This window comes from Tauraco erythrolophus, chromosome 3, assembly GCF_009769465.1.
Source record: "Tauraco erythrolophus isolate bTauEry1 chromosome 3, bTauEry1.pri, whole genome shotgun sequence".
Lineage (NCBI taxonomy): Eukaryota > Metazoa > Chordata > Aves > Musophagiformes > Musophagidae > Tauraco > Tauraco erythrolophus.
This window is the reverse complement of record NC_141467.1, coordinates 61,738,112-61,809,605: the sequence shown is the minus strand read 5'-3', so window position 1 is coordinate 61,809,605 and position 71,494 is coordinate 61,738,112. Positions and strand designations below refer to the sequence as shown.

The window sequence follows — 71,494 nt, the reverse complement described above, 5'->3', positions numbered from 1 at the left end:
ACGACAATGCAGAAGAAGTTTTTGAGAAAGGTGAAAAATAATGGTAGCTGTTAATAAATAGTTTTGCTTTAAGAAAACAGCCTCTTTTGCCCGGGACTGTGGTTGGTGGGTTCTTCTCTGTTCCTGTCTCGACCCTCAGCTCTTTTACTACATTTTTCTCCTCTCCATTTTACTGGAGTGGGAGAGCTGCGTGGGGTTTAGTTGCCGGATTGGCCTAACCCACGACAGTCTTTTTTGGATCCTTGAAAAAGGATCCAAACCTTTTTCCAGATTTTGAATCCTCTGCCTTTATGAGCTTCTTCGGTAGCAAATTCCAGAAGTCCACTGTCTGCTGTGTAATCAAGTATTTCCTTTTATCTTTATGTAACCAGTCTCCTACCAGTTTCATTGGGTGTGCCTTAGTTCTAGCATTGTGTGAAAGTTGATGAACAATTCTCCGTTCACCTTTTCTGCTGCCTTCATGACAGGATGGACCCCAACCACACCCCTCTCAACCTTCTCCTCTGGAAACTGAGGACTCTCAGGTTTTTGCTCTCCTCAAACAACAGCTGTTTCATGCTCTTGATCATTTTAGTTGCCTTTCTCTATATCATTTCTAACTTGACTATGCCCTTGTGAGATATAGCTACCCAAACTACCCAAACTACTCAAGTTTTGGGAACACTGTATTTTTGTATGGTCACAAAATTACACCCTCTGTCTTGTTTACTGGTTGCCACTAAAAATTCTACTAATTATTTTAAACGACCATCGATGATAAGGCCAGGATCTCTTTTTTGAGTTGTGACTCAAATGTAACTTTCTTCAAAAAGTGCTTTGCAACTAATCCAGAACAAACAGCTTTCAATCTTTGTAATTTATCAGTAAAATGAGTGGTGTGGTTACTCAAGCACTGTGAATTATGCAAGGAACCAGCTCCAGAACTGGTTTTGAACTACTTTCATTGAGAATATTCACCACTTAATATAGAGAAGACATTAAAACAGTACAAATGTTACCAGAAAGAAAAGTATCTCCCTAATAACATTTCAAAATTTAGTTGACAGATAGGAATCTTAATATTGAAAATTTATGTATTCTAAGTTGTTAATAAACATATACAGCAGGCCAGTCTCTTAAACACTGCCTAAAGTTCAAGATAATTGGGTGCAAAATGAAGGTCTCATTGCACCTCCAGGTGGGAGTATCAGGATAAACACCAGATAGCTGTGCCTCGAAGACAAGCTCTTCCTTTATAATCTTACTAGTAAGATGAAACTGCATTAAAAGTAGAGGAGGTAGATATACTTGACTGGTCATATTCTATCTTGGTATTCAGATCAAACTTTAACTGAATTTTGTTACTGTATGGTTATCTAAACTAGTCTAATGTTACATCCTGTAGTCAGTTCTGTCAGAGGTGAGAAGTCCACCATTTCTAAAGTTCTTGATTACAGCCACTTCCTTTGATTTTCTATATTTTAACATTGCCTTGTGGCCTAAGTTGGATGGAAACTTAATATAACTTGCAATTTGGCACTACTAAAGGTCTATTACTGCTATTACTTGCCCTGCTGCTTTCTCTGAGAATGCCTTTCGCTTGCTCAGTGGATCAGGTGCAGACTTTTTTGTGTTTATCTGGTACTTAGCATACCTGGGTTCTCAGCCCTGTGCTTTTAGATACTATTTAGGTTTTACACCGGGGGTAAAACAGACTCTGAAGAAGAGAGAAAAGAGGGAGAGGTAGCATAGAACATACTACTGGCAAATCGCATCAAATACGAGTGGAGAAGTTGCTGGGAAGCAATCAGATGAGATTTCATCTTGCTTTCAAGAAAAATACTCTAACCAAATATAGACCAAGTTGTCCCAATATCTGCCCCAGGACAGAGGGGCCGATTGATAACAAAAATTTACTAGCAACACACAAGTCGAAGTGAATGTTGCAGCCAGTTGCAATACAATAGTTATCATCAAAGAGGCTGAGATAAAACAGAAGGAAGGGTGAGGGATTGAATTTCATCTGTTTAAAGTATATGATCTTTTGACCTAGATTAAAAAAAAGAAAAAAAATCCCCACATACAGAGCTAAACATGAAGATTTGTTTAAGTTAAGGGACAATATTGGCACAAGATCCCACCAGGCAGAAGGCAGTACCTTAAAGAAAAGGAGTCAATGGAGGCAAGTCCATGCTCGGGGCAGCAAGCAAACCCCCTCCTTGCCCACCTCACCATCCCAGGTATCTCTGTACAACAGGTATGAGGCTGTGGATGTGGAAGGCCAGTCAATGGATGATGTGGATGACAGCCCATCTACACCACAGGTGTCACCAGGGTCAGAAAGGCTCACCCCTTGTATCACAGCTGCCTCCACAAGGAAGAAAAGGTGGGTTGTAGTTGTAGGCGACTCCCTTCTGAGGGGAACAGAGAGTCCAATATGCTGCACAGACCCTCCTCTTAGGGAAGTCTGCTGCGTCCCTGGGGCCCGGGTTAAGGACATCACTGGGAAACTTCCCAGCCTGGTATGGCCCTTGGACTATTACCCACTGCTGCTCTTCCAGGAGGGTGACAATGAAGCCACAGGATGTAGTCCAAGGGTGATCAAAAGAGACTTCAGTGCCTTGGGACAGTTGGTGAGGAAATCTGGAGCACAGGTTATTTTTTCCTCTCTCCTTCCAGTTGTGGGCAATGACGTTGGAAGAAACAGATGTTCCCAGTCTATCAATACATGGCTCCGTGGGTGGTGTCACGGCCACAGTTTTCGGTTGTTTGACAGTGAGATGGCCTACACAGCACCAGGCTTGCTGGCAACAGATGGGATTCATCCTCCTCAAAGGGGGAAGAAGGTCTTCGCTCATGAGCTAGTGGGGCTCATTGACAGGGCTTTAAATTAGACTGGAAGGGGAAAGAGGATAATACCAGGCTTGCCCGTGACAAGCTGAGAGCACCAGAAGGGCAGCAGAAAGGAATTCCAGACACTCCAGCCAGTAAGTCAAATTCATCGGGTGCCCAACTTAGATGCCTCTATGCAAATGCATGTAACATGGGGAAAAAACAAGAGGAGTTAGAGATGTGTGCACGCCTGCAGGCCTATGATCTTATTGGCATCACAGAGACATGGTGGGATGGCTCCTATGACTGGAGTGCTGTAATGGAGGGATACAGGCTCTAGGAAGGACAGCCAGGGGAGACAAGGAGGAGGTGTCGCCCTCTATGTCAAGGACCAGCTGGAGCGCATGGAGTTCTGCCTGGGGATGGATGAGGAGCTGATTGAGAGTTTATGGATCAGGATTAAAGGGAGGGCAGGGACAGGTGACATTATAATGGGGGTCTACTACAGGTCACCTGAGCAGGAAGACCAAGTGGGTGAGACCTTCTATAGACAGATAGGAGCAGCCTCTTGTTCACAAGCCCTTGTCCTCATGGGAGACTTCAACTACCCCAAGACAACACAGCAGGGCATAAGCAATCTAGGAGATTCCTGGAATGCGTGGATTATAACTTTCTTCTCCGAGTGACAGAGGAACCAACAAGGAGAGGTGCTACGCTGGACCTTGTTCTCACCAACAAGGAGGGGCTCAAGGGAATGTGAAGCTCAAGGGCAGCCTTGGCTGCAGTGACCATGAAATGGTGGAATTCAAGATCCTTAGGGCAGCAAGGAGACCACACAGCAAGCTCACTCTCCTGGACTTCAGGAGAGCAGACTTCTGCAGGGAACTAGCAGATGAAGTTTTTGAGCTACTGTCCATCGTATTTGACAAGTCGTGGCAGTCCCGTGAAGTTCCCAACAACTGGAAAAGGGGAAACATAGCCTCCATTTTTAAAAAGGGAAAAAAGAGGAAAAAAGGAAGACCCAGAAGACTACAGGCCAGTCAGTCTCACCTCTGTGCCTGGCAAGATCATGGAGCAAATCCTCCTGGAAACTCTTCTAAGACACATGGGAAAAGAGGAGGTGACTGGTGACAGCCAACATGTCTTCACCAAGGGCAAATCATGCCTGGCTAATTTGGTGGCCTTACATAATGGGGTTACAGCATTGGTGGGTAGGGGAAGAGCAACTGACATAATCTGCCTGGACTTGTGCAAAGCATTTGACACTGGCCTGCACAACATCCTTGTCTCTAAATTGGAGAGACATGGATTTGATGGATGGAGCACTCAATGGATAAGGAATTGGCTGGATGGTCACACTCAAAGAGTTGTGGTCAACAGCTTGATGTCCAAGTGGAGACCAGTGATGAGTGGTGTTCCTAAGGGGTCAGTATTTGGTCCGGTGCTGTTTAACATCTTTGCCGGCAACATAGACAGTGGGATCTAGTGCACCCACAGCAAGCTTGCTGATGACACCAAGTTGTGTGGTGCTGTGGACACACTGGAGGGAAGGGATGCCATCCAGAGGGACCTTGACAGGCTTGAGAGGTGGGCCTGTGAGAACCCCATGAAGTTCAACAAGGCCAAGTGCAAGATCCTGCACATGGGTCGGGCAATCCCAAGCACAAATACAGACTGGGCAGAAAATGGATTGAGAGGAGCCCTGAGGAGAAGGACTTGGGAGTGTTGGTTGATTAAAAGCGCAACATAGAATCATAGAATCATAGAATCATAGAATCATAGAATCATAGAATGGTTAGGGTTGGAAGGGACCTCAAAGATCATCTAGTTCCAACTGAGCTGGCAATGTGCGCTCGCAGCCCAAAAAGCCAACCATATCCTGGGCTGCATCAAAAGAAGTGTGGCCAGCAGGTCAAGAGAGGGAATTCTGCCCCTCTACTCTGCTCTCATGAGACTCTGCTTGCAATAATGCATTCACCTCTGGGGCCCCCAACAGAAGAAGGACATGGACTTGTTGGAGCAGGTCCAGAGGAGGGTCAAAAAGATGACCTGATGGCTGGAGGACCTCTCCTATGAAGACAGGCTGAGAGAATTGGGATTGTTCAGCCTGAAGAAGAGAAGGCTCCGGGGTGATCTTATAGCAACCTTTCAGTACCTAAAGGGGGCCTAAAAGAAAGCTGGAGAGGGACTTTTTACAAGGGCATGTAGTGATAGGACAAAGGGCAATGGCTTTAAACTGCAAGAGAGTAGATTTAGATTAGAACTAAGGAAGAAATTCTTCCCTCTGAGGGTGGTAAGGCATTGGAACAGGTTGCCCAGAGAAGTTGTGGCTTGCCCATCCCTGGAAGTGTTCAAGGCCAGGTTGGATAAGGCTTTGAGCAACCTGATGTAGTGGAAGGTGTCCCTGCCCATGACAGGGGGTTTGGAACTTTATGATGATCTTTAAGGTCCTTTCCAACCCAAACCATTCTATGATTCTACAAGATAAAATGCTTATCTTGGTAATAAATATGTATAAACTGGAAACCATATCTGAAGACCAACTTCTGGAATAATGTCCTAAATAGAGTCCTGAGTATGAAAATCTAAAGGGTTTTAAGACTTAATTTGAAATACTTTTGGAAAGATTATATAGAAGATCCTCGGAGAGAAAATTAAATGCTTATACATTGCATGTGTTACTACCCCCAAAAGGGGAAGCAAAAGAGACATTACTTATATTTATGTAACAGAATGTAAACATCATATTGATCTCACATGTCAGCTTCTGCTGGTTGTCTTTGGAGCAGGGCAGGAGGCTCTTCCCCTCTCTTTCTGAACCTTTCCTCCTGTTTCCGAATCTTTCCCTCTCCTTCCTAACTCTGGTCTTGCAGGACAAAATCTCTTGTTTCTGTTGACATTAAAACTGCCAAGGTGTGTTTGTGGCATATACTGCTTATGTGCTCAGCATTAATCTGTTTTGCCAGAACTGCAATCAACAGAGAATTTTTCCCTAAATCAGTTTTGCAGGGACAACAGGTTTTTTATCACCATCTGGGAGTTTTCTTCAACAAATTCCTTCTTGTTGCAGATAACTCTGTCACTGACAACTCCCTTAATCTGTCCTGTTCTCTGGGACACTTAATTGCTATAGCTCTTGACCTCTAATTAAGATCAGTGGTGTGGAAGCATCATGTGTCATTGCAAGTGGAGCAGATGCTCTGTGGGTTTCTTCAGTAGTCATCTGCCTGTACCTGAGATTTCTGGAGACTGGATTTGCCCCTATTATTATTTTCAGTTCTGTGTTCTTATATTACAAAAGGAAGTTGAGTACCATGTTCCTGTTGAGTACTGTGTTCCTGTTAGGGTTTTTCTTCACTGAAGGCTTGTTTATTTTCCAGGAAAGTACAAATTCCAGCTCTGCTGAACACAGCAGAAATTAAACAGAAAGAAAACAATATTTATCCCACCTAATTCTACATGTTCAGATTTGTTTCATCCATCTCTCCTTGATAAAACACACTGAGGAAACTTAACCATTGGAAAGGTTTGAGAAAAAGATGTTGCAACAAAGTAATTTTGATTTGGACATACAGACTATCTTTTGGATATCGTGCTTTTCTCAAGAAGAATGTCACCTAGTGAACCAACCATGGTTGGTTACTGACTCATCTCCTGCTTGAATTAGCTACCAGAATCCAAAAGGCTGGGAACTACTGTTCTGAATCCCCGTGGACAGGAGACCTTGGACTTTGAAGCAGTTCTGAGGAATCAGGCAGCCTCATGTTTCTTGCAGTTTCTCTACAGGCCAAGGGAAAACACAAAAATAAAACCACTGAAGAAGCACAACTCAGCTTACATATATTCTTTGAGCAGAAAAAATTATCAGCCAGACCAAACTTTTTGCCAAATGTTAAAAATCCCATTTTTTTAAAAAGAAAAAGATTGCTTGTTGCTTCTTTCTGTTTGAGTTTTTTATATGTTCAAAACTCTGATGTGGTTTGTTCATATGGCAAATGAAGTGGCTCTTTTCTGTACTCCTGAGTAAGTTGTCTGTGTTTGCTTTTACTGAACAATTAATTTTTAATGCTATTTACTGAGAAGAAAAGAGGCAGTAAAAATACTTACCATTAAATTCATTAAGTTACAAGGAAGAGAGAATTTACAAGTCAAAACAGTGTTCTTCAAGCAGGAAAGCAAAAGAAGAGCTGTGTACAAAAACCTCACATTACACCAATATTGAAATTATGATTACAGAACATAAAATATATTTTCAATAGAAATTAATCTTATTCCTGATCATAACCACTGAAGAAAAATAATAGTGTGAGAAGTGAGAACTTGAATTTATAGAAGATTTTTTTTAAAAAAAGTTCTGGAATTGCATTTCATCAAAAACAGTTAATAATGCAATCCAGGTTTAGCTTGTAAAATCAAGGGAACAGTATTCACACTTCTGGTAACAAATTGCATGTTGGAGAAGAAATATCCACACAAGATGTGACCGTTCACTTGGTTTCTCTTCTACTGATATATCAAGAGAAGTGTAAGATCAGTCCATCAGTCGCTCTTTATCAATAACCTGGCTTGAGAAACTTCCATGATCTCAGGATGACCAAAAAAACCCCCAAACTCAACAATCTTTTAAGCAATCACGAATGAAATGTAATATTATAGCCTTCCACAAAATATATTTGGAAATCTATACTCTTTGAGAGTATATGTTGTCCCTTTCATAGAGGCTAATGCCACTGACCTTCTGGAGTAATTATTACTTTCTAGGAATGCAAGGACTAAGACCAACGTCTTGTCAATTAGTGGAGCTGCATGACGGTCCATGAAGGCAGCCGTGAAGGCTGCCTGAACATAAGTATCAAGAACTGAATACTATCTATCTGAAATAACTTAGGAAAAACACACAGTTATAAAATGCAAAGAAGACTTAGAACAAGTCTCCAAAACCAGAAATCAGTAAGATACATTTTGGGGAAGAGAAGGAAGCAAAACAACTCTGCGTATTATGGCTACACAATTAATCAGGAAATTACAGATAAAATCTGTGAACCCATCACAGAAGTGGTGGTCAAAAAGCAACTCTAAAAACGCATTTTTACTAATTGAATCCTAGATATATTTAGACAGGGAAGATTTTGCCAGCCAAGGTGTTGAGATTGTCTGAAGAACTACAAATGCTTTCTTGCAAGCAGGAAAATACGAAGGATAGAAAATATATTAATAGAGAAGCACTCCCAGTTAATGGGTTCTAGTGGGAGACTCTAAGTCTTACAGGGAGAAGTAGTGGGGTTGAATCCTGATCCCTCTGGACTGCAGAGCTGCTCATCATTTAAAATGTGAAATGACTGTCAGTCAGAGATAATCAGAGATGGCTGAACTTCCTTTAGAGCAGAGATGGACAAGATGACCTCTCAGGTTCTCTGCATTGTATTTTTATAATTTTACACTATATCTCAGTTATTTTTCACATGAATTCCACTAACTTTTATGTGAACCTGCTTAGAATTTGAATATGGTGTGATGATTTGGGAGGATGATAATAGGGTGGATGTTCTGAGATCAGGACACTATGAGTCTCAGCAGCCAATGTTTTTGAACGCTTCAGTCCACTGTTGCGACCTGGCTGATGTTTTTTTCATAGTCTTGATGATCCTTTTGTGGCCGTATGGCATACAATGTCAGAGATGAAAAAGACATTTTACCTTTCAAACCTAAGATTTCTTTTCATAATCAATTGGGAAAAGTGGCAGTTTTCATCATATGTATAATTTTTAGAAATGCCTAAGGGACTTCTTTCAACTTTATGCAGTAATAGTAACACGTCAATAGAACAGGAGTTTCTAACCTACCAGATGTCCAATTGTTGTACTCTAATGAATTTTGTCAGAAACTGCCTCTAACCTCCCTCAAAGTCTCCATTTATGCTGGGAGTAGCTATTTTACTAGCTTTCTCCAACTTTAAATATAAGGCAGGCTACCTTTTCTGAATCTGGTGCCAGGCCTTTAACTCTACGCAATTAATGTCCTTTTTAAATGATTAGGAATAATTTTGTGTAAGATGAGGAAAGGAAAATCTTCATTAACGAGGAGTGGAATATGAAGTGGTAACCTTGTATTAAAATACATCTAGTCCTGTGGAATTTTGACAGATTATTTCAACAGACAATGTAACTCCCACTATTACATGGAGAGAAATACCTCTGTAATGCATGCAAAACACTTAGGACCTTTTAATCTGGTTTTCTATCATTTACAAGTGATTTATACAAGCAAGCACTAAATAGAAAGGACATTAAGATTTGCTAATGTAAAGCCACAAATTGCCAATCTTAGGCTCACTACTGCAACATTAGCTGATCTCTTTTGTGCATGAACATGGCATAATTTTCCTCTCATAAGGGGCACACATATTAGTTGGTGCAAGTGAGTGCAGATGCATCAAGGCACTAAAGGTACTAAAATCCTTTTGTTTTTAACATCACTGCTGTTATTCTAAAAACTTGTTATTAAATAAGTTTTTTTATGAAACTCTTTTTAGAAAAAGAACAAAAACTAAAAGCTTATTCCGTACCTAGACATATATAAAATATATAAAGAAAAATACAGATGCAGAAAGACTCTATATAATGTCAACTGTTACGCAACATTATTTACAGGCACTGCTCTACCCAGGATGACTAATAGCGTTATTTCCACATCTGGGCGGTGTTAATGGAAGAGTTAATTATTTGTTAGAACTTTGATTAAACTGTTTACGAAGTACGACGTTAATATCAGTTCCAGGACTTACAGTGTTTAGGTAAATGACACTCTTGTTGGATTCAAAGATGGTCTTGACCCACAGATATGAAATCTATTTATGGTTTGTTCTCTCACTTTTACTTTAATGATCCTGGTAAGTTCTGACCAGGATACAAAAGGAGTTTGAATCTCGAAGAAGTCCCTGACTTTAGACAGCTTCTCATACCGGCCACATTTGTGACGATCAGAAAACGTTTTTTCACTGAGGCACCATCGCATGGAGGCACACCACTGAAACAAGAAAACTAAGAAAATAAAAATCTACTCTTTTTTTTTTTTCTTATCAGCTACTCTCAGCTGCACATTTAACAGAACTGTCTTGTTGGGTGAACAATTCAGACAAAGACACTGTTCCTATAACCCCACAGGGTACAGGAGACAAGTGTTTTATTACAGGTCTTTGAACTATATTACTGGTAGGCTATGTAGCAATCTGCCTATAGCTCATGATGTTATGGAAAATGTCAGTGTAATGATAGCTGCACTTAACTGTAGACACTTCTCAGCAAATATCCTCTATTTTTAAGAGTAGAATCATAGAATCATAGAATCATAGAATGGTTAGGGTTGGAAGGGTCCTCAAAGATCATCTAGTTCAGACCCCCCTGCCATGGGGGGGTTGGAACCCCATGTACTTTAAGAAATGTATTTTAAGAACATAAAGAAAATTAATAAGAAAAAAAGAAAATGAAAAGAACATAAGAAAATATATTTTTAGCTTATTTGTCCTGATTCAGGGAACTAAAAAGGACATTCTCTTTTCTGTCATTCATTCATTCAACTATGTGTTCTTAAATATAAATGGTAAAAATTTCAGTAGCTTTCTACCTCTAGATGACAGGAGTTAGGAAATCCTGCCAGGAGTGATAGTATTTTGTTTGCAATTTCAGCCGTTTATTAGGTTTGGAGTTATGTGGACAACCAGTACACTTAACCGCTGGAAACAAGAATGATCTCAGCTGTGGGACTGAGTCACAGAGCAGATAGGCAGTCACAAGGCCTAGGGCAGCAGCTGAAAGAGGACATTAATTCGAGATGAAATCTGTAATACCATGACCGAATCATCAGGGAACGTACTCTTTAGGACTCGTTCTTTACCTAACAATTACAGGTAATAACAGAGCATTTAAAAACATATAGATATTTTTATAATCTTCCACCAGAATAATTTCACTCATTAGGGATTAGCAAACTTTTCCTTGTCCGTCAAAGGTCAGTAAGCTAGGACTGTTCCTGACATGAGACAGTCCTGAGCCTGTATCAAAGCTGCTACTGTGTTAAAAATGAGCCAGATTGTGCCAACTGTTAGGTATTCTCAGCAGCAACATAACTGGAGCCTTGAAGGTGCGCTACCCATGTGCAGGTTTGCACACTGGTGCGACTGTTCTTCACAGCTTGAAGTTTTCAGTTTTACAGTGAATACATACCTCATGATCCCTCCTGCTCCCGTTGTGCCCACCACATGAGTACATGGGACAGAAAATGTCTGGTGTCAGTCAGACTCTCTCCTGATGCCAAAAGCCTGGAATCCATATTCTTAGCAGATTCTGGAGGAGAATGGGAAAATAGCAAGAGGTAAATATCCATAAAGGCAACATATTTCAAAGGACTGCAGCTGAGGGAAGTCACTTTATTTTTTACTTTCAAGTGGCTGTTGATATGCATGTTAACTTCATGGGAGACCTTCAGGAGCTGTTCACAGTTACTGAGCGATGCGTTTCATAAGCCTCAAAGCAAATAAGAAATTTGGAAGCCTTTACCACCAGTGGAAGTCCTCCTGGAGGGCTCAGTAGTGGCGGGGCGGTCGGAAGCTGTATGGGTGCAGTCACAGATGAGACGTGGGCAGTGTGAGAATGGCATCTCCTTTCTCACTGAAGGCCACCGATACAGCTTGAACTCTGGTGGTGTGGGGGCTGTGATGACAGAAGACACTTCTAACCACTTTAGCAGTGTCATAACAAGCCTCGATGCGATCTGCTCTGTAGGAGCTGTGGAGATGACTGTACCTCTGGATTTCTTGGCTGCTAATGTAATCAGCTTCCCGGGCCATCTGAAAAACATAATAGTGTTGAGGAGGTAAAAAGAGAAGGCCGTCTTGATATCTGCAGCACACACCTTAGCCTCAAAGTGGCAAGGTTTAGGAAAGAGCACAGGTAATTTAATTCTCTTATTAAATTTTAACACTTGGGAAAAATTTGTCTCAGAGGTACCTGACCAAAAAAGAGTATTACATTTGAAGAAGCAGCCACACTGGTCTTGATCTCTTCCAACCTCATGGCAGCTGTTATCGTTGGGAAAAAAACCTTCCTGAACACGTGTAATGATGAATAAACTTCCAGGGGCTCAAAAGGTGGATCCAGGAAGGCTGCAAATACTGACATTGGGGCTTCCTAAGTGACAGTCTTTTACATATGGGAACAAGATGGCCAATCCCTTAAAAAAGTTGTGTATAATTAGATATGAAAATATTGAAAAAATATATTTGTGGAAATACTGAAATATAGAAATGCCATGCAGTGGGCTAAGTTAACTACCAGATGAGCTACCAGATGTTTTAGTTCTTGACTGATCTAAAAAAATTATAAGACTCCTTTAACTCTAACTGAGAGTTCAGGATGATTAAGCTAATTTGAGCAGATAGATAGAAAAAAACAAGAACACATTAGACTGATAATCTAGTGTCTTTTGTCCAAAGGTTTTAATGAATCCATTTTTAGAGTTAGTAAGCACTTCTTTCACAAGGAAACAAGCATTCTTCAAATGCAGATCAGCAACCATTCAAGCCATTATGTCAGGCATCCATGGGTTGGGATGGCAGAGCATTGCAGAGTTCTGTGCTAGTAGATTGAGAAGAAAAAGGGAAACTCCTGGGATTTCTCACTGAAAAAGACAGTGAGATTTCATCTGAAAACCACTTACTTAATTCTTCTTTCTGTTTCATCCAGAATAAAATCTCTGGGAATATGCATGCTAAATTATCAAGTATGATTTTAATCATGATACGCAAGAACATGTCAGACTGACCAAGATTCCATAATTTTTTCAAAGGCAAAGCTGGCAATCGGTGATGAGAATACCTCTGGCTAGTAGTTGTTACCTCCTATCTTCCTGCTACCAGGGACAAAAGAAACAGAACTACCTCAAAGTGCTTTGTTCAGATCAAGGCTAGCATCCTTAACTGGAAACACCATCTTAACTCATGCTGGTTGATGACTCGAATCGATTGTTCTGTGGCTCAGACTCCTTATCCAGAAATATCTTCCAGGAAATCACTTCATGAACTCTGGAAAAACCCTCTAGTTATCTAGACAGGAAAAGGAAATGAGTTCAATCTCCAAACAGGTGTAAGCAGTACTTATTACAGAATACCCTCAGAAGAAAACAGAAGGAAGATTTTTGTGATACAAGTTATTTGATCTCAGGTGGCTGAGCGTAGGCACATTCACGTGGTGGGCATGGGAATGAATATGTGTGTACATACAACACGTTTTAAAAATGAACTGCATTTTTCATGAATTTCATTTTCATTCAATGAACTGCATTTTAAATGCAAACTGCATATTTTTATGAAATCCCTGTTTTACACCCATCTCTAACACTGTGAAAAAATCCTAGAGATGTATGAATAATAGGCAGCTTTTCAGGTGTCCTCATACTGCTAAATCAGTGTAAAATGAGCTCGAATGTGGATGAGAACCAAGGATGTTGCTCTGTTGAATTGGCAGTGTTACTAGATTTGTGGCACAGTGAGTGAAGTAAAATGAATGCAGTTTAATACATTGCAGCATGTCTACTAAATTCAGATTCTATTCTGAAACATGACTATGCAAAAGATTGTACTTTTTCCATCATGGATGGTTCTATTTTAGAAACATGTTGAGTTGGTTTGTTTTTTTTTAAAGTTTTTATTAGTAGCCATTGCGGCTACAAATGTAACCTTAGATACCAGTAAATCTAAGATAGAATAAAGTCACTGTGTTGTAAATCAGCAGTTTAATTCCTTACTAGTCAGCAAGGTATTGAAAAATCCTAGTTTGATCACACACGAAAGGAAAAGGGGATGGGAAGACATGCAGGGGAGAAAAATGGTTTAAAGCAGTCTAATTAAGAAAGCATGATGGTTTGCATTCTTATTCTTATTACTAAAATATAAGCTTAATTTTTCCCTATTTTTCAGATTCCTTTCAGTTAAAAGCATTGCTTTTTCAAATTACTTGAAATAATGATTTATTAATGTCTTATTGCCAAGATTACTTCATTTTAAATACTCCTGAAGAGCTTCTAAATTTTTACATGTTGAACATATAAAATTGCAACAAAGAAAACGGATGTGTATCTGTGATTACTACTAATTTTAATGGAATATTAAAGTGCTTTAATACATCGTCTTTCAGTCCCTCACAACATACCAATTCTCTATCTTCTGATATGTCTGTTTGCTTTTACAGAAAATCATTACAAATAATAATAATAATACTCCGGTAGTGGTATGGGGTAATCGCTATGCTAGATTTTTTTTTTAGACCAATAATAAACATCTATGTTGTTATAGGAGGCACTGTCTTAAGCAACGAGATGGACTCGATCACCTCTTTGAGATGACCCTGATCCCTTCCAGCCCTGCTCTGGCCATAGAGCGTTGCCCCTCTACTTCCTTGAATAGAAGAATTGGGTAACATTTTTGACTTGGAGTGATACCACCGATCATTGTCACTGCCTTTCTGTGGTTAAGTCCATCAGGTGTGTGTTGAATTCAATTCTTCATGTTACCAGGACGAGAGACAAAAATATCTGGCCTACCAGTGATGGTAAAATCTGGTCTCAAATACATGAAAATATAAATAGTCCAAATGTTTTTTCCATTATCTGTGTGAACGGATGGCTTACTGAACAAATGGTTCAGATGTCTTAGGGACACTGGACCAAGCATGTTATGCAGGCATTAATCTGTTGTATTTATACCCTAAGAAAAACTGTTCTTGCAAGAAACTTGACTACAGCTTCTGACTTCTCATCAACCTACAAGTGAAGTTTGTCACATTTCTGGTTGAATTTTCTGGTTTTATTTAAGAATGAAACACTCCTGCAACCTGAAATGAAGTTACATTATTTTCTCATTTGTCTTTAAATATATTCCACTGTGAAAAGAAGTGTGTTCTCTCATGTTCAGATTCTCAACAAACTGAAACAGATTTTAACCTTTTCTTTCTGCTGTGGTTTAGTCAAGATTGTAATTCATATAGCCTTTTCTTAATGACACGGAAGAAAACATTTATAAAATTTTCATTTTAGGCACAGTGTTTGAAGTTACAATTTCATAAATGTCCAAATGAAAACTACTCGATAGTACACAAGAAGATGTTAGGAAGAAAATCTTCACAAAACCAAAGAATATCTTGTTAAGCACTTTTCTCTTAAGTTCCTGAAACATAAAGTATCCTACACAGATCCATTCAGCAAAACCCATGCTCCAAACTCATGCTCCTGTAAGGTTTTATAATCCTTTAGCTCTTCTGAAGGCTGCCTTGTTTGATGTGTACATCCTGCCTGGGCAAGCTGAAAGGGTGTATAAAGGAGGCATGTCACCCACGCTTGATATTACAGCTCATCAGCTTCATTTCCATCTCTGCAAATTGTACCCACTTAGGCAATTGCTACATATACACCCACTCAACCGCTTGCAATAGAAAGAATGCTATTATTACAGTATTTAACTGCAGTAATAACTAGAGCAAGGCCACCTAACCTCTTGACAATCAGGACCTGAATTCTATTGCAGTGTTTATTTTGGGATTCGATGGTGCTCGTAGCGGTGCAAAATCGTTCAGAAGGAATGGGACCATCAATTAGACTCCTCTGAAGTGGAGGCCTCAGTCCTAACTGTAGTCCAGCCACGGTACAAGCTGTACAACCCTATGTAAAGGAAAGTGTCTAATGAGGTAAGGCCATATTTTACTGTGGCTACATGTACATAAATTTAGAAAATAACCATGTATTCAGGTGCACATAATAGCCATGTAATTTACATACGTGTCTGTCAGTAACATCACCACAGGGCAAGTACATTAAACACACTTCAATCCTGCTAAAAGATGTACACTTATGGTCACCATTAGTATTGTGACTGCTCACACCAGCACTGGGCTTGGTCCATTCTGCCCAGAATGATGCTGAGTTATCAGAGAAACTATGTATGTGTGTTTTTGCTGAGGTACCACACGAGTGTTGCAACCCAGAAAACAGTGTGTAACTACTGCAAAAGTTTCTGAACCTCTGTATATATTTGAGATTCCTCCCTCTTCTCTGAACTTTCTGACAGCAAGTTGTGAGAACAACTTGTTGTCACAGTCTAGAGGCAAAATTTAAGTATTTCTGTCCTATGAGCTATACTCAGCTATTGATTTACTTTACCAACTGCTTATTGAGCTTTCAGCCATTGGTACGAAGGCTAAACAGTCCATTGAGAAGCTGGAGTGAATGCAGGGAAATCACCTGATATATCTCTGACCTGCATCTAGGCTGACCTACTATGAAATGTAAAAAAGGCAATGTGATTATGTTCAAAAAGATCGTCACCTTTTAATATATAAATATCTGCAAAGACTCTGTCCTCTCTGTATACTATAATTTCTCACAATATGTAGCATTGATCAAACTACAACTAAGCAGAACAACTCATCCTATTTTCCTTAACTCTAGGCACAAAACTAGCTCAAGGCTATCAGTGCAGGCAATGAAATTTTATGGCAACTGCTGAATTCCAGGAGACTGGAGGGACAGAGAAGTGCAACGGAGTAGTGGAGGTTGTGGGAAGGAAGGGTGAGGGGTTGTGAAACATCAGTGGGATTTAACAGATAGGAAGGTGGGTAAGAAGTCTAGGGAGCAGTCTTTTTTTTTTTAAAAAAGGAGACATGGTGTGTAAAAGAGCTGGGAATGGGCAGTGGCATTTCCAGATAATGAGGCCTGGGAGAGTCATTAAGGTTTTGAGTCAATAAAGGGATGCTAGGAAGGGTGCACCTAATCAGAGAGGGAAGCTTTCAGTGGTGACATTGTGATAAACTAAGCAAAGAAACTAGGAACGAAGGTGATGGAGCCAAGGCTGGGGTTGTTCAAGTGAAATGAATTAATGTGGAGAACAGGAAGAGAGATGTGGAAAGGAGAGAGAGAATCTCAGCCTAAGAACTAGTACTGGGAAAAAGAATAGGGAGTAAGAATAATGCAGATTGAGATCAGACAAGAAGGATAGGGAGGGAAGGAAAATAATATGAATGTCAGTAGAATGGAGATATATTGGAAAAGAACGCAGAGGACACTTGCAAAACATTAACGTAGAGAGAAAAGAGAGAGAACAATATCTGCTAGAGACCATGTTTCCTTATAAATTGGAAGAGACCCAAAAATTCCTGATGACTTGTCACATCTCTGCTATCAGAAAATGATCTGCTGAAAACCATTAATAAAATATGCATGACAAGAAGGCAAGATGAATACCTATTGTACAGTGTGGAAACCCATTGTACAGGGAAGGGTCACACTTCTGTCAAGTAGCAGACTCTAGCTGCAGTGGTTAGAAGGTCTCCAGCCTTGTGGGCTGAGAACCACTGTCCCTGCCAGTAGGTAGATGCTGAATCTGGAGCCAGGTGGGCAATATTGACAGCTGTGAAGGGGAGAAATAATGAGATTGAGGATATGAAAAAGAAATGTGGAGATTTGAGTAGCAAAACAGCCTTGGCTCTTATGATCTTGCATATGTAAGAGCATTGCATCTGGACCACGGAGCATTTCCTGAAGCTAGGAGTAAGCACTCTGTGTTGTTGCTCAGGTCACCACCTTCTGTTTCAGGGCAAATGAACTGAGTTAGTTTTTAGACCACAAAATCTTAATGTCAAGTGATTTCTGTTTTCCTCCAGGTCACCAATGATATTTGCAAGAACAGGCTAAGGCTGAGCTCTCAGCCTTGGCTGAGTTTGACTTGACTCTGCCCATTTTATGTAGGCAAAAAGACAATACGCTTTCACATGTGATGTCTGTATTCTCCTGCCTGGGAATATAGCTCCTTGCATCATATACAGGCAGCAAACTCAATCCATCTAAAGCTTTCCAAGAATGTTATTGGGGGATGTTTCCTTCAGGATCTAAGCAAAAAGCAATATCCTTTTCTATAGCTGCTCCTTTTCCTTCATCAGTTAAGCATCTCTCCTAGAAAATAAAAAATAATTATTCTTTGTCTCAGCTCCCACTTCTACTGCTTCCAAGCTTGTCTGCAAACAATCCCACAGCTGTGGTACTATCCTGATTCCTGCATTTTAGCATTGGTGATTGGTATCTCTAGAATATCGATTCTGAAGGAAAAAACAAAACAAAGGGTTCAATTTTGCCTTGTTGAGACTCGAGACCTCCAAGACAGCCACCTCTTCCCATCACTCTACAACATTACTGGCTGAAATGAGATCCAGTCCCAAGGACCCATGAAGGCCATCACTTGCTCCAGAATGGGATCAGTAGCAATTGCTATCCCTGTCTAGGTCCTGGTATTCATGCACAAATAAGTATTAAGAGGTAGGAGGTAATTTTTTTTTGAACCAGTACTAAGTAAACAGTTTCTTTTAGGTAAGGAACTTTCCAGCCTCCAAACCCAAATGACAGCTGATAGCTTTATGTTAAGCATAGAATCATAGAATCGTTTAGGTGGGAAGAGACCTTGAAGATCATCAAGTCCACCAGTTAGCCTAGCACTGCCAAGTCCACCACTAAACCATGTCCCTAAGCACCACATCTACACATCTTTTCAATACCTCCAGGGATGCTGACTAAACCACTTCCCTGGGCAGCCTGTTCCAATGATTGACAACCCTTTTGGTGAGGAAATTTTTCCTAATATTCAATCTAAACCTCTCCTGGTGCAACTTGAGGATATTTCCTCGTGTCCTATGTCTTGTTACTTGGGAGAGCAGACCAACACCCACCTCGCTACAATCTCCTTTCAGGTAATTGTAGAGAGCGATAGGGTCCCCCTTGAGCCTCCTTTTCTCCAGGTTAAACAACCCCAGTTCTCTCAGCCGCTCCTCACAGCACTTGTGCTCTAGACACTTCACTGGCTTCGTTGCCCTTCTTTGGACACGCTCCAGCACCTCAATGTCTGTCTTGTAGTGAGGGGCCCAAAACTGAACACAGTATTCAACTTGTGGCCTCACCAGTGCCGAGTACAGGGGGACAATCACTTCCCTAGTCCTGCTGGCCACACTATTTCTGACACAAGCCAGGACACTATTGGCCTCCTTGGCCACCTGGGCACACTGTCGGTTCCTATTCAGCTGGCTATGGACTAATACGCCCAGGTCCTTTTCTGCCAGTCAGCTTTCCAGCCACTCTTGCCCAAGCCTGTAGCATTGCATGGGGTTGTTGTGACCCAAGTAGAGGAATCAACACTCAGCCTTGTTGAACCTCATACAATTGGCCTTGGCGCTTCAATCCAGCCTGTCCAGATCCCTCTGTAGAGCCTTTCTACCCTTAAGCAGATTAACACTCCCACCCAATTTGGTGTTGTCTGCAAACTGACTGAAGGTGCACTCGATCCCCTTGTCCAGATCACTGATAAAGAGATTAAACAGAGCTGGTCTCAACACTGAGCCCTGGGGAACACCACTTGTGACCGGCTGCCAACTGGATCGATCAGTCCATGTTCTGCTGGAACCGTCCTCGGTGAAAAGGGACCCAGATGGGAGCACAACTAACCTGCAGTGTCATGCAAGCAACACCAGACTGGGACTGTCAACTTTCTGTATCCTATTTATTTCAACTTCCAAGGAGCAGTAGAAACACTATTACTTCTCTCGTAAACAGATTGAGAATGTCTTTTTTCTTGCTAGAAATCTTACCTGAATATAAAATGTGCTGAAGTTATAGACTGACTATTAACACTCATTCATTCTGTGCTTTGACTGACCTTTGACTCAGTTACTTTTCTCCTGTCTTACCCCCAAAATTTTCTAACAGCAACAGTTACAAGCCATTTGAAATTTCACTTTGTTAGGTTAAAAAAAACCCCACATGCTCTGTCTTACTTTCCTAAAACAAGCTTCTGCATCTCTGTCATCCTTTTCTGTTCTTGTTTCAATGTAAATTAATCTGTATAAACAAAATGGAAATAGAATTAAATACAATATGGTATAAATACAATATTTCAAAGAAGATCTCAGTAATGCCTTCTACTCTGGCTATAACACTTCACTAATGCTACCAGGAATTCTTGTCAGACAAAACCTAAGGTTATACTTACACCTTCCATAGCTTCATCCCACTGGCGAGATTGCCTGGCAGGATTTACAATTAGAAGATGAAACATGAGTCTACCACTTCCCCACATCTTGAACTACTATTTTCTTATCATGTATTGGTCTGGAACACACTGTGAAGTGCAGAACACAGGAGACTCCTAATTGTTTTTACTTTCTCAAATATAGCTGCTAAATCTGCTATTCTTTTGGTATTCTTAACTTCTCGAAGCTACTAAAAAATCCTTACTATCGGGCCTGCAATTACATCTGCTAGAAATTGTCCTCATATAGATTGAGAAAACTAACTGGTTCTATCATTAAAATTTCTGAACCTTGATTTTTCATTCCAGCTTTGTAATTTCTGCTCCTTCATCTTTATTCTCCATCTGCCAATGCTCCATCTCACTGCCTTTATTCAAAATTGGAGCAAAGTACTTTTCCAGCCCTATTACTTTTTTTATTTCTATCTCACCTTCATTGATTGCTACTTTTGTTTTTATCTCAAGCTAGAAAATCATGACTGTTATTTTTTCTCCCTGTTTAACATACACTTCTGATTCACAAGACAGTTTATTATAACAATCAGTTCCTTTTCCTCCATTTCTTATAGAATCTTTATATTAATGATAATACACATTGTACACTAGGTATTTGTACAATTATTTTGGAATCTTCTTTCTAAAATTTTTGCCTATTATTTCATCTAAAAATTCCAGACTGTTAAAATTTTGCATCTCTTTAATATCTTTTCCCTCTCCCTGAGATTCAAATGCCTATATCCTGATTTCATGTAATGACTTGAATTCCTCAGAGTAGTTTTATCCATCATTAGAAATCTTCGTTCATATCCAAATCCAAATACCCTGAAAAAGCCTCATACCACTCTTCTTCAAGATGACTCAAAAAAGAAAATTAGAAGGAAAAGCAAAGATAGCAATGCAATTCTTTTTTATCACACGGTGCTATTCAATTCTCTTTATTCCAATGCATTTTTCAATATCCATGTTATAACTGTTGTTTCAGTATAGTTCTGTTCTTCAATAGCAGTTTTAGTTCTTTCATTCCTATCCAGATTCTTTGCACGATAGTACACCATCATGCAAGCAGAAACCACACGCAAACAAACCAAAATACTTTATTTCAGCTACATTTGGTGATGGTCAGTAAGGGCCATGTACAACCCTTTTTCTATCTGCACTGATCATCTAAATGTACTTCTGCCACTTAAGCACTTTATATTTGCATTCTATTGACGTCTCTACCAGCGAAAACACTTTTCCAATGATTTTGCTGCTTCATGCTAGGCAAGGAATTTCAAGTTTTTCCTAAACGTCTTTCCTCATGAGAAAAGCTGTTATTGAACAAGTCTGCCTTGGTCCGTAAAAGCCAGAAGCCAGCAGAAAAGCATCACTGGTGGATGCTTTTTTGCAAGTTTGTGAGTGCTTCACCTGAACCACAGGTACAGCACAATGTATGTGCAGAAGGAATGTACTGCAGCCATGCATTTTGTTTCATGGGAGCCGTGCAAGGGCTGCGACTGGGATGAATGTGGATATAAGGAGAGATGGTCAGATTGAAGCCCTGCTTGCTGTCCTCTGCATTTTCTGAAAAGCAGGTAGCAAGCCAATCTGCTTGTGTCAGCTGAATCAGGACTCTCAAAAGTTTGAAGGGAGTCTAGCTGTTGAAGAATCCTCTTTAGGAATAAATCCTACTGGACAATCATTGCAAATGCCCTTAAAGTGTTACTGAATATGCTCACTTAGTCCTCTGAGCATTTTCAAGTTTGGGTGAATCTTTCTTAAAGCAGTGTCACACTGTGAACAACAGTTGGTGGACAATTCTGCCTTCCTTCAGGACTTATTTCAATCCTGAATCAGTGTGCTGTATCCTGGAAGCGACAAACTCCAAGATCGCTCTCAGAAGCCTTTTAATTCTGAAGATGTTGACTCCAATCATAGACACATTTTTTTCTGGTGTTCACCTGGGAAACTAGGTTCTAGGTTCCTCTCCTCTTCATTTGCAAATCATTGTTATTCTTCAATCTCTTGTTCCATATCAAACCAAATCAATGAAATTCTATCCCCTGTCTTTAACAGGTCAGATTAATCCTTTTCTGAATTTTAAAATTTGTACCTATTGGCCTAATCAGACTAAATATGGCCTCTGTCATATTAGCCATAGGGTGAACAACAGTGCAACACAAGAGTATCACATTTCAGGTTTCCTCCACTTAATTTAGCCATAATAGGCGGGCCTAGCTGCCTTCTATTTAATTACACCCCAAGTCTGTGTGACATCCTGTTCTCCTAAGCTTTTGAAAGGGGTTCTTTCCTTTGCAAAACCATTGCACATTGTCAACTCAGCAGTCAATGCCACTGTCTGAACGTTTCCTTAATCAACACACACCCGAATTGACTGGAGGCACATCCCGGGGAGGCGTCTTTCTCCCAGGCGAACAGCGGGTACTCCTGCCTTTACGACCAGTGACGGAGTTCGTGTGGGAAGTCGTGCAAATACTGTAATCCACTACCTGCAACTGTTTTAAATCCCATCTACCTGCAGGATATAATGGCTGAACTGCCTGTGATTTCGAAGTAGCTGGATAGGGAACGCCGCTCCATCACTCCAGGCTAAGCTGCATACTTCCACCCGCGTCTGCAGTCACGGCTGAAGAAGGCAGCACGCCCTTAAGCCCCGTGTTCCCGTGCCAGAGCCTCCTCGCAGGCTCGTTCGCGGGAACTCTCCCTCGGCACCCACGACCGAGTGGGAAGGGGCGTCCCGGCCTCCGCCGCGGAGGGGGAGTCCTCGGAGGGAGCGGGAGCGGCCGCTCGGCCGCGTCGCGCCGCGGCGGGGCTGAGGAGAGCCGCGGGGCAGAGGCGGCCTGGAGGGCTCATCGCCTCCCCCATCCCTGTCCCCTTGCGATGGGAAGCGGCGCCTCCATCCCGCGGCGCCCGGGTGGAGCTACCGGCGCCCGTCCCGGAATTTCTATCGTCGCAGAATTAAAAATGGAGATTTGGGCGCGGAGCGCAGTGGGGCTGCCAGGCCCAGCCCCGCCTCCTCGGGCCGGGGCGCGGGGGCGGCGGCGCGCTTATCCCGGGACGGGGCTCCGTCCGCGGGGTCCTTGTGACGGCCGCCGCCGCCGCGGGCAGGTGAGGGGCGCCGCGGGGGGCGGAGTGCCGGCGGCCCCGGGGCGCGGGGGCGGCAGCGGGGGTGCGAGGCGAGGGTGGGACGGAGGGCGGCCGTGGCGGGCGGCGGGAGCCGGTGCGGGGAGAGCGGGCGGCGGGCGAGGGTACGGCGGCGTTGCCGTACCGGTGTGCTTGAGCGACGATCCTTTCTTAGGGTCCCTTCGCACCAGAAGTTGAGGGAGAACGCCGAGTTTTCGCAGCAGTGGCGTTGGAAACGTTAGTGACGTTTCCGGGTGAAGACGAGGGATAGATGTAGGTGTCGGGCACTTGCTGTGTTTTACTTGTGCCCGAGGACGCCAGGTACCACCGCTGAACGCAGACCCTGCTCTTCGTACACCAGCTCTTGCCTGTCACATTCCTGGAGATGGGCTGCGTGCCGATGCCTGCCCAGGGATGGTTCTTCGTTTCCACCCGGTGACTCAAACCCGAGTGGGGATTCAGTTGATCGTATTGATGGGGCTGTTAGAGAATAAATGGGAAACCGTACTCTGGGATGCTTGTGAAAGGGAGAGTAGCCACGGAAAGCAGGGAACTGGGCACTGTGGTTGCTGGTGGTTTCTATTTTGGGGGGATAAATGCTTCAGTGTTGGGTTGGATGTGCGGATAATCCGTGAAGGTAGGGAAAGCTGTAGAAATACAGCAGTGTACAAGAAGGGTGGATTTATGGGGGCAAATAAAGTGGGTGGTGATGGTGTGAGACTAGCAAAAGAGATTTTCTGTGGAACTGCCACAAAAAATTTGGGAAACGTAATACTGGAATTTCATTTACGTTGAAAGGCAAGATGCAGAGTTGTAAATGTCAGATCACTCCCTGTGCAACAGAGCAGTTGAGTTTGGCAGAAGGGAAAGTTGGAGCCTGCCACAAGAAAACAGATGTCAAAAAATTCACTATAGAAGAGTCTACAGCACTTTAGGCTCATCTTTGCACTATGGTCTGCTGAACCTACTGCCAGGAACAAACTGATCAGCAGCAAGACCAGGTTCATCCACTCTTTAGCCATGGTTGAAAGCCAGCTACAAGGTTTTAATTTTGATGCCATAGGTCTCCTGCGACAGCTTTGTTGTTGCACTTCCGTTCCCTTGGATTAGAGTAATAAGATTATCCTTGTCACAGCAAGTGATGCTTCAGCAATATCTTGGGATCTGAATGACTTGTAGTACAGGAGGCTTTTGTTGGAAGGGCAGCTGCCTTTTAAGTAGGGAGACATTAGTTCTGTCTCCCTCTGATGTCACCTGTAATTTTACGTTGTAGATACAGCTATTACTCTGGAATTCGATATGCTTTATAGGTGGAGCCCAAACAAACATCTCACATGTCAACGCAGATGTTGTTCTCCAGAAGAACGATGAAAACACTCAGAACAGTAATGCTTCAAGTCCATCACTAGATGAGATGAGAATACAGACAATTTAAAAAATGTTTGTTCACAAAACACTATACCCACTTGTTAACCTTTTATGGGATATTCAGTATTGAAGAACATGGGAACTGGTCTTGGCTGGCTTAGGTTTGTTAAAAGCAGAAGAGAAATTTCTTCTTGAATTTTGAGACTTGGGGCAAACCAGCGCAGTTATGAGTAAACATGTTGCAGTAACGCTCTTGCGCTGTCTTCCAGTGCATGATCAAGCAGGTCTTTAGTAATAGCCTTGCAATAGGCACTCAAGTAGTTATGTAATAATTTCCTATATGGTGTTTGATAGAAAGGATACCTCAAAATTGTGTTTGTGGTCTCACCAAGGGGCTGGTGAGAGATAGCCAGTAGGATATGGCAAAAATATAAGTTCTATCCTGTTGTAGTGCTTTAATGTTATACTGGCAGTACGGAGGGATGCATTTACCATGCTGGACTCACATCATATGGTCCAAAAACCAGGGTCAGGGTTCAGTGATCAGGGTTCATTCTTTTCTTGTGAAATGTTGGAGGTATTGTAGGACTGAACTGTGAGAGCAGGAACTGAAACCTGGCTGAGCACCCAACTTCCAGAAAAAAACATGCTGCTTCTAGTTTTTCCTCAATCAGTTATTTATTCTTTCTCCACACTGGCTTGGATTCAACTGAAATGGTGTTGAATTAGCTTGTATCCCACCCACCCAGCTGCCTGGCGTAAAGTGAACTCACTCCATGTGTACCCAACTACTTTCATATGTCCTCAGTCAAAACAGTACCTGTTTTGTAGATTTAAAAAAAATACTTTTGCACATTTAAGTATTTTAATTTCTTTCTAAAGCCTTTTTTAATGTCTACATTGAACTTGAAATCAGAAATTAATAAGTTACTATGTTCATTTATACTATAGTCTGTGAGCAAACACGGTTAAATGTAGTGGTTTTCCAGCCAGCAAATAATTTTCTGTTGCATAAAAAGTGGATGGAGGAAAAGGAATCAGTGGGATGTTACATTTTTTTACATTGATCAATGCAAACATACTGTAAATATTAGGAGAAAATTCTGAAAATTCTGAACAATGTAGGACATAGACTCGATTCTTATTTGATGGGGATTCCACCACTGATGGATACTTTTTTGTCATTTCAATTGATGAGATTTAATTTCATATGTGCTCCATTTTAAAGAGCTTTATTTTTAAATCAAAACATCAAATGGCATTGGTAATATACTTTCATAATCCTCGTATGCCAACTTCAGTTTGGGCTGTTCCCAAGAGTGGTTTTGCTTGTGCTAGCATTTTCAGAGTCATCCTATTAGCAGGGAGCCAGCTGATCCTGTTGCAGACCAGGCTGGTGGTGAGAACATATAGTGAGGGGCTGGTGGAAGGGTGAGTTCCAAGTAGCAGCTCACATGTGGCTTAAAGTGGCTCTTTGACAAGCCTCTAGTAAAACTGTATATGCTTGACACCTGAACAAGCTATTAAACCTCCGATTTCCTCAAAGAATGGACATGCACTTGTTTGCAAGGTCCGTTTCCCACAAAATTGCCATGCGTGGCATCAATTACCTTCGTCACATACCAGCTTTTCAGTAATCTTGCCAGCAATTTGTCTGGCTGCTGACTCCGCAGATAGTTGTGTTTGGGGACTTTGGAATAATCTTAATTCTCTTCCAGTCCTCTGGATTTTCCCTAGTCTTTCAAGAGTTACTAAAAATGCCTCTCAATAGGCCAGAGGGAATTTCAGGTGTTTTTTAAAGGAATGTTAGGTACAAGAAGATACCTGGACTTCCTAATGTTAAAATGTTGGTAGATTTCTTAATCATTAGGTTCCTGTCAGTGATCAATATATCCAAATTAATCCCTGTATCATATAGGGGTTATTACTGGTACATTTACTATGGATATGGACATTTTATCTGCAATTTTAAGCCAGTTTTGCTACTGGATGTAATAGTCTGTGTTGCCAGTCCGAAGCTGCCATAACAATACAAAATCCACTCACTTCCTTTACTCTATGTTGCAGACTGAACAAGTTGCTCCAAGTACTGCTCAGTATTTCTGATTCAGTAGCCTGAGGCAAGCTCTTAACATGGCCCTCTCCTGGGCTCCATCAGTACAGCGTGCTTTGCAGGCATTGAGGATTTGTAGTCCTTGAGGATTTGTAGTCCTTGCTTTTATCAAGAACTTAAAAAAATTAGTAACTTCTTTACTATAGAGTAGTACCACACCATCAGCTTTATCCTTCTTAAACACCTTTGAAGCAGAGATTTTAATATCTGAATCATGCAGACTACTCCTTTTATTTCTTTCATGTTATTGATAAAATATCTTTTTACTGACAATTTCCAGGTTTTCCTATATCTTAGTCAGGCACCAGTCATCAGGATATAAACAATTCTATATTAATTCTCATGGCATTCTTTGTCACATTGGTTTTGTTTGTTTGCGCCATGCTGAGCATCATTTAATACAGTGCTTGCTTCCTTTGAGCTCCTAATTTTCTGTCCTTCCAGCTTGTGCTCTACCTATGAAGCTGTCTTTACCTCAACCCACGAGTTTTCACACTTTCACCCTTCCGATTCTCTCCCCCATCCCACTGCAGGGAAAAGTGAGTGAGCGGCTGGGTGGTGCTCAGCTGCTGGCTGGGGTTAAACCATGACTGTCCTTTTTGCTGCCCAACCTGGAGTTCGAAAGGTTTGAGATAAGGACAGATTCAATTGGAGTGTTTGAGACCAAATTTGTAGCTGTTACAGCTACTCATCAGCAGGGCTGGCCATGGGGCTTGCTTGCCTTACTGCATGTTAGTGTCTAGTGCTTGTTTATGGCTGCGTTTTGCTTTTGCTGTTTGCTGTATTCCTTGTCCATAATTCTGAACAGAGCTGTGCTTTACACCAGTCCACCCCTATATTCTAGCCAGAGCTTCAAAGAAGAAAAACAAAAGTGACGTGAGTGGCATGTGACAGGTTTGTTCATACAAGCACGCAGCTGAAGACACAAAGTCAGAAAAGTCTGGACTTGCTGTGCTTTATGATCTTGGCACTGACTGTGGCAATTACGATTTGTTTCTTGTAGGTACTTGTCCTGGTGTTGGAGCAGAAAGATTTACTCATTAAACGAGCAGTAACCTGGTTGAGGCAAATAAAGGCTGTATTCAGTTATGGATTACTGAGCCTGATTGCAATGTTTAGATCTCTGGCTAATGCTCAAGAACCTTAAAATAAGCCACCGGTGCTGGAGTGCTCTTGCATTCTAGAGAAACCACTACCTGCTGCCAGGCAGGCAGGGTCAGCTGTAGGAACAGACTCACTAAGGAGCTGCATGTGGCAAACATATCACTAGGGCTATGGAGCCCGCTTGGCCTTTGCCACAGATGGAAGATCTGAAAGAAGGGTGTGTTGGCATGGTTGTGTGGATGAGGGGTGAAGAGCTGCTTTTCCCAGTGCTACCAGCAGTACCAAATGCTGTCTCAGGCACCTCCAGACCTCAGGAAAGAGCTACGACTGCCCAGGTTTTGCTTGCCGGCTCTTCAGCTGCTCACTCTGCTGTTTCTTCTCCTTGCCACCGGCTGCTGCCAAAGCAAGAGGGTCCAGAAGCCCAGGCTGGACTCTCTGCAGAGGATCGGGAGAGCCCAGACCTCTGGTAGCAGTTGTCTTGGCTAACACTGCTGAAAATACTTACCACTTACTCTCTTTGAGGTTTGAAAAAGTAAGCCATATTTATACAGAGAAGTCATCTGATCAGCCATGTTGCATGGATCTTGAGGCTTCCTTGGACTCCAGCTCTTGTCCTTTCAGCCCCAATTATCTGGCTTTATAAAAAGATCCATAAATAACATAGGATAATCTCATCACCCTTTACAGGCAGTAGGGGATGGTGATGGCCAGCAGCTATCTTAGCATGACAGAAAAAGACAAAATGTTTGACTCTGCTATATCAAAATAGGCATCAGGTATATCTGCAGAGAACATTTTCCCTAAATTGAGGAACTGCCATGATTAGAGAAATTAGAGCTGGTTTTTTGTTTGTTTGTTTGTTTTTTTCTCCCCATGCAGGACGTGATACGTAGAAAAGAATCCTGTGCTTCAGGAGAGATACCGATGACTGACCTAAGCTGCCTTTTCTATGTACTGGAAGAATGGGCTGTTGTGGAGTACCTGAAGAAATACCTTTTTCACGTGGTCATCATCTCGCTGACAATAAGTGCAATATTATTTTTTTTTATGGTTCCTTTAACAATCCTCTTTTTCATTTACCTTACTAATATTTTGCTTTTAATATATCAGAGGAACAGTGAGGTAAAAGCAGATCCCTTGAGTGATGTTTGGGATAGTGCAAGGAAAACTATAGCAAGCTTTTGGGATATATATGCAAGAATATGGCATGGTAAGTACGACATGACTTGTCTGAAGCTTTGAATTACAATAAATAGTAAATACGCATGTTTTAATTTATTTTTTTTATTTCTTCCAAATGGATGCAAAGAAATCACATTTATTATACTTTGTATGGCATCTAACCCAAAAGTTTCTGCCTCAAAGATTGACTGCAATATAGAATAAGCAGAATGGAAGGGAGAAATTTGTTTATATAGGGTAAATATCTCTTAAGTGGATAGGCCGGTGCACTTCTTTGTGTATGGTATCAGAGTGAAGTGCAGTGTTAATGTTAATTCTAGTAAAGTAACTGCAAGAGAGGCGTGTGATTTATTTTTTACCTTAGAAGCTGCTGAAAACCACTTACTAAATGATCAAACAAAACAACTAGTTGAAAATGTAATTCGTGTGTTTTTAGTTGGCGAAAACTGTGTTATGACAACTGAAAATAATTTTAAGAGCTGTGTGGACAAAGAAATAATTAGATACCACATTTAAGTTTGTGCTGTGGCAGAATTTAAAAGTAACCTGATCTTTCAGTTTCATTACACTCAATCTTCAGGTACTTTCCACACACTATGCTCCCTAGGAAAATCCTCAGCCACTTGCTAGGCTCTTGTACTTCCCACAGATGTAGTTTAAGGCTATCAGCAAGGCTTAACTTTGCTGCTCTAAGGATGAAGAATAACAAGTTGTTATCTATGTTGCTGTCCTTTCTCACGGCTTTTTCCCTTAATCTTTGAATGTCCTGCAGTATAAAACTTTCTCCACCTCTTCCTAGGACTCTACCTGCTTCATCTCCATCCTTCTCCCTGAACGGTTCATGATAGGAGCTGTAGCAGGGATGGAGATGAAGGCAGATAAGGTGGAACAGAGCTCTTAGTTGGTAGAAGCTGTGGCTTTCCCAAGCCTTTGTATACCTTAGCGTCCTAGTCTGGCTTCACCTAAAACCTAAATCAAATATAGGAGGAGCCAGGAGAGGGATTTATGGAAGTCCATGTCTGTGAAGAAATTCTCTTCCACTGTGAAGTGAACGCGTTTAACTCTCATGGATAGAACTTACAGATTCTGGCTTGGACTTACACATCTCAACCAGACAAACTTTTTATGGTGGATAATCCCAAATGTTTCATTCTGTCTGGCACAGAATGGGGATTCATACTTCCGTATTTCAGGAAAGCATCCTGACTGCTTGTTTGCCTCTCATTCTGCTGATGAAGCAGTTTCACACCAGTATAGTAATTATTTTTTTTTTTATATAATTACTCTACTTGGGACTGAGACAAGTTCCTAATGGGAAATAATTAATTTAGTCCCCTCTCTGAGGGAAAATGTCAGGTTCAGGTCTGATCTAGTGATTAAACTGACCAACAAATTAGTCCACCAATATTCCCTCAGCAGGTCGAGGGAAGTGATTCTGCCCCTCTACTCTGCTCTCATGAGACCCCACCTGGAATACTGTGTTCAGCTCTGGAGTCCCCAACACAAGAAGGACATAGAGCTACTGGAACGAGTCCAGAGGAGGGCCACGAAGATGATCAGAGGGCTGGAGCGCCTCTGCTATGAAGACAGGCTGAGAGAGTTGGGGCTGTTCAGCCTGGAGAAGGGAAGGCTCCGGGGTGATCTTATAGCAGCTTTCCAGTACCTAAAGGGGGCCTACAGGAAAGCTGGAGAGGGGCTTTTTACAAGGGTGTGTAGTGATAGGACAAGGGGCAATGGATTTAAACTGAAAGAGAGCAGATTTAGGTTAGATATAAGAAAGAAATTTTTCACTCTGAGAGTGGTGAGGCAGTGGAACAGGTTGCCCAGAGAAGTTGTGGATGCCCCATCCCTGGCAGTGTTCAAGGCCAGGTTGGATGAGGCTTTGGGCAACCTGGTGTAGTGGAGGGTTTCCCTGCCCATGGCAGGGGGTTTGGAACTAGATGATCTTTAAGGTCCCTTCCAACCCTAACCATTCTATGATTCTATGATTCTAACCTGTGGCGATTGAAGGCTTTTCTCTTTGCTATTGACCAAAAGTTCCATCCGGAACTTAATTATTTTAAAAGATACTGCAGAGGCTTTCACAACTCTCTGAAAGTCATTTAGCAAAGGACAGTAAACAGTTTTCTTTAAATTGCTAAATGTTTTACAGCTGTCATTGTCAGTATCTTGCTTTCCATCCCAAACAGGTTATGAGCTTCATGGTGTGGAAAACCTACCAGAAGGACCAGGCATTCTTGTGTATTACCATGGAGCTATTCCTATAGACTACCTTTACTTTTTGTCTAGGCTGTTTCTCTGGAAGAAAAGACTTTGTCTGTCAGTAGCTGATCATTTTGTCTTTCGTTTACCAGGTAAGAACATGTTCTCTTGTATTTAAGCATCCTGGATTCACTGAATCTGTTGCTGATGTTGGTGAAAGTTGTATTTATTACACTTTCAAGAGACTTTTTAAACTAAAAGACTGCTTTTAGACTTTTAAACTAAAAGCCAGTAGATGCAGAAGGGCAAACAGGGTAGAATATCCTGTCTTTTAAGTGAAAGGTCATAAAAACACTGTTAGACCCTTCAAAACCAACAAATAGGCATTATATAATCCCTCTGAGATGAAATGTCATGACTCAGTAGAAAGTGTAAGATGAGAATGTATTATTCACCTAGTACTGGGTGGTGAGCAATGGGCTACGAGTGCAGAAGAGCCCAGTAAATGGTAGGATGTGAATTACCTTCTTGCCCTCTACACTGGGTAGCCATTGCAGTGGGGTATGACATCAAATCTATCTTTTGATCAAAGCCTGGAGTAGGTCACAAAACTTCTTTGAAGATTTTATTGTTGAAGAGAGCTCTGTAACACTGACCACCAAAATACATTCAACACATTGTAGACTGAGAAAGAAGTAAGTAATTCCATTGCGAAAAGGAGAAGATACAGAAAAACAAACCTTACTAATTTTTAGAAAAACAAGGCATAAAGAAGGAGCATCCAGAAGGAACAGCAGGGAGATTATTTAAAGGCACCTTTATACCACTTATATTAAAAATTATTATAATAATAAAGAGTAAAGTGAGATCCCACCTGGAGTATTGCGTTCAGCTCTGGGGTCCCCGACATAAGAAGGTCATGGACCTGTTAGAGCAAGTCCAGAGGAGGGCCACAAAGGTGATCCAAGGGCTGAAGCACCTCTCCTATGAAGACAGGCTGGGTGAGTTTGGGTTGTTCAGCCTGAAGAAGAGAAGACTCTGGGGTGATCTTATTGCAGCCTTCCAGTACCTAAAAGTGGCCTACAAGAAAGCTGGAGAGGGGCTTTTTATAAAGGCATGTAGTGATAGGACAAGGGGCAACGGCTTTAAACTGAAAGAGCGGAGATTTAGATTAGATCTAAGGAAGAAACTCTTCCCTCTGAGGGTGGTGAGGCAGTGGAACAGGTTGCCCAGAGAAATTGTGGGTGCCCCATCCCTGGAAGTGTTCAAGGCCAGGTTGGATGAGGTTTTGAGCAACCTGACCTAGTGGCAGGTTTCCCTGCCCATGGCAGGGAGTTTGGAACTAGATGATCTTTAAGGTCCCTTCCAACCCAACTCACCCCATTCTATGATTCTATGATATGATTCTACTTGAAAGTAGGAAGGACATTCTTCAGAAAAGGAAGTTGTGTCCAAACACTGAAAACAAAGAGCATAAACTCAAGCAAGTTTGATGAAAGAACAGATTAAGACACCCCTAGAAAGATAACGAGGAAGAATTTGCTAAAGGTATGCCTAGTAAATACTGTGTAGTACTAAACACATCAGAAGCATGAAGTCATCAAGAGATGATTGGCTTTTAAAAGGATCCCTAAAGGAAGATAAAGCTTAGCAGCATGTTACAAAGAAGGCTTCTTTTTTAAGGGAAAAATGAGAGGATACTGTTTCAAATTGAAGTGTCCGTAGCACAGGTTTTTATAACAAATGTATAGTAAACTATTGTCAGGACCAAGCAGCGCTCTCAACTGTGCAATTTCTGGACTACTAATGTGTGCATAACTGTCGTGGGTTAGGTTGAAAACTTCCTCCCACACACAGCCGGTCACTCCCCCCTCCCCCACCCCCAGGAATGAGGGAGAGAATTAAAGGATAAATGTGAAACCCGTGGGTTGAGATAAGAGTGATTTAATACAGATGATTTAATACAATGTAGGTGCTCACCACCCCCTCGTATGCGAAGCCCGTCTCGTCCCGAAAACTGCAAATCCCGGACGAACGCGAGGCCCCGAAATAGAGAGGGGCAGAGAGGGAGGGATAGTACTCCGAGAGTGGGAGTACTGGGAGAGAGAGAGGAAAGGAAAAAAAAAGAAAAGCAATAGAGCGAAAAACACAGCAAGAGCAAAAGCGGCAAAAGCCAAAGCGCAAAAGCCAAAGCGCAGAAGCCCTTCTTCCCAGCTGACCCTTGCTTTTATACTGGGCATGACGCTGCATGATATGGAATACTAATTGGCCAGTTTGGCCCTCAGTCTTAAGTTCCACACAAATCACAAGGGGAATCGTGTCCCCCTTGTCCCATCTATGCTCCCCCCTTATCCCGCCGTGCTTCTGCACTCCGGCACACTGAAAAGTCCTTGGCAGCTTGTTATCAGCGTTCTTCTCAGAGTGAGCCTCTGAGTAAAACCAAAACATGGAGCTTTTCTAGCTGTTAAAAAAAAAACCTCTGTCCCAGCTAAAACTAGGACAATAACATACTGCTTGAATTATGTTCATGCTAGAGGAACAGAAGGTGGCAAATATGGTGTCAACCTGTAAAAAGGCATCTGGTAAAAAAGACAACAAATAAGGAAGATTAGGCCTCCCCATTTGCTGCATTAGTAGAAAATGTGTCTAAAAGTAATAGACTGAGCAAAACCTCTTCTTAACCTTCTCTTGCTCTAGCAATACTTACATGCTTTTTGCAGAGAAATGTTGCACTTCACAGATTGGTTCTTTAAAGAATGCTCATGAGCATATGCTGAACCTCAGTCTGTTGGAATAATTACAGTTATGAGAGAAGTCTTGTGAATGAATAACTGGTTAAATGGTAGGAAATAAAGGGTAGAATTAAATAGCTCGTTTTCATGAATAATCAGAATTCACTAGGTATACTGATGAAGATCAGTGCTGGCACCTATATTGTTCAAAATAAGCATAATCTAGATCAGTAACGAGGTGACAAAGCTTTATACTGGCCAATTTTTTTTCAAGGCAGTAAAAGCCCACATGGAGAGTACAGTTATCTACCAATACTGAATCACTGGCTGATTAAAGGAGAGATGAAACTCAGTATTAGTTATAATGCAGTGCAGAAGGAAAGAAAACCAAGTCTTTGAATTTTCTAGATGACTTTAGGAGTATGTCAACTGAAGTCTCAGCAATTGCCAAAAGGCAAACAGAATTTTAGGCATGTCATGAAAAAGAAGAAACACAAAATGCCATTATGTACTCAAAATGCATATGGTGCCCACATGCTGAGTACTGCGTGGAATTCTGGTCTCCCCATCTCAGAAAAGCTGCAGAGGAACAAATACACGAAAAAGAACAAGAATGACGAGAGGCCTGGCATGGCTTCCTTTGAAGAGGTAGTACATAGGACAGAAGTCTTGCATGACTGAGGGATATAAAATTCTGTGTGATCTGGAAAAGGGGAATAAGAAGTGATCATATGTTCATGTGATACATCATAATTCTTAACAGGCAAAAGTTTTAAAGTCCAGCAAAGGAAGGACCTATTCACTTAGTAAGGAAATGGCATTTCTGGATGCAGGATAAAACAGGAATACATATGAGTTCACAAAGGGATTAAACAAAGTAAGCATCTGTCTTTGACAGAAGGATCTATCAAACAAGATGCCTTGAATAAGATTAAATATAATTCAATTACAAGATGCAGCACTGTGTTTTCCACTGTCTTCTGAAGTTTCTGTTCCAGACCTTTGCCAAAGTTGCAGTGCTAGACACCAGTCCTGGCAGTACATAGTTGTTATTTACATTTATTAATAGAAACAATTTCTTTTCAAACCATGCTGTTGGAACAGTGAATTTGAAGACCGGGGGCTCTCATTTGCTGAAGCTCTTTATGGGAGTTGCAAACTGATAGATGTAAAATGTGAAGATAATATAAGAAAGCATGGAGTGTTTCTATGGTTCTCAATCTGTCTTTTGGAGAAATCCCAGTTGTGGGAACAAAGGAAGGAAATTCACCGAACTGTTCATGCAGTGCTGAAACTGCCCTGCCAACTGTGCCATTCATGCATCTCTTAAGATTTGTACAGTAGTCCAATTTGATCCACGTAGTTTGCATTTCAATGACAAAAAACTCAAAACCTCAACGTTCAAAATGTTAAACATCACATTTTAAAAGAACACTAAAAATAGTTGCTTTCCAAGTATTTATTTTGGTAATAATCTTTATCATACTGAAAATTTATATTTTTTCCTATATTAAAATATTTTTTAAAGAAGAGGGAGGAATAGATGTTTGTTTATTTTCAGATTTCTAGCTACGATGCACAAGTTTCGGTTGCATGGCTGGTGTTTCGATATTTATGGAAAATAGCATGTGGAGGCATTAGTTTATTCAGATGCTCCTGATAAGCTGGTTCATCTTCATGACATTTAGGCAAAAGCCCTGTCGCATATTTGTCATTTTGCCAGTGTTTGCTCTGTAGGTGTTTTACTTCCTCCGTACAAATTTGCCTTAGTGTAAATATATAGCTATTAGATTTTCATTGAGCTATAATCTTGTTCCCACTTGTGATATATTGCTGTAATAATATGTATTTGCTACTTATTTATTGCAGGACTGAAATTATTATTGGAAGTGACGGGTATTATGTTAGGTACAAGGGAGGAGTGTCTCATTGCACTGAAGAACGGACACTTGGTGTCCATCTCACCAGGTGGAGTTAGAGAAGCACTGTTCAGTGATGAAAGTTACCAGCTCATGTGGGGAAATCGAAAAGGCTTTGCTCAGGTCGCTCTAGATGCAAAAGTGGTGAGTATTACATGTTACCAACCCCAGTGTATGCTTATTGCATACATGCTTCATTACAAAATGCAGCTTAGGAGTGTTCGTTGGAAAATCTTCCAGACAGAAGAAAAGGTTTGGGAGTAAAGATTTATTTTCCTTTTTCTATCACTTTCCTCAAGCACATTAATCCATAGGGAGCAAGGATTTTATGGAGCTGTATAGCTTTTTCTTCACTGTTGCAAGGCATCCATCTCTGCAGTTCCATGTCTACAGTTCCATCATGCAGGCATCCAATTTCTTGTCTTGACTGTATTTCAAGAATCTTCACTGTGGTCCTTCTCCATATTGCTGTAGGGTTTCATTCTTTTTTCTCATCCCACTAGACTTTGTCTTACTTCTACATATCCAGTCGTTTTTTCAGGGCTCTTTAATGTATTATCCTTCTCTTTCTTCTCATTTCTTCTGGGAAGGTCCAGGATTTTGTTCTTACCCTTCTTTTTCTTCATGTTTATGAAAGAGTAATTTTAGGCTGAGAGTCTTATTTCTCTCTCTTTGCTTGTCTTGTTATGTGGCCTTTTAAAAGTCATGTTTTATGTGCTTCTGTTCCCTCTCCTGTCCTTTTGCTCAAAAGTGTGGTCTGGTAAATGTTAGCCACAATACTTCATATATCATGTTGGACCAGCACACCACCACTACAAGGAAAATATCAGAATGCGAATAGGATAAACCTAGTCAAAACTCATATGGGAATTTTGAATCCTCTTATAGTCTTTCCTCTTATTTATTAATCTAATAATATACTCAAACAGAAAGAGGTGTCACTTTAACAACTTGAGTGATTTTTAATCATTTTCCTTTAATACATTTCTTTCAAGCTACTTCAAACATTTGAACAATCTTTTGCCAGATGTTTTCACTTCACTTGGAAGCTTATAGTGAAATTCTACAATATAATAAGGTTTTTTTTAAAAAAACCTCTGAGTGCCCTTAACATAGAGGGCCACCCTGATCAAAACACATCACAAATCCTTGCTAGTAATCCTCTTAATCTTTCCAGTCTTCCATAATTTAGAAGCACATGGAAATAGCTGAATAGTAGTATATAAAATTGCTAGCACCTTCTGTTGAAAGGGTTTGTGTTATTTTTTTTTATTTATTTAATTAATTTGGTACATTGAGGATAAGGTTTGTGCAGTGTGAGTGGTTCTTGTGGTCATTTATGTAACATGTTTGCTAAAACAGACACTACACAGGATTCTCTCTTACCTGGAGGGCAGAGAGAATGTTTTCTCCTTTGACACCTACTAGCCTGAGCTCACCTTTACATTGCTGCTGGCTTGTTTCACTTGTTATTGCACTCATTCAGTTTTGGTTTTTTAATGATTAGGAAGTCTGACTAATCATTAGTCAGATGACTGGTGGGCATCACTGTAATTAGCTTGCAGGCTCTGCTGAATTTTGGGCATCTTTGATATTTCTCTGGTAATCTGTCATCAGACACCTTAGATAACTGAACACTTCAAAAAAAAAAAGCAGTGCCATGCATTTAACAGTAGAGGGGGCAATATTAACCTTATATACTATTTTCTTTTATAAAGTTAGGTCCATAGTAGTAACTGGATTCCATCTTCTGACAAATTTGAAGTTTGTTTCTGTTTGTTCTTGTGGCATCCTTTTCACTACTGGCCAAACCAGTCTTGTAGATTGACTGAAGACTGGGGATAGACTCATGTAAACTATCAGAACTTGCTCTATAATGTAGCAATTCATGTATATTTTGCTAATGCTTATTCAGATCCTGGGTGAAGGCAAGATAGGACTGTAAGTGCCTTATTCTACATACAGCGTAGCGATCAACCAAAGAACCACACATACTTTACAGTATTCAAAATGACTACATGGTGGTTCATAACTTGGAACAGATGAATTGAATGGGGATTTCAAGACAAAACCAACTTTATATATGAATAGACATTCCCATTCTTGTTTCAATGTTACGTGAGTTCAATCTTCCATGGAAAAAGCTGAAGAAAAGCAAACAAGAAATGTAGTTTCAGCCTCAGTCCTTGCCTACACGTTTTCATATTCAGTTTCCACTTCATCTTTTGTAACTACTCTGCTTGCTTGGGGTCGGAGAAGGAGAGTGTTACTATTTAATGTTATGGCTTAATTAGGTTCTGGGATGTATATTTTTCTCAGTCGAATTTATCTATGCCAGTGGCCTGAGCTTAACAGGCTAATGGGGATTAATCATAATTTCTGAAAATCCTTGCAAAACCCTGATTCAAGTGTAGTTAGGTAAAAGATAAAACAGGGACTACGGTTTATCATATTCTTATGTATGTGCAAGGGGTTTGCACTAGATGATCTCCAGAGGTCCCTTCCAACCTCAACTATCCTGTGATTCTGTAATTTTCAAGCTGGCCGAGTGTGATCCAGCACAGTTCCAGCACAGCAAATTTGAATCTGTGGGTTACTGCAGATCTGATTGGGCTGCTTTACACACACGAACTTTTATGTGTGTACCCATTTTTATCAGCTTAGGGACTGAATGCTCCTACCCACTCTGTACTTCATTAGCTGATTATTGTATGCAAATAACTTTTGTTCTTTATAGCCTAAGATATGTTTCTCTTGCACTACTCCTAAAATTTCAAGTGTTTTGTCTGTATGATAGGTGCGTTTCAAACATTTTAAATGTTAGACATACAGTATTCAATCAATAGCAGAAGCTAAGTGCAACATTTTTAGTGTCAAGTAGTTATATGCTTTTAAAAGACATTGTTGATTATTTTTTAAGGATTTACTTCTAATAACTTCCCATAATTTCTCATTCTGAAGAGTTTACTATTACAACTTTATGTGTGTTTGGTATTTTTGTTATCTGTCAGAGTTTGTTTTCTTTAAATGGCTACCATCACTTTGAGTTCTTTGTTAGGCTCTAGTTAGGTTTGTTTCTTTCTTGTCCTGTGGTTTCTGTTCTGTGGTAGTGATTCTTAACAGCATAAATCACTTCTAGGCAAGTGATTTCAACAATATGCTCAAAATATGGTTTCAAAAAAATGAAAAAGGACAACAGAGGGGGAAAAAAGTCATTGTATGTATGGATACAATCATTAGTTTGTCTACAAACTGAAATCTTACCTCAGGCTGTCAGACATGACTGTTTCAAGTTCAGGTGTCTCAAGTGTCTTTCTTTTAGTCACAATAATGAAGTGTTCCATGACTGCCTAAAGATCCGCCCTCCAGAAGGTGTGTGGTCCAGGTTAATGAGGACTTACAATTGCCTTATTTATCGAAGGGATCTGCAGAAGTGTTTTCCAGTGGGGTATTTTCCAAACATTACTGCTTCAGTGAGACCTTACTTTGAGAAGCAGATGAGATGAGCCAAACTTTAATGTCTACTTGCTTTCTGCAAGACTTCATGAACTGAATACTTTCCTATTCGCCATGCATGATGTAAACTTTAGACAGAGAAACTGCAAAAGTTCATTTTATGTTTCAGTCAGTGATACTGAAATAAATACATAGCATACAAGTTATTTTTTTTAGAATCTCAGTATAACTTTTATAATGTACATTCAAAATGAAAGGTATAAACCTCTAATACGATGTCAGTTGTTTTCCTTACAGATGGTGACATTAAAACAGCGATGTTTGTGGGAGCTGAGAAATAGAATTTTATTTCTGTTCTGGAGTTTATTTTTTAGGACAAGATTCCTTGTTTGTTACTTAACTGACTGATAATTATCCACTGTTTTCAAGTGATTTTCTTAGCTGCATTAACAGGCACTAAAACATAAATTCAAACCTGCTATAACATTTCTCCCTTTTTGTTTTTTTTAGCCTATTATTCCAATGTATACTCAAAATGTTCGGGAAGGATATAGGATGTTTAAAGAAAGAAGTAAGAACTTTAAAATATATTTTAAGTATTTGGAATGTTTTCTCCACTTTTCTCTCAGATTTCTCTCACTTTTCTCTTAGATTTTGCTTTTCAGACTTCTGCTTACTTTGGATTCTCTAACATGCTGTGGGTCAGAGATATCTCAAATATGGAAATAGCTTGTGTATAACTGGTTTATGCTGTGTGATTTGGTTCTTTAATGCAGTCTTATTTCAGTGATCTGTTAAGTCTATCGAGCTTTCTTTTGGTGGACAGTTATCTAAATCCTGTAATTTCTTCTTGACTGTTATATAAAGCATGCATTTTTAAGAAGCCTTCCATATTAATCAGATTTCAAGTTTGGATTGTGTTTTCTGTGACTATAATCTCACTTTTCCCTCCCTTAAATTATTTTAGGATTTTTTAGACAGTTGTATGAAAGTACTCGATTGCCATTTACTCCACCGTATGGAGGACTTCCAGTTAAATTTCGCACGTATATTGGGGAGCCAATCCCTTATGATCCGAATATAACTACAGAGGAATTAGTGGAAAAGGTAAGTTAGCTTTCCTTGCAATATTGAACTACATACTTTGCCCCCTATTATATAAGCACTTGAAACTAGGGTTTTTTTTGTATACTTGAATAAAAACAAATACACTTTTACTAGCTTGTTAAAGCAATGGGCAGTTGAGCTCCAGGATTATTTAATGTACAGATACCTACAAGTAAGTATTGGCATAGTAATAGTTGATTGGGATGCCCGCATCCTTTCAGAATGTGTGAGATCTGTCTTCTTGGGATGCCAGTTTTGCTTCTGCCATGCCTTTGATAACTGAAATGATGCAAACTATGTTTTAAGTTCAGTTTTCAGTAATTAGGAAAATAAATTTCATCTATAAGAAATACCTTTGAGAATTTTCTCCAAATAACACAGAGCTCTAGAAACAAAGTTCCACGAGAGCTTCAGTCTCATTGTCAAAAGGAAAATGTTAAAAAAATAATTTGCATCCAAAATACCAAAATATTTTGAGTACCTACAGCTTTGTAAAATCAGTGGTGCTCAGGAGCATAAAAAAATTTATAGATCCATGGTTCAGGCATTTTCAAAATACTAATCTATACAGAAAACGCATTTTTAAAAATTTTTCACAGAAAAGAGATCTGTACGCAAAAAAAGTCTGCAATGGCATAGGAATACACAGATCAAAACACTTGTTAGGAATCACTGATGTAAAAAGCACCTGCTGCCCCCAAAAAGATACAAAAAGGCTAGCTTTTCTTTCTTTTTTCTTTTTTTTTTTTTTCTGTTTTAAGGATCTACTGCAGATTGTTCTGGGCTTCACAGCAGTGAAACCAGAAAGACAGGTTTGATCTGTTACAGGAACTGCCCCTGCAAGCTGAGGAGTTTGGTCTTAGCAGGTTTAGGAAGCTGGAAAGCAATATTAGTGCTAAGACTGCCCTTATGGACATCCATATTCCTGGATTTTGGGGGAACAGTATTTTGTGCATCTGCAAAACTGAAATTGAAATTTCCCGTGACATTGATTTTCTTTATTAAGTCAAGCCTTTGACCACTCACTTCAGTGGGAGTACGATTAGGTCTTCTGTGCCTCATGTTACGTCAAAAAAACCCACAACTTAAATGGGGTTTGAGATGAGCAGTGTCCTGGCTGACCTCTATCTGATCCTGCCCTCAAAAGGAGCCACGACATGAATCTGTCAGAAAACGTCTGGCCACGCTTTTCTTATATTCCCAGTGGTATTCTACTATCACTCAGGTAGATCACTGCAGTAGGTAGCTACACTTATTTCAAGTTTAAATACATGAGGAAAAACTAAGGGAGATTATTTCTTATCCCTAGTAGAAATACAGAATATTTTATGCATTCTCTTCACAAACTTGCATTTGAATCTCATATAGAGTAAAAATGAACAGAATTTAGATACAAATTCTCTTATGATGTGCGTGCTGTATATGACACAATTACAGAAGAATTCATGTTGGAAAGGACAGATGGAGGTTCCTACTCCAAATTCCTGATCCCAGCAGGGTCAGCTATGAGATCAGCCTAGGTTAGTCAGGCTTTATCCAGCGCTGCTGATGGGAACCTTCAGGGATGGAGATCGCACAAACTTAATGTTTGCATGTGTTAAAGGCTACTTTGACTTAGTAATGTCCAGGTTTGATAAATCTCAGTAATTTGAGCCTATCCAGACTGCGATCAATATTTTTATTCCTTTCCATTCTAAGAAAAGGAATAAAAAGTTGTCCGTAGGACAACTAGCTAATATAAAGACATTTTTTTTTTTAAACTAGATCTTAATGTGTGAATTTCCCAATATCTCTTGAACTGCTTGAGAAGAAGTCAGTTATTATACCGTTCTTCCTTGCATAAGCAGGTCTATAAAGGCAACTTTCTCTTCTCTTTCCAGGCAAAGACTGCCGTCCAGGCTCTCATAAGCAAGCACCAAACAATCCCAGGCAACATATGGAAGGCTTTACTGGAGCGATTTGATAAACGTCGTAAAAGTGATTAGAACGCTTATGTTTATTTCATTGTTTTTACAGCATACAGTAAAAAACAATGTCCTACGGCAATGATGACTAATAATTGCTGTTAAACCAGTTTAATTTACAAGTTTCTACAGGTTCAACAGAAGAAGACAATTAACCTCTTGAAGGTTCCCCTGTGCCTTTGAGGATATTCTGAAGTCAGAAAGATTGAAGAAGAAAACTTACTTATAATAGCAATGCAACACATAAATTCCCCAAAAGCAAATCATGTAGCCAGGATTTGCCTGGTTCCTAAGACAAGTATGTACATACATCCGAGAGCCTCAGAAGTTTTGTCAAGATCTGTGGTTTTATGTTTTGAGCAGTTCACGGTCCAGTCTCAGAGCAGAACCTCAGAGTCATTGTTGTCTCACCACAGTCCACGCCTTGGTGGGCACTTTCCCTGTTGGACCCCACACAAGACAGTGTCAGAAAAGAAACAATCTCACGTCAGCCAATGATCTACTGCTTAGGCCATTTTTCTAGAGAGACTATGCAAAGATAAATAATCCCATTAAACCAGATATTAGACTGCTACAAACACATCAGCTTAGTGGTTCGATACCCTGGAAAGTATGAACGGTACATCCAAGACTTCTCCCCAACAGAAAAAAGAAAGTCTTTCAAAGAGAGGAAAAAAAAGCTTTAGTTAAGTGTAGCACTATGCAAATACATGTAGAAAGTAGTTTCAAGTCTGAGCTAGTACGTTCATGTGCTATTGCACCATACAGTACTGGTTTAGTGGAGGAGGCTGCCCCCAGCCTGAGAATCCCTGCATCATAGTGTGTCTGCAGTACAGATGTGCTGTACTCACCCAGATCTCCCGGTGAGCAGGGAACGGGCTGGGGGGAGCTGACTTAGGTAAAGCAACCCTGAGGCTTGTCATCACTGATGGTTTGCCTGAAAATGCAGTACTGTAACACTGCAGTCCCCATATGGATTGAACCTAAATGCCTGTTTGGAAAGGTGGACATAGGCAGCCATGTCTTCCTAATACAACTTGCAGGATACTGAAACTTGGTGAAAAGCAGAATGCGTTTTTACAAGCTGTGGGATGTTGTTACTGGTGGGAGTGGGAGAACTTTGTGTATCTATCCAATGTGCCATTAAATGCAACCGAGTCTGTTAACTTCAAATACCAAGAAAAGTAATTTTTGTGCCTTGTTTTTCCTTCTTGTACTTTTAATACCTATATAATCTTTCCCTTCAACATCCTAAAACTTTATGCGTCGTAGGAAATACATACAACATTTGCCCACTTTCACTAGAAAACTCAATCTACTCTTTGGATTAAAAGAAATTCGTCTTCTTCCCGTACTGCTTCTCCACAAATATTTATTGCACATCTGAAGAAGGAAGCAGGATAGACAGGTGAGTTATTTCCCTGGAACAAAAAGATGAGAATCCTGTCCTGAAAAAAAATGACAAATCTGTCCTAAGACACAGGAATGCTTACTTGAATACCTTAACTATAATTGCTGTATGCAGGCAGAAATATTTTTCTCCCAGCAGAGACTCAATATGCATAGGAGATGATCAACTAAAGCAAATCAAGATGCTGACTGATACACTTGGACACAAAGAGGATTTCAAACCATGAAGTCTTACATAGCATACTCCAGCAATATAAGCTAAAATTCAAAGCTTGAGTTTAAGTTGAGTGAGAAAAGGAACTAAAAGAAAGGGCAATCAAATACTAAAAAAGACACAGATGAAGAAGCAAGAGGAATTAAGAGTAATCAGAATTGGAAAGCATTCTTTGTAAAGCAGAAACTATGCAGAAGGACTAGAGAGCATCATTCTCTGACTAATCCTATCCTATCCTATCCTATCCTAGTGTTTTCAAGCACATTAGCAGCATCGTGGAGGATGTCCAAAGAAGGGCAACAAAGCTGGTGAGAAGGGTCTAGAGCACAAGTCTTACGAGGAGCAGCAGAGGGAACTGGGGTTGTTCAGCCTGAAGACAAGGAGCCTGAGAGGAGACCCTATTGCTCTCCACAACTACCTGAAAGGAGGTTTTAGCCAGGTGGGTGTTGGTCTGTTCTCCCAAGCAACAAGTGACAGGACAAGAGGAAGTGGCCTCAATGGATATTAGGAAAATTTTCTCCACCAAAAGGGTTGTCAAGCATTGGAACAGGCTGCCCAGGGAAGTGACTGAGTCACCATCCCTGGAGGTATTTAAAAGAGGTGTAGATGCAGTGCTTAGGGAGATGGTTTAGAGGTAGACTTGGCAGTGTTAGGTTTATGGTTGAACTCAATGATCTTAAAAGTTTTTTCTAACCCAAATGATTCTATGATCCATCAAAACACTTTAGTCATCTGAATTTGTACAACCTTTCAAACGCCATGCCCTCTGACACCTGATGCTAGGGGCCGTGCTGCAATTCAGAACAGAGCACTGGCCTTGAATAGGGGATATGTAACCAAAGCACCGATTATCTTTCAAAGCAGGGATGTCAGCCTAGATCTCCCATATCTCAGACAGCTGTTAACAGTTTGCTAACAAAGTTCAAGTTTTTCCTGGCCTGTTTCATCTTACAGCAGCATCTCTGTTTTATATGCAGCTTAGCTGACGTTAACTAGAGTAAAAATTAATTTCTATTTTTTGTCTTCTGTCAACAGTTGTCCTAGGAGCATGTTCTGGGGTCTCAAGGTGGTAAACAAAACTGTTACTGAGAGATGTGAGTGGTTTCGAATGATGTGTAAGACAGTGATTTTTCTAATTAAAAAAACCCTAAAATTATTTTTTTTTCAGAAACATTCTGCTTTAATTAAAAGCAGTTATTATAATCATAGAATCATAGAATGGTTAGGGCTGGAAGGGACCTTCAAAGGTCATCTAGTCCAACCCCCCTGCAAGGAACAGGGATATCTCCAACTAGATCAGGTTGCTTAGGGCCTCGTCCAACCTGGCCTTGAACATCTCCAGGGATGGAGCATCCACCACCTCTCTGGGCAACCTGTTCCAGTGTTCTACAACTCTCATGGTAAAAAATTTTTTCCTAATATCCAATCTGAATCTACCTCCCTCTATTTTAAAACCATTACCCTTTGTCCTATCACAACTGGCCCTCCTGGCCCTCCTGAACAGCCTCTCCCCATCTTTCTTGTAGGCCCCCTTGAGGTACTGGAAGACCGCTATAAGGTCACCCCGGAGCCTCCTCTTCTCCAGGCTGAACAGCCCCAACTCTTTCAGCCTGTCCTCATAGGAAAGGTGCTCCAGCCCTCTTATCATCTTCGTGGCCCTCCTCTGGACCCTCTCCAACAATATAATATTGTTATAATATTATTTTAGAGGTCCCCTCTAAATTTGTTCTCTTTTTAGAGCAGTATTACAGAAACTAGAACTAGAAACTGGTGTTACAGAAACTAAGAGTTTCTTTTCATACAAATAGAATTGTAATCGCGGATCAAATCACTCCCCTGCTACACCTATTTTCTCACCTCTCCGTCATACAACAAAAAAGAAATGAAAACCAGCAAATGCAAATGACCCGTGCCTGCCTCGAAACGCAAGCAGCACTTGGGACTCTTTTTGGGTATAGTTTGCCTAATTAACAATACAAGGAAGTCCTCTTTCTTAAACGTTTCACGTATGAGGTTTATCCAGCTCAAACGGCAAGATTTTGCATTGGGGAAAATACCGTACCGGTAACACTGGAAAAATGAGATTAATTGGACACCGGTGCAAATACAGTTACACAAACGCGCATCGGAACAACCACAGAGGTCGGACAGATGATGTAAACGTAAAAGCAAGTCAGGGAAGCGTGCCAGGCAAAGACGTGGAGGCGCTGGCGACCCGTTCCGGCTCGGTTGGCCTCGCAGCCCCCCGGGGCAGCGCGACATTGCGCCGCGGCGGGCAGGGGACCCGCGCGCAGCCGCCGGCCCGCAGCCGCGCCTGGCGCCGCTGGAACAGCCCCCGTTTCTCAGATTTTTTTTTTTTTTTTTCTTTACACATAAATCCAGGAATCACACCCAGGGCTGCGGAGCCGTCAGAAATACCTGAAGGGCGCTCAGAACGCCATGGCCAAACGGCAGCGCGTCGGGAACGCCAGCTGCACCCGAACCGGAGCGAGTATATTATAATAATATTATACTAACTGGCAGCGCTCACAGGCACCTGGCGGAGCTGGACAACGGGAAGGAAAGCCCGGCTGCAGGGCGGGCAGCTAGCGCGGCGACCGTTCGGTGAGAAGCAGCAGGGTGAACACGCAGAACCCGTTTTCCCCACGTTGAGCGGCTGCACACCGGAGGAGAGGCCGTGAAACGCGCTGCGGGAGCAGGAGCGGGAGCAGGAGCAGGAGATTTCGGACGGCGCACGACGGACACCGGCCGCCGCCAGGCCTCCGCGGCCAGGCGCGCCCCGGGCCGCCTGCCGGTGCGCGGCCCCGCCAGGCGGCGCCCTCCACCGCCGGCCGCCCGCCCCGCGCGCGGGGAACGCGCGCCCCCTGGCGGCGACCGCGCCGCTCCTCTCCCGCCGGAAGCGCCGGGCGGTGCGCGGCGGACGCGGTCCGGGCGGCTCCCGCGCCCCCGGCGGCGCGGAGTTCCCCGCTTCCCCGCTGCCGCCGAGTTCCCCGCTTCCCCGCTGCCGCCGCCGCTGCCCTCGTTCTGTCCGTGCGCCCCGCCGCCTCCTCCGCTCCCGCCCGCCGGCAGCACGGTGCCCTCCCGCCTCCGCCCCGCGGGGAGCCGCCCTAGCCGGGCCGCCCCACGGGCACCCGGCCTCCGCGGGGGCGGCGGGCGGAGAAGTAAAACCAGGCCCCGGCAGGGACGCGGGGCTAAAGCCGGAGCCGCCGCCGCCAGGGGAAGGTAAGCGGGAGCTGCCGGGCGGGCTGGGGCGGGGGGGGGGGGGGCGGGTGGTGCTTACAGCACGGCCACCGAGCTCGGGGCCGTGCTGTAACCACCGTCGGGACGGGGACTGCGGGCGGAGCGCGGTGCGGGCCGGTGCGGCGGCAGCAGCGGGAGGCCGAGGGGCGCCGGGCTGGGGTTGTGTCATTGTCGGGAGGAAAGAAACTCGACCCCCTCCCTCCGGCCTCCTGCAGAGGGAGCGACCGTCCTGCTGTCACAGAGCAAAAAACCAGGAGAAAACCACCCTCGGATTTCCGGGATCTCTCAGTTGCAGATGCCATTAGCAGGATTATCAGGGTCTTCTGGTTGCTTGTGTGGAGTTTTTTTGTGTTTGTGGTGACATTGCTAGCTCTGGTAGAAATACTCTCTGTAGCTGAGTGATGCAGTGGCAGGGGGTGTCTTTCTGCTGGCAGGGACATGTCGTAGCTGTTGCTTTTCAGCATCTTTCTAGTTTGGAGATACTGGAATGTTCTCCAGAGGTTCCACTCACACGTTTCAAATACATGCTGAAATCGCGCTGTGCGTGGTTTACAGCGGTATACGTTGCTTTCCATAATTGCTTTTTGTAGCATGATCAGTCGGGTGTCAGTTAACCCAGTGTCTGTGGGCTGCAGCTGGAGACCACTGGTGGTGTTTAGTTAAAGACTTTTCTGGGTCATATGCTAGAAGTCAGTGAAAAGACTCGCATGTTAACCTTGTTTCTGCTGCACTGTCAGCCTAAAGTCTTAAGCGTAAGCACAGGTCATTGTGCACTGTCATTAGTCAAATAAGAATTTGCATCTTTTTCATCCGGTGCAAATGGATGTAAGCTGCTCTATTAGGAAGTTAGAACTTAAATTAAAAATGCTTAGTTCGAACTGCATAACAGGAAATGTGTTAGTGATGTCAGTTAAAATAAGTTCTCTGTGAAACAAGCGTACTCTTAAAGGCATTCTGCCTGTAACTTGGCGAAGGCTGAGACTTAGTAGTACTGTACCCCATTGTAGTTTTTAGATTTGGATGGTGACAGATGTCAGAAAACCTCTGACAAGGAGGGCAGGATAGTGTCTCTTTGCTTGGATGGGGTCCTAAGCAGAGTGACATTGCTGGTGTTTGTAGAAGACTGTGCTTTATCTTGTAATTTTAACTGCTCTGGGCAGTCATAGAGTAGACAGCTGTAAAGTTTGAACAGACCAAAATGACGTTATCTTTTAGTAGAGTATATGAACTATGTTGGACCTTTATTTGGTGTGAAGCATCCTGTGCTTTTTTTGATCATGGAGGCAGAATCTGTCTTCCCTTCTTCACTGCCATGGCATTTGGTAGGGTGTTCAGCATGGCAGTAACATAAATCACACTTGGGCTTGGATGCGGAGTATTTTTGCGGACGTATCGTGAGTGATCAGAACAAACGCCGAACTTGTTACGGGCGGGGGCAAAATTACAGGTGATAAAGACCTGGAAGAGGACTTTATCTGGTGGCCGGTAAGTCAGATATGATTGAGGATGACTGTCTACATTTTGGACTACATTAGCAAGCCATAGCTGTTAGAGGAAGTATTTCTGACCCTCTTTGCAGCACTTTTGAGACAGCAAGTCAAGTTTAGAGCCCCACAGTACAAGAAAGATGCCGACGAACTGGAAGGGGTGCAGAGAAGAGCCACTGACATTGCTAGGTGGCTGGAGCACGTGGTGTCTTTGAAGAGGTTGAGGGAGCTGTGTGTGTTTAGCCTGAAGAAGAGAGAGCTTAAAGGGGATCTTACTGCTGCTCTTAATGAGTGGTTATAGAGAGGAATTCTCAGCAAAGGGACTGGAGGCAACAGGCACAAATTGCAGTAAGGGAAACTCTTAACTAGAATAAAGAAGAATGTTTTCACCATGAGAGTGGTCAAGCACTGCATTAGGGGCCCAGAGAAGCAGTGAGATCTCTGGCCATGGGGATATTACAAACTGGATTGGACATGACCCTAAGCAACCTGATCTAACCGCTTAGTTAGTGAGAGGTTGGATAAGTGCTGTCCAATGAATCTTCCCAATATAAATTGTTCTATGATTCTCTTCAAGATGAGGAAACAACATTGTTCAGAGTAGAGTTGACTGTCCCTAAGAGAAGGCAGTACTTTAGATGTTAGCTCTGAGGTTGGCAGCAAAGATGATGTCGGATTTTAATTTCTATTACAGGTTAGTGCATAGATATGCAAGTAAACTTATAAAACTGCGATGATTGCATTTAAGGTATTGCATCTAACATTACAGGCCAAAGGACGAGTAATATTTTGCAAGGCTGACGTGTGTAGACAGGACTTTAAATATACTTGATGAGGATTTTGTGTCTGAAGAAAGCCATAAACAATTAAAAATATAGTAGGTGGGAGAGTATAACTTTAAGTAATCTTTAAAGCTGTTTAATCACCTCTGAGTTTTGAAAAATGCTTCTGTGCCATAACCCGTGCTCCATATTGTTCTCTAGCTAGTAGGTGGAACCGCTGGGGAAGTCCAGGCATAACAATCTGATAAATATTGTAGTGTTGAATGCTACTCCTAAATCCTGCTTGGTCTCACAAGTCGTGTTTCTTCTACTCGCTGTGGGTGTTTGCTGCCTGACAGGTTCTGGAGTTCGGCTCTGGCAACTGGAATGAGAAAGAGCTTTCTCTTGCTTTCCCACATGCTCACTCTCTCCTGTCCTTCCCCCTAATGGACATCCGCAAACACACGCATGAAATCAGGGAAGTGCATGTCACTAATACTGCTTGCTTATACATCCCTGAAAATAAGTCAGCTGCTTGCAACGTTGTCCTCAAGAACAGGCTGAGGAGCAAAATGTTGTAAGCCTGAATTAGTGGAGCAGGCATGGATCATGGGAGCAAAGTCCTTGTCACCAGATCAGCTTTCTTGTTAATAGGAGTTATCTTGAGCAATGTGGGTAGAGGCCGATTTCAAAACAGAAGGAAAAGGAACATTCTTGCTCTGTCAGAACAGGAGGAAAAATTGAGACTGGGAAATAGGTGAGATGAGTTCTGCTCTAGTACATGTTTCGACATCTCATAGCAAATGTGGAGTAAAACTGATCTGCTATGTAGTTTTGTTGTCATTGGGGTTCTGACAGTATTAGCAAAATTATGTTCTGAATTTCAGTCACTTGTTGCTTGCAGAAACAGAGCAAGAGTAAAGGAGTGAGAGACATATGTCTGTCTAGGCATAGGAGCTCTGCAATCATACATGCTGTAAGTCACATTTTAATAAAAAAACAGAACACAACAACCTCAAGCTTAGATTCTTTCCGAAATCATTGTTCTTAATTTGTTTATTTCTACAAGCCTACATTGTACTTGCAAAATATTTTTCTTCTTGGTCCCGACTAACAGCTATTTCAAGCCTTGACCAAAGCTTTTGTAGACCAGGATAAATTTTTTCCCCCAAGGTATTATTTATATTGTTCTAGAATTGTAGCTAAGATAGCCAGGCATACAGGTTGTCTCATGTTTGTGAGATGAAGTGAATAGCACGTTTTCCCCTAAATCATACAAAGCTAAGAAAAAAGTGTTGCTCTGGAATTATAGAAAGCCTGAAATATCAGCCCGGAGAGGTCTGGCCCTGAAACTTCTTAGGAGCTGGTGTTGGTGAAGAGAGATTCTTACACATAGACACAGTAAAGCCAGAGCAGTTAAAACTTTTTAGAGGACTATTTGTGACATTTTTTCCTTGTCCTTTCTCCCGCCTCTCTGGGATTTGGCATTTTACTATCTGTAAATTTCCAGGTGCAGTTAAAGATCTCTACAGGAGTGAGATTTGCTTATTTGAAACCATCTTCTTCCTGAGTCATCGTATGCTTGTGGGTAGTGAAAACGTTCAGTAGTTTTTTTGTAAATGCTGGATTTGAGATTGTGCTGTTTCCTGTTGTCGTAAGTGCTTGGCAGAAGGTTGTGAGTGTACTGTGTATTCTGTGGGACAATAAATCAGACTGATCAATACAGCTTTCTGAAAATCGAAAATAAGATATAAATTGGTATTGGTAGCAGTATAAATGTTCTGGATCTGTGTAAATTGAACAGTTTTTACTGAGATAAAAATCTTAGCCTGAGATGAAGCAATTGCACTGTCTGTCTCAATTAGAATTGTCAGCATTAGAATTGTCAGCATTTGCACTACATGAAAGAAAAGGAATGAAAAAATCAAGTAAAAGTTTTGCTGTATGAACCATTATGTTTCTAATAGGTACTGCTAGGGTGTGGGGTAAATGGTCTGTGAATAAAATGCATCCGAGAGGTTGTTTGTAGGATTAAACAGTACAGGCAAGTCTACCTTTTTTGAAGATTTATTCATCTGCCTTTTTTTTTTTTTAAACAGGAGATGATAGGTGGAAATGAATCCTGTACTGCAGGACCGATACCTATGTCCTACTTAACCTGCCTGACTTACGTTCTGGGAGAATGGACTGGTGTGGAACACATAGAAGATTATCTGAGTTATGCAGTCTACCTTTTATGGGTGCTTTTTCCCCTTGCAGTAGTTTTTCTACTTCCGTCAGTTCTCATTATCCTCTTCTACACTTCCATTCTCCTTCTTCATATTTATAAAAGGAAGAATGAACTAAAGGAAGCTTATTCCAATGATTTTTGGGATGGTGCAAAAGAAATGTTGGCTACCCTATGGGATGGACATGGAAGAATATGGCATGGTAAGCAAAGTCTGACTTTTCATTGGAAACTGCTGAAGCTCTTACTCCTGGCTTTACCTTTCAGGATTATCAATATATATCTGATTGTTGCTGCTGTGGCATGAAGTCTAAAATTCAGGCCATTTTTTTTTTTCTGTTTTATCAATGACTGCCAGTGGTGCTTGGGAGAAAAAAAGCCATTGAGACTTTTTTTGATTATAAAATTTATTGTCTTACACATTTACTCCTTTGCTGCTACGAAATGAGGTCTTTCATTCAGTTGCATATATATGCAACTCTTCTTAATTGTTTGTTTTTTTTTTCTTTTTTTGCTTTTTATAACTACTTCTGAATTTTCTCCTACAGAAGGACCTGAAATGATTGCTATGTTAAAAATTAGATCAATTAACTGTATTATTTCAGAGTCAGTATATGAACACTGGAAGTTCAATACCGGTTCCCTGATAGCTGTCAGCACGTTAGCATAATTCAGTTGCACTTAGCTAGTCTTTTACATATAGTGCCAAACGATGGCTAAAAGGAGCACTCAGTGTCAGTTCACTCACTAGTTGCCACTTCAAATTGACTTTAAAGCCCAAAACTGTTACAGAACCCTACTTTTTTATTTTCTTTCTATGTGTTTTTGACAACTACTTTCTCTAGTAGTATGTCAAAACTAAGAGCTTTGTTCCTTGTCCTTCTACTATTATTTCTTTTATAAAGACAGACTTAATAAATGATTTGGCTTTTCTTTCTAAGGAAATCATAAGCCTCTTTCAGGACCATTCAGTCTAGATGCAGCTAAAGGAGAAAGAGATGTTTAAGAGCAATTTACATAAAGAACAAATCCTTCTTGAAAATCATCTCTATTTGTTCTCTAGTCAAAGGGAAGAGGGTTTTCAAGGCATTGATAACCAGATGGTGCAGCGGCTGTATCAGATAGTCTTTGTAAGACTAAGATGTAACTTTCAAATCTAGGAAAGTACACTAGATCGAAATGAACAGCTACATCAAAGAGCTTAGAATGCTCACTTCACAATAAAAAGCGATTTACTTTTTTTCATAAGAAAATGATTTTTTTTAAGCCTTGGCTTTTTTTGTCCTTAGTAACTTTTTATAAGGTCTGACTTTTCATTTGCACAGGAAGGGTTCATATCCAGTCCCTCATTGACAGTTGTGACAGTTTTTTCTTCCCTGAGAGCTGCTTCCGTGTTCTCTATAAGCTTCTCTTGCTAAATAATGAAATGTTTTGTGATTTCCCCCCCCCCCCCTTTACTTGATTAATCAATATACTGTAGGAAGGACTTTTCATCCTGAAATCTCACAGCATTTGGGGGAAAAAAAAAAACCCAGCTGAAAAACAACTCTACAACCAAAAAGCCCAAAAGGAAAACCCCAAACTGGTGTGTGATACCTGTAACTTTACATATAATGCGCCAATGGTAGATGTAGGTATCGTTCTGGTTATGACAGGCTGACATAGAGTACAATTAATGGTCATTTGGGATGGTACAGATGACATACTTGCAATGTGTTGCAGCTCCACAGGTATAGAAAGTAAAATAGAGGGAGAAGAGCCAAGAGTACCTTCAGAATTAAAAAATAAAATAAAAAACTGGAATGGGAATTGCAGACCTGATTAACTTTGGAAGAAGTGACTGGGTTTGGCCTTTTCTTAATTTATTTTTTATTTAAAAAAAAAACAACCACCAACAGGATACTGTAACAACACTGCTCAATATTAACTAATGGATTTTGATATTTTGTGTTAACTGAATATATTCTGCACTGTTAACTTAATTAGAAATGTAAGTTCAGTAAGAAACTTGTGTGTGTTTATGTATGTTTCAATTAAGCAGATAAAGCCTGAAATAGCTTTTAGTACTTAATGGTGGAGAAATTGAGCAAGTATAATTCTGAGAGAAATTACAAAGATAAGCTTCATACCCTGGAGTAAAAGGAGACACGTAAATGGATGTTGTCACATCAAATCTTCTTAAACAGTTACTGGTGGCAATGAACTTTAAATAAATAAGTAATAGCTTGTAATAGTTGTGTTTCACCACTCCTATCCAGTCCTTATTTTGAATGATTGATTCATGGGACTCTGCAGCCTTGAAGATGATGAACTGAAAAAGCAAGGAAAAATTACATAGTTCGAGACAGTGAGACTGGGTGTTTTGTTTTCTTTTTTTTGTTGTTGTTCTTTCTTTAAATGTATGTCTTTTACTTTGAATGAAACTTGTATTTCCTGTGAAAGCAACTTAGTAAATGCTGCAAGTCACCCCTTGACTTTTTAGCGGTCACTTTGCTCTCACCGCTTCTCAGGAGTGATCGCTTTGAGTTTGCCGACTTGCTGCAAGCTTGTTTCCTTAGGATAGAATTGTGTCAAACTTTGACATCTGTTATGGCTTTAAATCCTAACAGGTTATGAGCTTCACGGTGCTGAAAATATTCCTGAAGGACCAGGGCTTATTGTGTTTTATCATGGAGCTACTCCTGCTGACTATGTTTATTTCATGGCTAGACTTCTTATACAAAGGAAGAGATACTGCCACGTAGTAGCTGATCATTTCGTCTTTAGATTACCAGGTAACATCCTTTGTTATAAACAATCAGTTTGAGATCTCTGATTTTTTTTTTTTTTTTAAGGTGTAATTAATAAAATTTGTGCCACAGGAACTGAACACAACTCTCAGAACAGGCATTCAGACAAATTTAGTGAAAGTGTTGAAGTACGGCTGTCTCTAACATGTTCTTTACAAACATCAGTGATGAGAGTCGCTCATGCAGGGATGTGTCATACTTCTGGCTGGGCAACACCTTCCAGCAACTCTAGAGTGTTAGAAACAAAGAGAAGGAGATCATAGGAGAAACGGTTGTCTATGTGTTAATTGGTAGCAAATACTTCAACAAGATGTTTCTTTTTTTTTCTTAATATAGGCAGAATGAGTTGTGTAACCTGATTAAGAAATAAACTGTTTGGAAGCAATGCACTTAAAGTCAATGATGATGATGTATTTTCATACCCTGCCCAATGGAGTATGGTGGGCAGTGGAACCTGTCCCCAAGGAGACTGTTCCAAATAGAATCTTTTTTGGAGGAAAGCTGTAGAAGTGGCCATCAAGTTTATGTGAAACATGAGGTGGAGCATGAAGAAAATGAAAAATATGTTTAGGGCAAGATTTTGGCTGGACAGCCTAGTGAAAAACACTGCTGATTCATGAAATAAATTAATTATGTGAGGGGATGGTTTTCATTATGTGAAATACAGTAGTACCCAGTTCTTTTTCCAAGTTCAGTTTGTGACTTAAAAAGCTCGTACTTAATTTTGTGAATTTAAAGGAGTGTTCTGTAGTGTACTGATGCTTTTAGTGGAAGCAACTCATATCAGAAAACTGTCCTTTTGCCAGTATAGTTTTATTCCAGCCTTGAACCCTGAAAACAGAACATTTTCATACTGATAGCAACACGGCTTTGCCTCTGCAACTACTTTTGCCAGTAGCCTAGGATTTGTCAGTTGATTATCAACTCTTTTGCATACAGCTGACTAATGTAACCTGTTTTGTAATTTAGATTTGGCTCCGTATGGTATCTGTTAATACTTATGCACGGTTGTTTATCAAATGGGAGATTAAGATATTTTTCTCCATTTCTGTTTTAAAATAAGGTTCTAAGTGTGAGTAAACTTACGAGTCATCCGAGTATCATTTAGTAGCATTGCAGACACATCTGACTGAATGGCTGTTCTTGAAGAATTGGGTTCAGTAGTACAACATCTAGCTAACAGCTGGTTTCTACAAGCATTCCTCAGGGACTGATACTGAGACCAGTGCTGTGTAATGTTTTTGTTGCACACCTGGATGAGGGGTTGGAGCGTGCTCGTAGGAAGTTCACTGATGGTACCAAACTGGGGGAGCAGTTGATACACTGGGAGTTAGAGCTGGTTTTCAGAGTGCCTTCACAAAAACGAACTGACAGAAACATCACGAATTTCAGAAAAAGCAAATGTGAGGTTGTGCATCTGGGATGGAGCAATCCCATGCGACAGTGCCCTGAGTAGAACGTGGCTGTACAGGAAAGGACTCTGGCATTCTAGTGAACAACAAGTTGAACGTGAGTCAGCAGCATTAATCTTCCTTGCAGAAGATTAACTGCATACTGAGCTTTTTTTAGCATGAGTGTAGCCAGCAGGTTGAGTGAAGAGGTTTCTTCCCTTGGCTTGGCACCTTTGCAAGCACATCTTACAACATGGTGTCCAGTTTTGGACTCCCCAGTCCAGACAAACTTTGACACAGTAGAGCATGTGCAGTGGATGATGGGGAGCTGGAGCACACAATGTGTGAGGAGAGGCTGAGAAAACTGGATTTATTTCGTCCGTGCCAGATAAGGTTGGGGGAAGATATTATTGATGTCTTCAGCGACCTAATGGGAGGGTGCAGAGAAAAGGGAGTCAGACTCTTCTCACAGGTGCACAGCAATAGAATGACAAGCAACAGAGACAAGTTGCAACACAGGAAATTTTGATTAGACATGTGGAAAGGATCAGACACCTGAACAGATTGCCTAGACAAGTTGGGGAATCTCCATCCCTGGAGACTTTCAAAACTCTGCTGGGTGAGGCCCTGAGCAGACTGATCTAGCTGGACTCGCTTTGAGTGGGAGGTTGGCCTAGATGACCTTCAGAGGTTCCTTCCAACTTACGTAATTCTCTGGTTCTGTGAATGAATTAAGAGTATTCAGGAAAGACAAGCCCAAAGAGCCCGGATAATATTCTGGCTTGAGTTTCAAAATCTGCACAATAATCTATGATTGGCAGCCCAGATAGATACTGCTTCTTTTGAGAACCAAACCAGAAAGACTGCTGTAATTTTATCCTACTACTAAGACTGCCTGATCTTGACTAAGTCTTCAGATTAAATTGGATACCTTTCCAGAAGATGCTTTAGTTAATCAAAAGTTATTATGCTCAATGCAGGAGAAATGGGGGTTGAGGGGTGGGGGGTTGGTTTGGGGAGTCTATAGGCCGTTAGACACACCTGGATTGGATGATTTAATGATCCTTCTGTTTTTATGATTATTGAATCTGCTATGAATAGCTGCGAGGAAAGGCTTGTCCCATGAATCTGAATCTCAGGTCCATGCCAGTGTGCAATTGCCAGTATACAGTCTCCGTGCATCCTCTGCATTGGGCACTGCTGTTCTGGATTAACTGCAGTTAACTGGCGTGTGTTTGTAAAATGTTGCTGTGCCTCCTAAGGGATGCATGTGCCTGCAAGGGGTCAAACATGCCTCTCCCTACTGATTAATCTTGAAAGATGCAGCTTCATAGCTCATGGAAGGGAATGTAACCTAATAGGAGACCTGTAGATATCTGAAGTTTCCTATTGAATGTTGCCTAATGTGTCTGTCTTTCACGTCGATGCTGAAGGAATACTGTATCAACACTATATATGCTTCTGTTGCTTGCATTTTGGGGCAGAAGGATATGAAATATGGTCCTGTGGCTTCTTTTTTTCCTTTTTCTTTTAAACGCTGGAGGTTAGTCACAGAAGAAAAAAACATTCTGATGGCTTCTGGTTCTTTTAGATTCTTAGATGTATAATGCTCAGGAATACATTGATTTCTCATTGTAAGAGCTTTAAACTAGATTTGAAGGGGGAAAGGGATAAACCCAGGATCATTAGAGATAAGTCTGGGGGCGTCACACCAATTTTTGAGGGACGGTGTGCTAGTGAGGTCCTTTGGTCTGCGGTCTCAGTGGAAGTAGGTGATGGAGATCCATGCAACAGCAAAAATGCAAGGATGTGTTAGAAACCACGGAAGTGGCTGAGAATGGTCATGTAGGAATTAGGACTTCACCAACTAAAAAAGTGGTGGGATCAATAGCCCTACTGAAGTGCATCTACACTAATGCAGGCAGCATGGGCAACAAACGGGAGGAGCTGGAAGCCATTGTGCAGCAGGAAAACTATGATACAGTTGCCATTGTGGAAACATGGTGGGATGAATTGCACAACTGAAGTGCTGCAATGGATGGCTATAAACTCTTCAAAAGGGATAAGCGAGGAAAGAGAGGCAGTAGGGTAGCCCCGTATGTTAGGGGGAGTTTTGACTATCTCGAGCTTGACGATGGTGATGAAAGGGTACAGTGTTTATGGGTAAGAATTGGGGGGAAGGCCAACAAGGCGGATTTCATGGTGGGAGTCTGTTATAGAACACCCAACCAGGATAAAGAGGCAGACAAAAGATGCTATAAGCAGCTGGTAGAAGTCTCACTAGCTTTTGGGTCTTGTGGGGGACTTCAGCTACTAGATATTTGCTGGAAATACAGTACAGCAGAGAAGAAACAGTTTAAGAGGTTCATGGAGTGTGTAGAAGATAACTTCCTGACACAGCTGGTGAGTGAGCCAACTAGGGAAGGCGCCCTGCTGGACCTGTTGTTTGCAAACAGAGAAGGACTTGTGGGTGATGTGATGGTTGGAGGCCATCTTGGGCATAGCGATCACGAAATGATAAGAGTTTGCGATTCTTGGAGAAGTAAGGAGGGGGCTCAGCAGAGCTGCTGCTTTGGACTTCTAAAGGGCAGACTTTGGCTGTTTAGGAGCCTAGTCGACAGAGTACCTTGTGAGGCAGTCCTGAGGGGCAAAGGAGTCCAGGAAGGCTGGATGTTCTACAAGAAGGAAGTCTTAAAGGTGCAGGAGCAGGCCATCCCCATATGCTGAGAGGCGAGCTGACGAGGAAGAAGACCAGACCAGCTAAAGAGAGAGCTTTGTCTGGAACTCAGGGGAAAAAAAAGAGAGTTTACGACCTTCGGAAGAAGGGGCAGGCTAGGGACTACAAAGATGCCATGAGGTTATGCAGGGAGAAAATTAGAAGGGCCAAAGCCCAACTAGGACTGAATTTTACTACTGCCGTAAAAGACAATAAAAAATGTTTCTATAATACATTAGCAACAAAAGAAGGGCTAAGGAGAATCTCCTTCTTTTTTAGACGCTGAGGGAAACATAGTGACAAAGGATGAGGACAAGGCTGAGGTACTTAATGCCTTCTTTGTCTCAGTCTTTAATAGTAAGACCAGTTGTTCTCCAGATACCCAGCCCCCTGGGCTGGAAGATAGGGACGGGGAACAGAATGAAGCCTCATAATCCAAGGGGAAATGATTAGCGACCTGCTACACCATTTAAACACACATAAGTCTGTGGGGCTGGATAGCATCCACCCAAGGTACTGAAGTCACTGGCAGAAGTGCTCACCAAGCCGCTTTCCATCATTTATTGGCAGTCATGGCTAACTGAGGAGGTCCCAGATGACTGGAGGTTAGCAAATGAGGATCCAAGGAACTACAGACCTGTCACTCTGACCTTGGGGCTGAAGAAGGTTATGGAGCAGATCATCTAGAGTGCCATCATGCAGCAGGTACAGGACAACCTGGTGGTCAGACCCAGTCAGCATGGGTTTAAGAAAGGCAGGTCCTGCTTGAGTGACCTGATCTTCTATGACAAGATGACCTACTTGGTGGATGAGGGAAAGTCTGTGGATGTTGTCTACCTAGACTTTAATAAAGCCTTTGATGCCGTTTCCCACTGCATTCTCCTTGAGAAACTGGCTGCTCAGGGCTTGGAGAGGCATACTCTTCACTGGGTAAAAACCTGGCTGGCTGGCCAGGCCCAAAGAGTTGTGGTGAATGGATTTAAATCCAGTTGGTGACTGGTCACAAGTGGTGTTCCCCAGGGCTCAGTATTGGGGCCAGCTCTGTTTAACGTCTTTATCAACAATCTGGACAAGAGGATTGAGTGCACCCTCAGTCAGTTTGCAGGCAACACCAAGTTGGGTGGGAGTGTTGATCTGCTTGAGGGTAGGAAGGCTCTACAGAGGGATCTGGACAGGCTGGATCGGTGGGCTGAGGCCAATTGTATGAGGTTCAACAAGGCTGAGTGTCGAGTCCTCTACTTGGGTCACAACAACCCCATGCAACGCTACAGGCTTGGGTAAGAGTGGCTGGAAAGCTGCCTGGTGAAAAAGGACCTGGGGGTATTAATCGATAGCCATCTGAATATGCACCAGCAGTGTGCCCAGGTGGCCAAGAACGCCAACAGCACCCTGGCATGTATCAGAAACAGTGTGGCCAGCAGGACTAGGGAAGTGATTGTCCCCCTGTATTCGGCACTGGTGAGGCCACAACTCGAATACTGTGTTCAGTGTTGGGCCCCTCACTACAAGAAAGACATTGAGGTGCTGGAGTGTGTCCAAAGAAGGTCAACAAAGCTGGTGAAGGGTCTAGAGCACAAGTCTTATGAGGAGTGGCTGAGGGAACTGGGGTTGTTTAGACTGGAGAAAAGGAGGCTGAGGGGAGACCTTATCGCTCTCTACAATCACCTCTACAGGAGGCTGTAGCGAGGTGAGTGTTGGTCTCTTCTCCCAAGAAAGAAGTGATAGGACAAGAGGAAGTGGCCTCAAGTTGCACCAAGGGAAGTGTAGACTGGATATTAGGAAAAATGTCTTCACTGAAAGGGTTGTCAATCTTTGGAGCAGGCTGCGCAGGGAAGTGGTTTAGTCAGCATCCCCGGAGGTATTGAAAAGATGTGTAGATGTGGCACTTAAGGACATGGTTTAGTGGTGGACTTGGCAGCGTTAGGTTAACGGGTGGTGGACTTGGCAGCGTTAGGTTAACGGGTGCTGGACTTGATGATCTTCAAGGACTCTTCCAATCTAAATGATACTATGATTCTACTCTTAAGGCTGAGTTAAGAGAAGATCTTTTCCCAAAGAGTGCAGTGAGGACTGAGATTTCACTTGTGTTCTTGTCCATCACCTTCTTCTAGTGTGAGCCATATTTGCTTCCTAGAGTCATCTGGAAGCCGTCTTTAAAAGGTTGCCTGCTCTTTTAGGGATCTAAGACAGTCCCTTTCCTGTAACGTCCCAGAGAAAAGGAGCTGTGACTTCATGTCTGTTATGTACACAAGGTGTTGCAAAGTGTGTTGTGGACAAGATGCATGTGTATCTGCAGCACATCTATGGTTACCTACAATTGTAGAAGGTTCGATTCAGTAGTCTAAATGATTCCTCTCTGTCTGCAGTCCTAAATGGCAACCAGGGAAAAACGATGACATCCTTGCCATCTTGCCACCGGAATGCTGACAGCCTCTATATTACAGTCACTGAGACTAAGTTAGAGAAGCGTATATAGTACACTTAGTAGTGCACTTAGTGAGATAAGCGTTAAGTGCATTACTGGGTACTCTCCAAAGTGTTTTCAAACACCAATGCAGACACAATGTGGTGAAAAATAGGAGAAGAGTACACTGGGGCAAAGGGCAGAGTCCAGGTTGAACTGTGGAATAAAATTAATGTTGGAATTCTTGGTATTAGGAGAAATTAGCATCCCTTCATGCTCTGGAAGGCTGAAAAAACACGTTTAGATAATTTTGAGACTTGTCTTGTTGTTTAAAGTGGAAAAACAGATTCTTGGTCACTTTCATGCAATAGTCAGTTACTACCCTGGTGTTTCTTCTCACTCCATGATGACCTTTGCCTTCGGCACAGAGTACTCTGGCTATCTCTTCAGGGCCGCTGCACTAGTTGCTGTCTCTCTGCTGCTCTAATGGAGCCAGGTTCTTCCTCTTTGCTACTGGAGCGGAGATATTGATAGTAATGTGTGATCTGCTGGCCAGGCTATGAATGAGGTACAGCTCAGAATATAAGGTTTATACTAAAATTCAAGGGGGGAAATATGGCTGAGAAATTTAATGGTGGGATGGGGTTTCAAGTCTTCACAATTCTGTATTACAAGCTTTTGCCCGTATTCTGTTTATATTCTGTTCTTTTTTTCTGACCTATGAACTGAACAGACTCATAGCGTTGCTCTATTACACACACTCCGCTGCCCTTCCCCAGCATGTCCAATGCAGAAAGGAAAACTATCTTCACAGCTTCTGTTTCCTTGGCTCAGCTCAGCGCTTCTCATGACTGTTTTGTGTCTCTCCTGAACTCACTGACAGAAAGGGCTTAGAGACAGGCAGCTTCCTACCACTAGCTACATTCCTGAGAGCTTTAATTTGTTTGGGAATGTAAAATGTTGTAAAAACCAGCTATTTAAGACCCCCACAGATCACAGAATCACAGAATCACAGAATATTAGGGATTGGAAGGGACCTCAAAGGATCATCTAGTCCAGTCCCCCTGCCGCAGCAGGACCACCTAGATCAGATCACGTAAGAACGCGTCCAGGCGGGTTTGGAACACCTCCAGAGAAGAAGACTCCACAACCTCTCTGGGCAGCCTGTTCCAGTGTTCTGTTACCCTTACTGGGAAGAAGTTCTTCCTCATGTTTAAGCAGAACCTCCTATGTTCCAGCTTATATCCATTTCCCCTTGTCCTATCACTGGATGCCACTGAGAAGAGCCTGGCTCCATCTTCATGACAGTCACCCTTTACATATTTATAAGCATGAATGAGGTCCCCCCTCAGTCTCCTCTTCTCCAAACTAAAGAGACCCAGCTCCCTCAGCCTTTCCTCAAAAGGGAGATGCTCCACTCCCTTAATCATCTTTGTGGCCCTGTGCTGGACTCTTTCAAGCAGTTCCTTGTACTTATTGAACTGAGGGGCCCAGAACTGGATACAATATTCCAGACGGGGCCTCACCAGGGCACAGTAGAGGGGGAGGAGAACCTCTCTCGACCTACTAACCGTACCCCTTCTAATACACCCCAGCATGCCATTGGCCTTCTTGGCCACAAGGGCACATTGCTGGCTCTTGGTCATCGTGCTGTCCACCAGGACCCCCAGGTCCCTTTCCCCTGTGCTATTCCCCAACAGTTCCGTCCCCAACTTGTACTGGTACATGGGGTTGTTCTTACCCAGATGCAAGACTCTACACTTGCCCTTGTTGTATTTCATTAAATAATGAAGATGAACCACCTGAGAAAAATTGAAGATGCAGCACCTGAGAGAAATTAAATTACTTTTGGAAATCTCTATTTCAGATGACCTCTGTGCAAATGCTGGTGGCACTAGCAGTCTTCATCCACAGCAGAGTATGAGACAGGTGTAACACAGCTTGTGTTCTGTTGTCATGTTTATGGACAGATCCTGATTTGGTATAGGTATAAATCAGGAGTAATTGTACTTACACCAACTACAAAGACCAGTTAGAGATCAGAGTTTAGTTAAGAATAAACTAATGATATGCTGCCTCATGATGTCCTTCCCAAGCCCTTAGTTTATGCGGGCTGTAAGAGAAGACAGATTCTGCCTTTTTAACTATATTCACACTCTTCTTCAGTGTGTGTGTGTGCGCGTCTGTGAGCGTAACAAATGTGTGCTATTCACAACAACTATTCATTTGTTAACCTGAGTTTAAAAAATGAAGATCTGTTATTAAGGGGCAAACTCAACTAGATCAGTTGTGTGTCCTTGTCTATGTCTGATAAGGTTTGCCTCAGTGGGAGACTTCAAGAAAAAGGAGTAATCTTTCCCATACTGCTTATTCATCTAAAGTTCCCATTTTGATATGCAGTACTCATAAATACTGTATAAATTTAAAATTTATTGAACCAAGTGAACATGGTTGTTTTCCTGCAAACAGAGGTTTATGGAAGTTATGTTCTTTCACGTTAGACTAGTTATCTAAATTGATCAGCTGTGCACTCATTTGGTGCTTGTAAGCAAATTTTTTATGTTCTGCTAGTTCTTGAAGAATAGCGTTAGTATGACACTTCAAATTCAAGATGATGTGAGGAGTAAAGTAAGTTTACACTTAAAAACTTCAGTAAATGAAAAATCTTAACCTCAATCCAGGCTTGCCAGATGCCTCTTTGTGTGAAAGGCCATCTGGGTACTCACAGACTGAACCAGGGAGTCAATTCCTGCAGTGATCTGTAACACAGAGAATGCTGCCTTTTCTTTGTCATTCTTCTTCTTGTGCACAGACTGCTCTTTGTTTGCCAAAGTTAACAAAACAAAAAACCACAACAATTTGTTGGTATTTGCTCTTGTTGCACTTTATTAGGACTGTGCTACATTTGAAAAGTAGAGCTTGGGCAAGGAGCCAGCGCCCTGGAGCCGACTTAACAACTCATTTGAAGGGACGCATGAAAGATGGCGCAGTGTGCTTGCCATTTTTTTCCAGTTTAGTTCTGACTGTGAGATAGCACCTGACTTTACTGTGACAAAAAGACACTGAAAACCCTAAATCTTCAACTTTTTAGTCCAAAATTTATAAGGAGGACTTAATGCTTCAGTCCCTCTAGAAACGTGTTTGATTTGGGGTTACAGGTTATTAGACAAGTACATTTTAGCTGTTGTGTTCTGTGTTGGGAATCTGCACTCAATGATAGCATGAATTAACACTTTCTAAATTGATATTATCTTACCCTACAGGTTTTAAACTATTACTTGATGTACATGGAGTTATGCATGGACCAAAAGAAGAATGTGTCAGTGCTCTGAAGAAGGGCTGTCTGATAGCCATTGCCCCAGGTGGAGTTCGAGAAGCACTCTTTAGTGATGAAATGTATACTATTATCTGGGGTAATCGAAAAGGCTTTGCTCAGGTGGCCATTGATGCAAAAGTGGTAAGTATGACAGATCACAGAAGAGAAGCAAAGAATGCTAACTTATTAGAACTTTCTTCCAGGGAAAGTTGTTTTGATTTTCATACATTTGGCCTTACGTTGCTGAGTGTCATGAGTATGCTCTACTTGCTCTCACAACTGCATTTCAAGACTCTGTTGCTTTCGATAAGAAGGCTTTAGAGTCAGCTAGGAATAGTGTAGTCAGGAAATCCAGAGTTTAAAAGAACGAGAGATGAAGCCCAGGGTGATTTCTCCATTACAAGCTTGTGCTGTTTTACACATACCTGGTCAGGGTTGTGATGACTCAACCCCTGACCAGACTGGTTGGGAAGCAACCATACATCCATATTTCCTCTTTGCTGAAGTACACTGTGACCCAGCACAGTATAGACTCATTGGCACTATGTACTGTGTTGGCAGTTTTATGGTAGTAAGGGATGTCTAGGGCATACAGCAGCAGCAGGAGATGCTGTTTACTAGGGTGAACTGTTTCTCTTCAGTCCTAACACAGAGCATTGGGCTTGGTCAGCAGGCAGATAATTATTCATATGGAACCAACTGTGAAAGGCACATAGGTGTATGATACGTTTGAATTGCAACTATTTTAATAATCTCATTATTTATTTGTACTTGAAAGATGTGTGCATATGTCTATAGGTCTGCATATACTTAATTTGAAAGTAAGTCTCACACCAAGAGTTTTATATTTAGGTACTGTCACAGAGAGACTAGTTAAATCTCTGGATTTTATACAGAAATAAAATACTTTTGAGACCCAATTTTAAGTATGTGTCACTTTTCTTAGAAGGAAAATAACAACAGTTTAAACAGGATATTTTCAACAGATTTAGATTTTACTAATGTATTGTAATAGCATATGAAAAACCATACTTGGCATTCAACTATGATTGTATTAGTTATATTTATTTTATTAAATGTATGTTCAGTTCCTTTTGTGCACTCGCAAAGATCTTGCAGCTTCACTCCCCTGCCCCCCCCCACCCCCCCCCCCGAAAAAAAAAAACCAAAACCCAACCCTTAGAGACGTAGAAAAGGAATAGTGTCAGGGGCAGGCTGAAAGTGTGGAAAATATCTTTATTTAGATTAAAGATGAACTTTAAGACACCCTTAATCATGAGCATAACTCCTCATGGAAAGAAAAATGTGTCAAAACTGGGACCTTCAGCTTCTTGAAGTTGTCTCATTTCAGCAGTTTGTTTGCCAGAATATTTGTCATGTAAACCAACTTGGTACATGCAAAAATCTCTACCTGTATGTCAAAAGTAAAATGTTTCACATTAGATGGTTCTAGAATAAACCATTCAGTTTAGTCAACTGCACTTCTTATTCTCTATAGTTGTACTGGATTATTTACAGACTTTTTTTTTTTCCCCAAAAAAACCCCATCTTGATACCTGTCTGAAGTATTTAATTTACTAGCTCATCTCCATGCTTGTTTGAAAGAATCTGAATGTTTGAAAATCCCATAAAAAGTTCTGTATTTCTAATGATGCTATGTACAGTGAGTACGTGCTACAAAATGATATTAAAAAAACTTCATGTAGTAGTTGACCCCCTCCCAGTTCTTGTAAATGTTATCAGCTGTTTGCAAGTTCAAAAACAGCAATAAAAATTTGAAATATTAACACCATTCCAAATATTCATCAGCAGAAATAAATCATGGACATGTACTGAATATGACACGTCATGTCTGAAGCAATGCAATTTGCATAGCAGAGATGAATCAGACCAGTTTAAGGCCCCAATCCTGTGAATTCTTCCCTTTGAGCATAACTACAAATTAGACAAGAGGTTTAACCACTTACGTCACAAATGTCTAAACACTGCTAGATGAGAAGAGGCTTAAATGCTCTATAAATTCTGAAATCCTGCACTGCTTTGAGGAAATGGATTTGCTGAAACAGGGACTTGCTGAAATCTCATGGTGTGTTCTCCAGCCTGAAACCTCACAGTGGAACGTGGCAGAAGGACTTACAAGTCCTTGTTTTGCTCTCTATATGTCCTTGTCTGACAAACACTTCTGAAATTAGTTTGCTTGTTGAGTTTAAGTGAGGTAGAAGTTTTTTAGATAGTGCTATCTTCGTTAAATTCTTAATTATTTTTTTTCCCTCCTAGCCCATCATTCCTATGTTTACACAAAATGTTCGAGAAGGCGTTAGGACATTAGGAGGAATAAGTAAGACATTTTCTATTTTTTTGTAGTTTATTTTTCCATATGTGTTTAGCCTATCTCTGTAGAAATAATCCCCATATAAATGTGAGATTTGACACAGCCTTGTTTCTGGAGGTTTACTCTCTGCTAGAGTTCAGAGATGTTATTAGGATTTAATATCAGCATTAGTTGTGGTATTGGCTCATCAAAGTTACTCTCAATGTGCCTTCACAGAAGCAGCAGAATAAAGGAAAAAGGAGCCAGAAAAAGGCAAATAGATTGAGAGTACTGTTTTGCTTTGCTTGTTCTGCTAGGCCAACTCTAGGTTTTCTGCTGTCTGCTTCAAAGCAAACGGGTTTGCATCTGACATGTGATTTCTTTAAATGTCCTCCTAAAACTCTGCTTACACCTTTACCTGTACTTAAACTTCAAATGGTTTGAAATATATATAATCTGTAGTCGGTTTACTATTCAGCACTAAACCCGTGGTTCCTCACAAAACCTTGTATTTGCCTGCTCTCTTTCCTAATCTCTTTGGGACTTCCAACCAGCACATGAATAGATGGGTGTACGTCTGAAGGATCCACCTCTGGGATGATAAGATGCCCACGTCTTTGCTGATCTGCTAGTATAAAACTCCCTTTTTTAATATTCTCCAGTTTACTATCTAGCAGAAAGGGCCTAAGCAGCCTCCTCCATGCCACATGTTCTGCCTTAAGTATGGCTTCGTTATCATCATCAGAGGACTGCAGGACAAAACAGTTGTGTTTCTCTCCCCCTCTAATTAAAAGCTATATATTGCATGGAGAAAACGAAGGCGTCAGATGTAGGCGCGCAGAATAATTCACACATTTGTCAGGTTGTACAAAAACAAATAGCAATTAATTGTTGCTGCGTTCAGGAGAATCTTCCCAAACAAGCAGAAATTTAAGCCCAAATCATTCATTCTACTTGTATTCTACAGCAGAGGTGCAAGAGGAATTTAATTCTGTTGTTCACTGAAGGTGTTATTTCAGTTTCAGTAGTTCTTACAGGTTGTATATAGAAAGTTCCACATCTTGATCAGTAAGCATTTTCTTACGCCAGCACTTCAGTTAAAGGAATTTCTTGTCTAAAATTGAGCAAGAGGAATATTAGCACCCGTTCTGCAAGGCACCTATTCTGAGTGCATTTGGGCTAGATGCTTAGAAGATGGCATGTGGGGAAGAAGATGTGTCCTCTTAAAGCTGATAAAAATACCTATTTTTTTTCTCTGTTTTTACATTGTTTCACTGCAACTGGTGTGTGATCTGAAAGAACAATTCAGCATTTTAGCACAAGTGTCCTTTAGGCAGATAAGACTGTTTCTGATCCTCTAGGTCTCAGTGGGACTGAACAGAACAGTCTTCCAACCCTATTTTCTTATGCTAACCTGTAAAATTAGCTGAACTGTAACCTGTACTGTGTAGCACTTCCCTTCCTCTCCAAATGTGCAGCTACTGGGCTTTTCTCCTCTTCTTCCTTCTCTTTGCAGCTAGTCTTTGGAGGAGAGATTTCACAGCAAGTTAGGGTGGAAATAAGTCCAATGTTAGCATTAATGCAGCTTTTAGGAAATGAAAGTGAAGGGTAGAATAGCACTTGAGATGACACGTTGTTTGAGAATCCGGGTCAGGGGCTTGATTACTTGCCAAGCCAGTTTCAGTTTTAAAACATACTGTGAAAAAAAAATAATTTACAGAATAATCTCAGTCTCAATCTCTCTCTATTTTTTTTTCTTCTCTCTCCTCCCGACCGCCCCCTCTTCTCCTACTTTCCCCCTTCCCTCTAAATTTTTTCACATTAGAAATTCTTAGGACACTATATGAACGTATTAGATTGCCAATAGTTCCTTTGTACGGTGGGTTTCCGGTCAAGCTTCGAACGTTTATTGGAGAACCCATTCCATATGAACCAAATATAACTGCTGAGGAATTAACTGCGAAGGTAAGATAGATATGCATATATATTTAAAATATCGACTGTTCTTACAGAAAACACTGGAATATTCTTGTTGAGTGATTTCTGCCTTGGAGCTAGTTATAGAAGTTGATGGAATCATTGTAAGCTTTGTACTTAAGCTTAACTCTGAATGCCCTTTTTAATCATTATCTTTTTATTACTACACCTTGCAGATCTTCTAGGCCTTTTAAAGTCAATATTGCACCCTGTATTTGCTTCGAGAAACAACTTGCTTTAGGGACTGAAGAAGTTCAGTCAGATAAGACAGCGCTGGGTTAATAGAGTCATAGGCACTTCACTCAGAGAAAGTGTTCTGGTTCTTGGTCTTTTCAGAAAGGTACTAATGAAGCCTTTCAAATATAGCAAATCTGTGTTCACAAACTGTTGAAATTCCATACCTTAAAAAAAAGGAGGTAAATCATTTTACCACTTTGCACAGCGTATTGCCATTTCTGTTTCCTCCAACTTGTCACCTAACAAATTAACTTTCAAATGTTCCCCTAGTTGAGATTTAGGTGGTTTATATAAAAGATTGTTGGGTCCTCATGTTCATTCAGTTTATTAATAGATTTTGCAGTGCAGAGACACAGTGCAGTTAAGTGATGGAGCAGTCAGATGGAGAGGGGCTGAAATAGCCATTTTTGAAAGCTCCACAGATGGTCACTTTTAGCATTCTGAAAACTTCATTCGAGAGAAAGAGATTTTTCTCTTTGACCATGCAGGTGTCAGTTCAGTTGTCTCTCCTCATCTGTTTACCCTCTGATTAGATCTCTGCAAAATGACATCTTAAAATGTTTATCTGCATTATCATATGCCCTGGTTGTGGAAGACTGATTGTTTCTTTTGGGGGTTCAGTCTGACAGGACTTCAGAATGGTTGGCTTTCAGGTGAGAATGTATGTTTAAATGATTTTCAAACATGCTTTGGCATCTTACGTTTGTGCCAGCTGTCACTTACTTCTAACTTAAGTGCAAATTCTGCTAGATAAGGCCCCTAAAATGTGAATCCCCTAGACTCCTAGAGTGATTTTAATGTTTTACCTCATGTTTCAGGCTATGGCACAGTATGCATTTTCCCATTATATATAGAAAAAAATAAGCTCACAGTTTTTAGAAATAGAAATTTTAGATCAGTAGAGACACTTACGACCAGATCTATAAAGAGATGTGGGCAGGAACCTTCTCCCAGGACTTAACAATTGATCACGTTTCAGAGAAACAGTGGGAGCTTGCACCAAGAATCAATTTTCCCCTTGCTGACCGCTGGTTTACAAAGACAGAATTCTCTGTTCTGTTTCTGGACTTAAGAATTCGGTAGTCTGTGATTCTCTGGGCGAATAGGAAGGTAGGAAGGTTACGGCATGTCCTCACCATAGCTTTTGCATATTGTCCTGGTTTTGGATGCTCCCCTTGGAGCTTTTATGTAAAAGAATGGCTGCCATTAACTTCTTGGCCTACTACATTTTTGACTGAAAGTCAATGCTTCTGTCATGCAATATTTTAGGTGTGGTCTAAGTGTGTTTTACAGGACCTGCTCCTTTAGGAGACTTGGCTGCAGGGATAATTACTTTGTATAAGCCGAACGTGCTGAGACACAATTGTGTTTCCATGCTTCTGAGCATGTGTGGAAGCAAAGTTCTTGCATACTGGAAGAGTGTTACTGATGCAAACCTGGGCATGGGCAGAAGTTTCTGAGTTGCAGTACAGCAAACAGGCACTGACATGCTTTATAGATCTAGGTCTCTTCATTAATGTACTCTATTGTCATTTTACTATTGTGTGTCACTAATAGCGCTCGTGAACACAGCTACAGAGATAAAAGATATTATTTTGTTGGTCTGGGTCTTGGCAGTGATCCCACAAACACATACTGTGGGCTTAAATATGGAGAATTAGTATTTTGAACTTGCAGTAGTTCTGTGACATTTGAAAGGATGAAAGAGAGCCTAGAAATTGTATTAATGTATGGACAATATAAAGATGACTTAATCTGACCAAAAACTTTTCTCTTTCCTTACAGACAAAAGCAGCACTTCAAGCTCTAATAGAAAAACATCAGAAATTACCAGGAAATATATTTAGGGCTTTAATGGAACGGTTTCAAACACAAAAGAAAGAAGATTAAGGTCTTCCTGAGTAAACTACTATTTAGTTATAATATTCTTAAAGTTGTATTTGTAACTTATTCATTCTTCTAATAATAGGTTTTAAATACTGTCCTAATGATACTGCTGTATAATTTAAAATATAAGACACTTCTCTTGCCTTTCCACCTCTCCAATGTCAAGCTCAGGACCCAAACTTGAAATCATTCGTAATGGGGCAAAACTTAGTTTTTGATAAATGCATTCCTACCTTGGAAGTGTTTGGTTTTTTGTGTTTTTTTTTTTTTTTAAAAAGACACTGCAAGTCTTTATGTGCACAGTCTCTTGTCTTCCCCTCCACCCCGTCCCCACTATGGTTGCTCTTTAACCTGAATGTTCAACCTGCTATAGAGCTAGAGTCAGTGTCTTGGTCATCACCACTGTAACCAGGTTTTGCAGGCTGGATTAACGTTGTGCAACATTTATGAAAACTTTCTTTAGGTTGTTACTCTCATGCTGCTGGAAAACAGTCAGCCTCCTGTGGCCTGCAGAACCTCTAGCTATGCCTGCAATACCTACAGTGGAGAGTGTTTAGTTTTACTGGGTGAGCAAAGAAAGAGTTTGCAGGAGTGAAAATTGATTAGACAACTGCAGTGAACCAAGGAAATCTGTTACAGAAACCACTCCGATGCGGAGAATGCGAACCCAACAACACAGCTGCTATTCCAAGCCAAGCCATATTGGATGTCTGCCCTTTGTCCTGTGTACTTCTCAGTGAATCTGCAAATTCTCCTTTGACAGAATGAGCCAAGCGTTTAAACTTTAAGAAGTGGAAATGAGAGTACTGTTTGGTACCATGAGCTCATAAAGCTTTATTTCGAAGGGAAGAAAAAATGAGTACAACACTCCTTTTAAAAGTGGTAGTTCTTTTGAAAAACAGGATAGACATTCCCAAATACCCTTTGAATCTA

At 41.3% G+C, this 71,494-nt stretch overlaps 2 protein-coding genes across 5 annotated transcripts; both read left to right on the top strand.

The window, feature by feature from the left end:
* Positions 1-22,959: 22,959 nt before the first annotated feature.
* Positions 22,960-42,215, top strand: LOC104370744 (DGAT1/2-independent enzyme synthesizing storage lipids). 3 transcript variants are annotated; one of them, XM_086609284.1, is made up of 7 exons: positions 22,960-23,032; positions 28,512-28,842; positions 31,004-31,168; positions 35,618-35,811; positions 39,634-39,694; positions 40,091-40,230; positions 42,111-42,215. In XM_086609284.1, the coding sequence occupies exons 2-7, from the start codon at positions 28,557-28,559 to the stop codon at positions 42,213-42,215; spliced, it is 951 nt and encodes a 316-aa protein (XP_086465410.1). In that variant the 5' UTR covers positions 22,960-23,032; positions 28,512-28,556. The 3 variants fall into 3 exon arrangements, with proteins under 3 accessions (XP_086465410.1, XP_009985167.2, XP_086465411.1); XM_086609285.1 differs by lacking the exon at positions 22,960-23,032 and adding an exon at positions 39,775-39,825 and having other exon boundaries at positions 28,521-28,842; positions 40,088-40,230; XM_009986865.2 differs by lacking the exon at positions 22,960-23,032 and having other exon boundaries at positions 28,506-28,842.
* A 4,763-nt stretch (positions 42,216-46,978) lies between these two features.
* On the top strand, positions 46,979-70,830 carry LOC104376670 (DGAT1/2-independent enzyme synthesizing storage lipids). 2 transcript variants are annotated; one of them, XM_086608653.1, is made up of 7 exons: positions 46,979-47,040; positions 51,406-51,736; positions 54,143-54,307; positions 64,097-64,290; positions 66,427-66,487; positions 68,286-68,425; positions 70,460-70,830. In XM_086608653.1, exons 2-7 carry the CDS (start codon positions 51,409-51,411, stop codon positions 70,562-70,564), a joined length of 993 nt encoding a protein of 330 aa, XP_086464779.1. In that variant the 5' UTR covers positions 46,979-47,040; positions 51,406-51,408; the 3' UTR covers positions 70,565-70,830. The 2 variants fall into 2 exon arrangements, with proteins under 2 accessions (XP_086464779.1, XP_086464780.1); XM_086608654.1 differs by lacking the exon at positions 70,460-70,830 and adding an exon at positions 69,208-69,440.
* The last annotated feature ends 664 nt before the right edge of the window (positions 70,831-71,494 follow it).

Excerpts from the sequence above, each read along its gene's own strand:
- LOC104376670 (XM_086608653.1), top strand. The coding sequence starts at position 51,409 with ATGATAGGTGGAAATGAATCCTGTACTGCAGGACCGATACCTATGTCC. Across the intron at positions 64,291-66,426 it reads TGGCCATTGATGCAAAAGTG|CCCATCATTCCTATGTTTAC; the intron begins GTAAGTATGACA and ends TTTCCCTCCTAG. Across the intron at positions 68,426-70,459 it reads CTGAGGAATTAACTGCGAAG|ACAAAAGCAGCACTTCAAGC; the intron begins GTAAGATAGATA and ends CTTTCCTTACAG.
- LOC104370744 (XM_086609285.1), top strand. The coding sequence starts at position 28,557 with ATGACTGACCTAAGCTGCCTTTTCTATGTACTGGAAGAATGGGCTGTT. Across the intron at positions 31,169-35,617 it reads TTTTGTCTTTCGTTTACCAG|GACTGAAATTATTATTGGAA; the intron begins GTAAGAACATGT and ends TATTTATTGCAG. Across the intron at positions 40,231-42,110 it reads CAGAGGAATTAGTGGAAAAG|GCAAAGACTGCCGTCCAGGC; the intron begins GTAAGTTAGCTT and ends TTCTCTTTCCAG.